This window comes from Chenopodium quinoa, unplaced genomic scaffold, assembly GCF_001683475.1.
Source record: "Chenopodium quinoa cultivar QQ74 unplaced genomic scaffold, ASM168347v1, whole genome shotgun sequence".
Lineage (NCBI taxonomy): Eukaryota > Viridiplantae > Streptophyta > Magnoliopsida > Caryophyllales > Amaranthaceae > Chenopodium > Chenopodium quinoa.
The window spans coordinates 2,913,126-2,985,214 of record NW_018745063.1 but is presented as its reverse complement, the minus strand read 5'-3'; the positions used below and the strand labels follow the sequence as shown (position 1 = coordinate 2,985,214).

At 36.7% G+C, this 72,089-nt stretch overlaps 1 protein-coding gene across 1 annotated transcript; it reads right to left on the bottom strand.

The window, feature by feature from the left end:
- Positions 1 to 14,033: 14,033 nt before the first annotated feature.
- LOC110709321 lies at positions 14,034 to 65,574 on the bottom strand. The gene is made up of 7 exons (XM_021887532.1): positions 65,459 to 65,574; positions 17,043 to 17,209; positions 16,718 to 16,902; positions 16,522 to 16,614; positions 16,296 to 16,400; positions 15,771 to 16,211; positions 14,034 to 14,317 (listed from the first exon to the last, which is right to left on the bottom strand). Exons 1-7 carry the CDS (start codon positions 65,572 to 65,574, stop codon positions 14,261 to 14,263), a joined length of 1,164 nt encoding a protein of 387 aa, XP_021743224.1. The 3' UTR covers positions 14,034 to 14,260.
- Positions 65,575 to 72,089: the final 6,515 nt, after the last annotated feature.

The following is a 72,089-nucleotide window of genomic DNA, read 5'->3' as shown; positions in this document are numbered from 1 at the left end:
GCACTCCAATAAGCATCAAACTTGTCTACTTCCTGGGAGACAGGAAACTCGTAGGGAGGACAAAGATCTCCGGAAGGAATAGTCTGAAGTAGGCCGTATTGTTTTTTTACCTTGCAGGGATAATAAAAAGTCATACGGGACAAGCTTGGAAGACGGCAGAAAGGTTGCTTGTTGACACCAACCATCTTTTCTATTTTCCACCAAGGGATGACCCACTTGATGGTAAAATTGCAAGATTCGAAGACCTTCTTCCATTCATGGCGCCCCATCTTAGAGAAGCGATTCTTCCTCCTCACGAAGCAATTTGGAGTGTACTTCTCAATGTTGTCTGGAGGGCTAATTAACTCAAGTCTATCCATTAGCCACATCTGTAAAAAAATTGCAATGCAAATAAATTATTATTACTATACAAAAATATATTTTTGATTTCTGTAATTAAAAATATTATTTTTCTACCTATAATAAAATTGGAGAGCCCCAAAAAGGTGCTTTTGGATTCCTCTTTAATTCATCAAGACTAAGCATAGTCTCTCCAACTATTAAAGGCATTGGATTTCTCCCTGATTCAATTTGTTCTAATACAGTGGTTATAATTGATTGACCCTCATTATTTTTACCACTAGTAAGAAAAAATTGATTAAGCATACAAAACAAGAAAGCCCTTATTCTATAAACATGGAAAGATTAAGAATAAGGTCTATCAAAATAATAGCGAGCAAATTCTTTCAAGTTAACTATATTACCATCTACTATTTTTGATAGATCCCTGTCTTTTAAATTAAAGAAGCGTTCAAAATCCTTATAATAATATGCATCTATTCTAGGGATTGCTACAAGATCTATTGCAGGGAAACCTAAAATAACACCAATTTCTTCCGGCAAAGGGCTAATTTTATCATACCCTATTCTAAAGCAATGGGTATTTACATCCCAATATTCTAGAGCGGTATGAATAAAACCTGAGTCAAGATCTACCCCTTTGATACCATAAATACCCCTCAAGTGAAACACATCTAATTCTTTTCTTTCTTTGGCATTATGAGACCGACACCATTCATGGGTGTAATTGGTAAAAGTTTTGGTGACTAGAGACATGATATTATTTTTCTAAAAGCTAAGAAATATTTTATCTGCTTAAATTATGAAGAGAATCGGCTGGGCAGGGGGCTATTTATGCACAAAACCGGAGCAGTTTCAATCTGGGAAGGACTCGGGATCAGCGCTCTTTATCGCTAGACGCCAACTCTTGGCGCCAGACGCCAGAGCCTGGCTCCAAACGCTAAGTTTAGCGCCAGGAGCTACACCAAAACGCGTGGCGCCAGCTGGCGCCAATACGCCTCATCGTACGCGCTTTCTGCAAAACTGCGTTTTCGACTTAATTCGAGTCTGCTAACGACTTTACGGTTTCCTTATCTTTTTCTAAATATTCTTTTATTCCTCTCTTTTAATTAATATAACTATTATATTAAATATATTATTTTTTGGATTTTATTTAGACTAATTTCCAAGTTTCTATAAATCCAATATTTTACTTGACTTTTTCCTTTTTTCATTTTTTCTTTTTGGGGGAGAAAGTCGGATACCCTCCATCAATAATAAAAATGATGGATTTTTTGCGCAAAATTATTTGTCACATTTCCTTGCTCACACAAACATGCACATAATAATAATAATAATAATAATAATAATAATAATAATAATAATAATAAATGAAAAAACATGATGAATAAAATAAACTCATAATAGTATGTATATACAAATATGTCTAAAAAATGAGTCTAACTAAAAGGCAAAGTTCTATACAAAGTCAAAATAAATAATAAAAAAGCACAGGAACAAACTACGACGTCGGGGGACGCAAACCCATCATCGCATAAAACTCCGCTGCACGAGGAGTAACCTCTCCACCAGCTCCGGCTCTAGCTCCGACATCAGCTCCAGTCTCCGCAGGAGGAGGAAAGCTCAATGTAGGACCCGTACACCCGATATTAACCTAAGGCTGAGGCTGTGGAGGCTGCTGCGTTGACGAGCCAACCTCATACATTCCACCACCTCTAAGAGCCGAGGTAGCCTCTCCTTGGCCTACTGGCGCAACATGTGCACCCTCAGAGGAAGAACCTGAGCCCTCTGCCGCCTCAGTACGAGCAGCCTCAGAACGACCGCGCGACCTCCTGAAGTAGTGCGGCGACGTCTCGAGCTATACCTCGCCAGATCCCTCCGCACCTCAGGTCTCGTGCGGGTACAAGAAGGAATGAGCTGACCCTGCAAGGCAAATTAAAATCAGAAACAGGAAAAATAAAAGCAGTAATACAAGAACATATGAAGGGAAGACTACCTCCTGAACAGCGTCGTCTCGACGGCAGGTAGCCACGTTCCTCATTCGGAGAAGCTGGCTCCGGAAGGCATCTATGCATTGTGCCATCGCCGAAACCACCTCGCGTAAGAACTGTCAAAGAAATAAGTCAGTAAACATGCATAACATATATGGACAAAAAGTTGCAAATAAACAAGCTTACCCGAGTCTGGTGGCGAGGAATCGACCGCTCCACAAAGCGCTCGTCCTCAGGAGCCGGAGGAATCATCTCCTCAATCGGCCCATATGTCCCCTGATAATGGATAGAAATACGGGGTGGCACGAACTCAACAGCATCATCTTGACGAAGCAAGACAAAATCAGTAAAGCATTACTTGGGGGCTACTCAACTTAAGGTAAAAGCTGAAAAATCGTACCGCCACATCCTCGGCAGGTACAGGAACTGGAGCTGACAACGGCAGTAGCTCCTTCGCATAGCATCACCCAGGGATCTTGTAAGATCTCCAAGGGGTATCGGCTCCCTCTGACATGCTCACCAACCTCGTGGCGTTAAACATGTGACGTGGTGGAGGAGCGGGAATGAAAAAGGTGTCTGAGGAATGCTGAATAGCAACCCACTCTCCAAGATATGCAGTCGCTCCATCAGTCCCCAAGAAATAGCGACGCTCAACAGAATACTGCGCGGCTAACCCTGGGACTTGTTGGGGTTTGGTGAGTCCGACTCACCACGGAAACAACCCCGACCCAAGGAACCACTCGTAATTAATATAACCATAAAGCATAAATAAATAAACACAAGAAAAGGAAGAACAAATCATACCCTTGAAGCAAGCTTCGTCCTCTCAAAACGGGCTCTTACTTGAAAGCCTTGAGCACCGCAAATGCCGTGCCTCCAACGGTATCCACCCACAAAGGACGAACACGACTTTTTAGATCCGCTACCTTGGAGTTAGCAAGGTCTTACCAAAACCCAAGTGTTAATGGAGTTTAAGAATTTTTCCCAAAATATGGAATGCTCTTTCTAACTCCCACTTAAGCACTTGGTGCGTGCTTGCTGTTGTGCGTGGCTGCTAGTGCGTGCGCTGCTAGCACGCCTAGCTTGCGGCAGCTAGTTGCTGCACGCACCACGTGCACGCGGCTGCTAGCTGCTGCTGTGCGTGGCTGCTAGCACGGTGCGCTAGCACGCACCTAGCCAGCCATGCTAGGCTCAGCTTGGTGCGCTTGCTAGCCACCTATGCTGGACATTTTTGCCCCTAGCATTCGGATGCTCGGGGCACTCCGATGCTAGGGGTATTTTGGGAATATGGTCGATTTATTATTATTTTGCGCGTCTCGTCTTTTTATTATTTTTGACTCGACTTCCGACGATCGGTTTTGACGCTCCAAGCTCGAATTACCGACGTCTAAATATTTAACACTCGGGCGACGAATTTATTTCTTCCGAATTAATTCGTCGAGTCGGTTCGTATATTTTGCTTGGGTGTGACCCGAAGAGTTCAGTCAAGATTAAGCTGGAATATTAATTATATTAATATTACTGATCGGAAGCGGCTTCCACCCAGGCATTCCGATCACTTGACCTTACTGAATATATAAGCTTTCTAATAATTCTGAACTCGCTATCAGAATAATACACTTGTTCGAAGGACACCATTCCTTTCAATCTCCCACTTGTCCTTCCGGACAAGTGTGCATTTAGTGTATAGCCCCTTTCCTATGTCTCTTCATGTCTCTTCATGAACTACAGAGTAAGATTACTCGTCATCTCTGTTACGTCCAGAAGTGTTTCTCGAAATCCGAGTTTGACTGTCAATAAGCAGATGATTTCTAAAATCCATCTGAGCACGGCAATGCATTTTCACAGTCTCGCTCTTCGAGAGGCCTTGTAAACAACAAGACAAGTTCCCTATTGTTAGTAGGGGGACATTTCCAGTCTTGTAATGTAGCTACTCTTACTAAGAGGACCTAGACGCCCGATATTTGTCGTTATAATCCCTAGTTACGGCAGACGTTTGGCGGATACCAAAGCGGACTAGTACTCAAACAAGAGACCTCCCACTACTCATGGTCAAGGAAAAGAGTTCCGATAGTAATAATGAGAAAAATATTTATGACGATTTTAAATCTCTTAAAGTATTCTCATAGGTCGATCCAGTATGGTTCTAAACCAATACCTGTGCAAATGATTTATATCCTCATAGCACAAGAAACGAACGGTGCTATAAATCATACTACACACTAATCTCTAATGGTCAGTAATCGTCCACAAAAAATTTAACCTTGATTAGGGATAATTTTCGATTAAAATATTCAATGTTCACTTAATAGGTGTTTCTTTATCCAAGCCATTGACTTGATACCCTATTTTGAATATTTATTAAAATCGAATGGACTCATTATTTAATTCTAAACCACAATTAAATAAGAGACGGAGTGAATTAAATTGCATGAAAAATTTTAATTACTCCAAAAACTGAATTGTTCATCATAGTGCTTTACATTAACATTGTCCAAAATTTAATTAAAACACTATAATATGGAAATCAAAGCCAGTTCGCGACATGCTTGATTCCCATTGCCTCAATGTGTTTGTTGTGCTTCACTTTAGACAAGGGTTTAGTAAGTGGATCGGCTACATTGTCATCCATTCCCACTTTGCAAATTCTGATTTCACCCTCTGTCTTCCATTCTCGAATCATGTGAAATCGCCTCTTGACATGTTTGACCTTCTGATGTTCTCGTGGCTCTCTAGCCTGAGAAATAGCTCCATTATTTTCACAATGGAGGTCTATTGGACCCTTAATGGAGGGTACAACACCAAGTTCATCAATGAACTTGCGAATCAAAACTGCCTCCTTGGCTGCCTCAGACGCTGCCAAGTACTCGACTTCAGTTGTAGAATCAGCGGTTGTGCTTTGCTTTGCACTCTTCTAACTAAACGCTCCTCCATTGAGACAGAATATGTATCCGAATTGTGACTTGAAGTCGTCTATGTCTGTCTGGAAGCTTGCGTCGGTATATCCATCAACAACCAATTCATCTTTACCGCTACAGACCAAGAATTTATCCTTGTTCCTTTTTAGGTACTTCAGAATATTCTTGGCCGCAGTCCAATGCGCCTCTCCTGGGTCTGATTGGTATCGGCTTGTAGCACTCAAGGCATACGATACATCCGGCCTAGTACATATCATTGCATACATGATCGATCCAATAAGCAAAGCATATGGAATACGACTCATCCTTTCTCTTTCATCAGGTGTCTTTGGACACTGCTTCTTGCTTAAGGTTATGCCATGTGACATGGGTAGGTGCCCTCTCTTGGCTCCTTCCATTTGGAATCGAGCTAGTACCTTATCGATGTAAGTACTTTGACTCATTCCTATCATCCTCTTTGATCTATCCTTATATATCTTGATGCCTAATATGTACTGAGCCTCTCCTAAGTCTTTCATTGAAAAACAATTCCCGAGCCAAGCCTTTACAGACTCTAACAACGGAATGCTATTTCCAATGAGAAAAATGTCATCGACATATAAGACTAGGAAGGTGATGTCACTCCTACTAACCTTCTTGTAAACACAAGACTCATCTAGATTCTTGATAAAACCAAACTTACTGATGGCTTCATCAAATCACAGATTCCAACTTCTGCTTGCTTGCTTTAATCCATAAATGGACTTCTTAAGCTTGCATACCTTCTTAGGATTGTTCTGGTCGACAAAACCTTCAGGTTGTGTCATGTACACAGTTTCTTCCAAAATTCCATTGAGGAAGGCGGTTTTGACGTCCATCTGCCATATTTCATAATTGTAATATGCAGCAATCGCTAGAAGAATTCGAACGGACTTAAGCATAGCTACTGGAGAAAAGGTTTCATCATAATCAACGCCGTGAATTTACCTGTAACCTTTTTCTACCAGCCTTGCTTTGTAAATGAATACATTTCCATCTTTGTCGGTTTTCATCTTGAAAATCCATTTACATCCGATAGGTGTGTAACCTACGGGTAAATCAACCAAGTCACATACTTGATTTTCAAACATGGAGTCCATTTCGGATTTCATGGCCTCTTGCCATTTCGCAGAGTCGGGGCTCGCATAGCTTGCTTGTAGGTTGCCGGCTCATCTCCATCCACTACTAGGATGTCCTGATCTTCGGTTAATACAACACCGAGATATCAGTCAGGTTGAGATCTTGGCCGAGTTGACCTACGTAGGGTAATGGACTGAGCATTTGCATTGTCGGTTTGACTTTTCATATTTTGACTTTGAACAATGTCAACAGATGCTTCGTGAGCACTTTGATTGTCAACTTGTCCTTGTTGCTCGTCCTCTCGAACTTCGTCGAGTTCGATTTTCCTCCCACTTGTCATTTTGGAGAGATGCTCCTTCTCCAAAAAGACACTATCACGAGCAACAAACACTTTGTTCTCGGATTTATTGTAGAAGTAATACCCTTTGGTTTCTTTTGGATAACCCACAAAGTAAACCTTGTCAGATTTCGGATGAAGTTTGTCAGAAATGAGTTTCTTGACATATGCTTTGCATCCCCAAATCTTGAGAAAAGACAACCTTGGAGGTTATTTGTCCATAATTCATATGGAGTCTTTTCCACTGCCTTTGAGGGAGCACGATTCAGTGTAAGTACCGCAGTTAAAAGTGCATGTCCCCAGAAAGATATTGGAAGTTCACTAAGACCAATAGTCGATCGGACCATGTCTAAAAGGGTTCGATTCCTCCTTTCAGATACTCCATTCCATTGAGGAGTTCCCGGAGGTGTCAACTCTGAAATTATTCCATGTTCTTTCAGATGGTCATCGAATTTTTGGCTCAAATATTCGCCACCTCGATCCGATCGAAGCGCTTTGATTTTCTTGCCGAGTTGGTTTTCAACTTCGTTCTGAAATTCCTTGAATTTATCAAACGATTCAGATTTGTGCGACATTAGATAGACATAACCATATCTACTATAGTCATCCATGAAGGTTATGAAATACCGATAACCACTCCTTGCGAGTGTACTCACCACATACATCGGTGTGTATTAGTCCAAACAAGTCACCGGCCCTTTCTCCCAATTTGGAGAATGGTTGCTTTATCATCTTTCCTAATAAACATCCTTCGCAATTCTCAAAGGATTCTAAATCAAATGAGTCAAGAATACCTTCTTGAAGAAGCTTCTTGATGCGTTTGATGTTAATGTGGCCAAGACGACAATGCCACAAGTAAGTTTAACTAGACGGTGTAGTCTTAGCTTTCTTTGCATTGGTATCAAACATTTTGTCTAAAAACACGTGAAAGTGTCATTCCATAAATATATTCAAGACATCAAAACAAAAGTCTTGGTTGATGAAAACGACGTCCAACTTCGGAAATACATCAAAAGTATGGTGCCTAAAACTAAATAGTTCTACTTCTTTAGATAAAACATGAGATTACAAGTTTTCTTGGATAGATCACCTTCATCCTACTTGTGTACTCATTTCCACATGAAAAAGCACCGCTCACTTGGTTCCTGAAAAAGGAGTGTATTGTGAGTCAATTTTCTAGTATCTAATACCTTTTAAAATTGCTTATATTCAAGTGTTTAAGATGATACCTGAGGTTGAGGTTACTTTTCCTTTCGCCTCATCATCCAGATACTTGCTGCATTCTCTTTTGTAGTGTCCGGGGTTACCACAATAGAAGCAGCGCATCTTTCTCTTGTCTTTGAACTCCTTCTTCCTTGGTCTAAGGGCAAAGTTAGCCTTCTTGCAAGAATAGGTCTTTTGGAGCTCTTGGATGAATTCCCTTAAGGACAGTGTATCCCTATTGGCGGTGAGACGCATTTTAAGCCCCACATATCCTAAGTGAAGAGAGCTAAGAAGCATGTGAGCCGCTTACTCATCTTCCACTGGTTTGCCAATTAGCTCCAGATTGTTGAATAGCCTTGTCATGTTAATTACATGAGCTTGAAGTGGCATTCCGGGCCTAAGTCTCGCATTGTAGACTTTTCCCCACACCTCTTGTCTTTCTTTCGAGAGACAACCATCTTGCGGTGGCTTGATCCTCATTTCGGAGAGTAACCTAGTCACATCCTCCACGTGACCATCATAATTGCCCCTAGCACTTTTGGTGACCCTCAAATTGACTACATCCTCAAGAGCTTTGAGCATCATGTCCGGAAAATAGCCGGAGAAAATCTCCTTCCATTGAACCGAGATGGATCTTGCCATGAGTTTTGAAACTCTCTTGCAATCCATGCTCCATTCTTCATGAGCTTCATCACTCATGATCCCTTTCGAGTAGAAACTGGGGATCGGAGTGTCCAAGATATGCTTTAGGTAGCAATTTCTGAGTATCTTTCGGAGTTCATCTTCCCATTCCTTAAAGTTCACCAAATTGAGCAAAAATGGTAACTTTTCGGGAAGTTCCGGGTACATAAGGTCGTTTCATTAGTTGAAGACATGATTCTACAATTGAAAGAATTTTAATGAAAAACCATTCAAAACTACTTAAATAAGATTGAATTTTATTCATGTAAATTTTCAATACTTATTTAGCATCTTATTTACACGTAAAATTGTCCCTATTTTGTGAAAATATAGCGATTCCAAGATCCGAAGAAACAAAGAGTGGTTACGCATGCTTTGGCTTGTCTTAACACTCAATCTTCTAGGGTAAGCATTGCCTTGCTAATGGCTCTAAGCCACTCTTGGTTAGACAATCGTCGCATCTAATGCATCTTTGACAATGTATCTCTTTTACCACGGTATGTGAGGACTCCTCACTCATACTGATGAGTTAAACCAAAACCAACGTGCACACCCGGTGTGCCTTATGAGCCTTGGAGAAGTGATGGCACCTCGCTTTGGCGTAGCCTACCATCACCCTCGTTCGGTTGGTAAGTGTTGTTTTGGAAAGGCAAGTTTGACTCAATATTATTAGGGACCTAGGATTTCTATGTTGGTTGATTTAAGTGAACTTAACTAATCATCGCAACATAAAGAAAACCTAAACATGCATCTAACGAATAATTCACATGTATATAAGCATAAAATATAAAGCGAAATTATAGATGCATGTTGGCAACTAGCATGACCCCTTGAATTCTTCAAATCTTCAAAAGGTCTTCATTTACAATTCAAGGCTTTGTCTTCCAAGATACGCCGTCTTCAAGACTTAACCAAACTATGCAAATACTAGTGTCTACAACTAGGAATAATCTAAATATTAAGGTACAAAAATACTTAACGGTGCATAGACCGTATTTAGATTTACAAAAATACATAACGGCACGTAATCCGTATTTTCTATCCTAATCGGGTCCCACTAGTTTCCATTTCATAAAACCTGTGAGAGAGAATATATATTCCATTCATCCATTCACTATTTGTGAATGGCCCATGCAATTTACAATATCAAACAAGTAAAATGCATTTAAACAACGCGCGCACTAGTAACTAATCTAGGTGGTTAATCCGATTAACACGCGTAATTAAAACTAGTCAAAGTTGTTTAACCGATTATGTAATTTGACGTCATTAATTAATTGAAGCTCCCACTAAATTCCGCATTTCCCTTAATTAATCCAATTAATTAAGTCGGTAGCACCCAAACTTGTCAAAATAAAATTTTTCCAATGCCGCTCAAAACCGAGGCCTAGCCTCCCAAAATTTTAATTAAAATAAACAAAATTAATTAAAATAAATAAAACAGTAAAATAAGCAATATTAAGCCAACCGCATTTCAAGTGGCTTTCGCTTTCAGCGTTTTGCCAAGGAAACTCGAATAGTCGCGGCTCATGCAAACCAAGCATACTACGGCTATTCACCTCACCGCACCAAGCATATGCACACACAAAAAAACTTCGCATACACGGCCCGCGGCAAGCAGCCATGGGCTGTTGCCACTGCCGCACGCACGCGCACGCACAACCATGGCTGCTGGTGCGTGGCTGCTGCGGCCGTGTGCTGCTGCCGCGCGTGTGGCCGCACGCAAGGCGGGGCAGCCACATGCGGGCTGCATAGCAGCCCGCCTCAGCCCGCCTAGCCAAGGGTGGTTCTTTGCCTCGTTTTGCGTTCCATGGCCTCGGGATTTGATCCCATTTCGCGAGACATAATTAATTAATTCTAAATTAATTTTAGAACTAACTTAATGAGCAAAAAATAAAAATTTTAAACGAGTCTAACTTAATAAAATTTCAAAGTGCAAATAACCTAAATAATTCCAAGAACCATTCTTAATTAAATTGGTTTAGCTTGGTGCAATAACAAAGTTGAGGCAATTTCTCACTTTTAATTTAATCAATTTAAATTAAACTTGAGAATTTGACAAAGTAAGGGGAAGTTGGAAAAATATGAACTTTAATGTTCAAATGAAAATTCCAACATCTAAATTTTGTGAATCCTTGAAAATTATATCTTTCAACATGAGGATAACCAAATTTCTATCACAAAAATTGAAACTTTATGTTTCTAATCAACTCTAAATGATTAAAACAACAAAGTTTAACACAAAATAACATGGAATTTAGTGGTTTTTAAAGTTTCAATCACTTATCACAAATAAAGATTGAATCTTTAACACTTAGGAAGCCTCAAAACAAAAAATTTCACACTAAAAAGCAATTAGTTTGCAATTATGTGAAAATAAATCAACCTTTAAGCATCAAATACTACCAAGTAAGTGTGCTTTAAGGGGACTTAAAAAAGAAAAAAATAATGCAAATAATCAACCACATAATCAACAAGTTATGCCATTAATTTCAAGGTTAGAAAAGACTTAAAATTTTTCGTCAAAAACGAAAAATCCCTCGAAAAAGGCATTTCTGGTCAGAATTTGGCTAAAATCACAGTTCCGAAGGGGTAAAAACCTTTCCAGAACACCTTTTCCACCCAATTCACTATTTTTGGGCGAAAATATGTGTTTTGGGCCAAATTCGACATTAAAGACGGGATTAAAATAAATAAAACCGAGCTACTAATCTAATTAGCAACTTAAACCAGAAAAATAAGCCAAAATAAACCTTGAAAAACATGATTATAAAAATAAACGAGCGGGGCTCCGATACCGCTGTTGGGGTTTGGTGAGTCCGACTCATCGCGGAAACAACCCCGACCCAAGGAACCACTCGTAATTAATAAAACCATAAAACATAAATAAATAAACACAAGAAAAGGAAGAACGAATCATACCCTTGAAGCGAGCTTCGCCCTCTCAAAACGGGCTCTTACTTGAAAGCCTTGAGCACCGCAAATGCTGTGCCTCCAACGGTATCCACCCACAAAGGACGAACACGACTTTTAAGGTCCGCTACTTGGAGTTAGCAAGGTCCGACCAAAACCCAAGTGTTAATGGAGTTTAAGAATTTTTCCCAAAATATGGAGTGCTCTTTCTAACTCCCACTCAAGCACTTTACTCCAAATCCCAAGGTTGATATTTATAGGGGAAAGTATGAGTGGGAATTTCTATCCCATCAATGTGGGATCATGAAATTCCACAAATTAATTTAAAGCTAAATTAAATTAAAATTGGAAACTAATAATAAATCTACAAGTGGCATTACCATGTGAAATGGGTTGGTGAGGACCACATGGAGAGTAGGGGACCATACTTGCTCCCCACTCAATACTCCCCTTGTGCCACATGTCCTTACCCACTTGCTCCCATATTCCTCAAGCTTCCCCATAGTGACCGGCCCTATGTCCCAGCCACGAGCCCAGGCCGAGCCCAGCCCCGCACCAAGATGCGGGTTGCTGTTGTACACGCAAGCGACGCACTTGGTGCGGGCTTGCTGCTGTGTGTGGCTGCTAGTGCGTGCGCTGCTAGCACGCCTAGCTTGCGGCAGCTAGCTGCTGCACGCACCACGTGCACGCGACTGCTAGCCGCTGTTGTGCGTGGCTGCTAGCAGGTTGCGCTAGCTTGCACCTAGCCAGCCATGCTAGGCTCAGCTTGGTGCGCTTGCTAGCCACCTATGCTTGGACATTTTTGCCCCTAGAATTCGGATGCTCGGGGAATTCCGATGCTAGGGGTATTTTGGGAATATGGTCGATTTATTATTATTTTGCGCGTCTCGTCTTTTTATTATTTTTGACTCGACTTCCGACGTCTAAATATTTAACACTCGGGCGACGAATTTATTTCTTCCAAATTAATTCGTCGAGTCGGTTCGTATATTTTGCTTGGGTGTGACCCGAAGGGTTCAGTCAAGATTAAGCTGTAATATTAATTATATTAATATTACTGATCGGAAGCGGCCTTACTGAATATATAAGCTTTCTAATAATTCTGAACCCGCTATAAGAATAATACACTTGTTCGAAGGACACAATTCCTTTCAATTGCCAGGTCGACCCACGGTCGGTACACCACCTTAGGCTTCTGCAAAGAGCGTCAGTCAGGCAAGAATTTATCTAAGGCATCACAAAATGTCAAACGAGAAAAGAATCATACCGAGATGAGCCAATCTTGAACATAGGCAGTGGACATCCCCACACGGCGGCTACCCCAGGAAGCGCTAACTGGAAGCCTGCGCGGCGATGGTCTCGCCGGCGCAGCTGAAGGGAAGTACTCGTAGAACCAGATCTACAAGAAACTAAAGTTATCAGCAAATTCTAACTAAAATGTAGATCTAAACTTTATAGGGAATAAGGTTTACCTCTACGACCCTCCAAAAGCCGGACAAAGCAACATTCGACCCAAAGGATCGATGTCGACATGAGTCCCGAAACGCTCGAATGAAATCAGCATAGGCCAAGCTGGCCCAGTCATAAGTCCCGATCCGGTGTAGATCGCGGATGGCATGAAGGTAGTAAAGCAGCGCCCTACTACCCTTGTCAAGGGACGTCCTTGACAGCAAGATGAGTGAATAGATGTGCACCCGCTGCTCTCGGATAGTCGCACCATCGTCAAAAGCTACTACTAGAGTCGAGCGGCGAATCCCCCTAGCACTGAACTGAGTCGACTCAACCTCAGCTCGAGCCCGAATAGCAATCGGACCCAACAGCTCCTCGACCTCAGGGGAAAAGACGTCGATCCCGCTGTCGAACGGCAGTGGCACGAAGCTAAACTCCAGTCCTGTGATGAGACTGAAGTCGGTAGGAGTGACCATCATCTCACCCCAGGGAAAGTGGAAAGTGTTTGTGGTGTCCCAAAAGAACTCTACCAGAGCACGAACTACATGATGACCCCCGCTAGAGGCAACCATTGCCTCGGAGGTCTCGTACAGCGCCGTAAGACCGCAAGACTCCCACAGAAGCACTACTACAAAACCCGCTCAATCTTGACGCCTTTTTTTCATATTCTCGACGGCAAAAAGCGTCGAAAAATTAATTCTTGACGCTTTGGTAAAGCGTCGAGATTTTAGCCATCGAGAATTCTCGACGCTTTTAGGCGTCGATACTGTCGACACTTTTGCCTATCTAAATATTTATTTGACGCTTTAAAGCGTCGACAATATCGACACTTTTAACTATCGAAGTATTTCGTTGTCGACGCAGTTCAATGTAGGCAGTTTTAATTTTGCGGCTCATAGCAAGTGTTGGCGGGATATTAGATGGACGTTTAAAAGCGTCGAGAATTTGAGTTCCCTTCTTTTCTAAAATTCTAGGACAATGGAATATTTCAATATGTATAAATACTAATCCGAATTTGCAATTTTGAAAAAAAAATTCACAAATTAAGAGGCTAGGTAATATAATTAATAATAATAGTACGTACGTCCAAAATATATAGTCTAAAATAATTATAAAACATCGTACCATAACATTTAAAGTAAAGCTTATCATATAATATGTTTGAACTACTACATAATTATTCTTAGCTAATTTCAGAATCCAAAAGACAACCTCAAAGATAAAATATATGATCTTCAACCTGTTGAATCTATGGTCATCTCATAAACCATTCAAATCTAGCCAAATAATATAATTACAAGTTTCCTAATCTGAGTCAATGGTTAAACGAGCTAAGCATCCCTTGATTCATATCTTCCGCCTCCATGGTCTACGGAGTCATTAGACACCTGAAATTGATATTAAAAAATGTAAGTAATTTACTGTACATATATAACAAACATAACTCCCACTTTTTTTTAACACAAACGCGAGATAATATATATTAATTAGATAGCAGCCACTGTATGTGATTTAAGTTTAACTTACAAGCACATAAACTATAATATAAAGCAAACTTAGGATAAGTATATATGATAGACTTCAGTAGTTGGCAGGGAGAGAAGATATAGTTCAAAAGCCTGATGTTAGCAAAATAAGCTACTTGAATGAAACTGAACAGCAGAGGGCTAAGGTGCAATGTCTGGAATTTCAGCAGCATATATGTCGAAGCAATCAGGAGGGTAATAAGTAAAGGGAACAAACATAACTCCCACAAGCTAATTAATAAATATAAAATAACAGTGCAAATTTTTTAGAAAAATAATAAAAAAAAATATAAAAAATAAAGGGGCTAATGGCCAAAGTAGCTGCATGCTTTAAATCTTAATGATCCCAATCAACCTGGTGCAACTTGAATCCCATTAGAGAATTTTCTATACTACGTTAATCTAGGTTAGTGATCATTTTTTTGCAAACATTGTATAGTTATGAATCAGATTTTACTTGAAATAAATTCTTGGAACCAGCTAGTAGGATATAGGTTTTGCAAAAATAATTAACACATTACCTCAGGTTTGCAACAAAACAATCAGTCTCAAGACAACCGCTCTCAAATTATTTACAAAACAATAGCTCTTAATGATTACCTCTCGCAACCCCGGGTTTGCAGCAAGCCGAAGCCCACACATCACAGCTTTTGCTTCTACCACCCTTACCTCCCAATTAGTACTACTCTGCTGCACCTCTACTGCCTTGAATACCCCTTCCTTGTCCCTCACAACAGCACCCAAACCACAACCCAACTCCCAAATAAAGCCCGCATCTACATTCACTTACATAGCTCTTGCAAGCGGTGGCAGCCATCTAGCAGTAGAACCCAACCATATATACTGAAGCATACAAATTCTAGACGCAAAATGGGATATTAACAAGAGTCATGTGACCACTTGTTCTCAAGTTTTTTTTTTTTCTTCTGTTCAATGCATTTATATATACCAAACTATTTTCAGATCTCAATGTGATGTTGTTATCATATTTATCTTCTAATTAGGAAGCCCCAAATCATATTTATGAGCTCAACTGCCTCGTCTACTCTACCCCCTGCTCCCTAATGATCTGCATTACAGCAAAGTGTTGATTGCCTCACCTACTCCACTTCCTACTCCCTGCTTTATTTTTATTAAGTTCTAACACATTGAAATATGAACAGATCAGAATCACCAAGAAACACCCAATCGATTCATTTCTGGTTATTTATATCCTTACAAAAAATATGAACAAATCAAGAACACCAGGAAACACCCAACTAAATGATAACACAACATAAATAATTAAATAGAATCCAGTGGCATAAATAATTACCTGAGGGTTAGCCATACGCAAGGCTAGTTGTGCAGTATCTAGAAGTTGTGATGAACCTTCTCCACTACGAATGGATTCTAAAACTTGAGAAAATAGTGTTGTCATTGTCTTAAGTAGCTTTGTATTCTCATCACACTTTCCTTTTATCTCTTCATTTTGCTTATGAAGCTCCTTATTTTCTTCTTTCAAACTTGATACCTCTGATGACATGTTGCCCAATTCCACAACTCTATTTCCTTTTCCAATCCCTTCTTTTCTAAGTGCACCACGCACCCCATAAATGTCTCCACTTCGAACTCCAAAACACAAGCCTTGTGGTTTTTCAGGAATCTGTCCACCATACAGTGTAGCCTCAAAAGCTTCATTCTCTATTTCAATACGCGACTTTGAACCATCAGGGTATGCAAGCCTTAAGCTTTCAACCTTAGCCTTAACATCTTCCTGCACAAACATATATGACATATGTATATGTTAAGAGTCAAATTATCAAAAATCAGAAGATAAACAACCAAAAAGAACTAATACCAGGAAATCTTCTGTGTCTGTGCCTTCGTAAAAAGTTCCATCTTTCCTTCTATAACATTTTTTCCATAGTTCAAATAGGCTCATTTCTTCTCCGTGCTCATCTTCCTATAAATTAGAATAATAGAGATATATAGGTTACATATTGAATTGTTTTCAAAAAATGCCAACCACAATTTTATGCATCACTATGCATTATATTTGTAATCAATGGGTAAATAAATCATACATAATCAGCACGTCTATTCGCAAAGCTTGTACCACCATAATTATGAATTTGGTTTAGAGATGCTCTTGCCTCTTTTCTGATTTCAGACAATTCCTGCAATAATTCATACAACTTTTAAAATTTATAATAGAGAAAAATGAAACAGAATATATGATTTCATTGCGATAGCTGTAAAATTCATATGATAAATACTTACTTTCCCTCTCTCTGAATTCCAGTAGTTAACCAAATTAACCCAATTACTCTTGCTAACTCCATTTGGGGGATTATCAACAATTTCTGTTATTGATTTCTCATCTGGTTTAAAGTATCGTTTCTTAAGATCATGCTTATAATTCCTCCAAACTTTATCAACTGTAGAGCTTGGGTGTAATACTTCTCCTCATCGGGGATCACAAAGCGGTCCTTAATCCATGAGCAAATGTATATAATAATCCAAACAAATTTTAACTAAGTGATAAATGGAATATATACCCTTATTGCTTTACAGATGTCCCTCTTAAAAGAGGCGTCCAACTTACGCCAAGTCTTCTCTGAAAGTGGGCAGAAGCGCTCTTCTTTTGCAATGCTACCAAGGAATTGGACCAATATATGCCCACCTTTTCGAATTGGTTGGCAAAAATCATTGAACTGCACAACATATTTAACACCATTGTTATTCCAAACCTCAATTTGCGGAATGGGTCCACTACATGCAAACTGATAAATGATAATTTAGAGTGGATTTTAGACGAAAAAACTGGAAAATTAAAGAAGAGCAATTGTTAATTTCATCTTCGTAATTGACAATTCATAATTGACAAAAGTTAAGAAAAAAATTACTGAAAAATTAAAGGGATGGTACAAATCTAAATCTTTAGATAATTTGTAAATGTATTTCATAATTCAATCAAGATTCTAACTCATCTATAACAACAAATTTCATAATTAACACTAATCACAAATAAATCCCTACAAAAATTTCATACGTTCTCAGTTTGCTATTCTCAGTGAATTCATTCGTTCGTTACAAAAAAAAAAAAAACATACCTTCAAATATCGGATCTTGGATGATGATGAGCGATTGAGAAGCAATTGTTTTTGAGATCGATGTGAATAACGAAATCAAAAGAGGGGTAATGTTAGGGTTCATAAGCTAATAAGATCGAAGAGGAAAACTAATCGCGCGCTTTGAATTGGTACTCTGGTAGTAGTACTGTACGCGTGTAGTGTAATGGGTTTTGTTTTAATTTCTTTTTTTTTTGTTTTTTTTTTTTAACTTTCAAATGACCGCCTATAATTTTCAGCCTAAAATTTCATTTCGCGGGCTTGAAACTACTGGGCCTCTTTTCATTACATGGGCCACATGATAATTTTGACACTTTTAATTGTCAATTCCTGCTTATGACACTAAAAACCGTCGAGGTGAGGCGCGAACTACATTTTTCCCTTGACGGGCGTCCATAGTGTCGAGGCTATAGTGTCGAAATTACATGGGTTTTGTAGTAGTGAAGTCTCGTCTGATCATCTCTGGCGATGTACATCTTGTACAAATCGCCCAAGCCGTCACAGTCGGAACCATACAGCGCGTCCTCCCAACAGTGATGCCCCGTCTCACCCTCTTAGAGATATGGTGGACGGAGGAAAAGTACAATGTCCGCTCATCCCACTCATGGAGTTGACCAAGCGAAGTGGACGGCTCAACATCGTCCTCTACGGGCTCATGCTCCCGTCGAACGTCTCGGGATCGTGAACCGGAACCTCGTTGTCTAGCCATGCTACATTGTGCAGAATTTTCATAAATTAAGGTTCTATAATATCTAAGGTTCGCCTAGCCGCATGATACTATATTCGTAAAAAAAAAAAACAGAGTACGTAGTACTAAAACAGAGCACAAATTCAAATTGTGCATAACAGCATTTTTTCAAGCAATCAAACAATTTCTTGCAATACTATAGTAATTATTGTGACCAATTGGACAAGAATTGCTAGCAAAAACATCAAGAACAAGCCACATTGTATTCCCGACCTTAAGAGGTTCAACAATGGCAATTCGTTCATTTCTTCACCAAATTAAGTCAAACAAGTCTCAAATTACTCCCAAGGCAATATATAAAAATAATCAAGCAATTTCATGACATAAAATTTGACAAACAAAGAGAATTAAGCATTCTAAATTTTGAATTTTCATGAGATTCGGGAATAAACACATGAAAAATTCATTAAAACCGGTGTGAGTTTGAAGAAAACTTACATAGATCGGGAAAATGGATGGAATGAACTTTGATTTGTAACAAATTTGAGCGAATTTGGTTGAGAAACGAGCAAGAACGAAGCAAATGAATTTCTGGAAATTTTCGAGCAAAAAATGCGACGAGCAGCAGCGAAAATGAAGAAGGGAAGGGTATTTAAGGAATACCCGACTTTGGCGCCAAGCGCCAGACTTTGGCGTCAGTTGATAGGCGTAGCGCCTGGCGCTAGCTCCAGCGTCTGGCGCTAAAGCCAGATTATTGGCGCTGATGTTATTTCAGCGGCGCCTGAATGTTCAGCCCTTCAGTACGGTTGTTCTAACCTTTTGCAACAGGTTTTGGGTTCCTTGGTACGCCAGTTAGCCCCTCTAAGCAATTTGACACGATTTTTAGTAATCGGCTTGATTACACAAAGTGATCGACCTGATGAAAGATCTTCTCACTTGGCTTAAAGCGCCTAAGCATTGGCTCATCGCAAAAGGCACTGACGTACTGGTTCATTCAGAAAAACACCGACATATTGGTTCATTCATTCAGCAAAAGGCACCGACATACAGGTTCAAAAGCAGCAAAAGCGCCGACGTACAGGCATAGCGGAAGCAAAGTTCAAGCGAACTTTTAAAGATCGACAAGCGGAGATCTTCGGTAATTTCCTTTGGAAGATTATCTCAACAAATGAGGATAGCTTCAAGCGAGGATATCTTCGGTATTGTTCCCTAGATTGTGGAGAGTTTTCACAAATAACTGAAGGTGATTTCAAGCGAAGTTGTCCTCGATCGTGTTCCCTAAGATGTGGAAGATGGTCATAAAGTGGAAGAAAATTGTTTCAAGAGAAACAATCTTCAATATTGGAAGCAGTTACAAGCGTAGCGGTTTTCAAGCGGGATGGCATTCTCTTGGCAGGAGGTCATCAAAACAGAAAATACAGCAACAAATCGGTTACTTTCAGAGACGTGTGCTCGACGGTGCAAGATACGCGTTTCTTAACTCTTTTATATGTTTAACTAACGCTAGTTTGCAGGTATCGACATTACAAGAGTGATTTAGGATCGCAGAACGTTCTGAATCATTCTCCGTCCCTATCGCTACTTTGACTTTTGTTTTCGAAACTTGCGTTTCTCCAAACTCAGTCAAAGTGGGGGCTTCTGTAGACACCCATTCGTGTCTCCCCAAAACCAAACCCAGTGACGAGTACCTTTCACGTCGAATCATAATCGAATGAAGTGAAAGTGTGGAAAGTTTAGTGTTGCGGATAGTTTTAATTTCTTTTCTCTTCACTCTGTTTTTGAAAACCTATTTTAATAAAACAGCCAATCCAGTTTGGTTGGTCCATTATATGGGTCCAATAGTAGTGTAGTTGGATGGGGTTTGAAAAGACCTTTCCAACGATATATTATAAGCCCAAGTCCGATGAATATTGAGGAAGTTATGACCAAATTACTAAATTGGGCCTGGTTTGAGCCTTATATGCGGCTCAATGATCTAGGGGAGGGCCTAATATGGATTTATCATTCCTAATGCAATTAGGAATGGTTTTAGTCTTCTAGATTCTTCTAGAAGGATCTTTTCATTCCTAATTCAATTAGTATTGATAAATTGACTTTTGTTGACTTTTTAGAGTTTTACTCAGAATAAAAGAACATTTTTGAGGAAAATACGATTTTATCCTCCCGTACAGCAATTTCTATCTGATTTTAAGAAAACGCGTCGATTTCTTAGTCAGCGCCAAACGCCAGCTGTAGCGCCTGGCGCTAACGTCAGCGTTTGGCGCTAACCTGTTTTGCGCGTCAGAACTCTATTTTGATGTTTTATCTTTTTGGTTGATTTTCTCTATAAATAGCTTCCTAAAAACTCCGTTTTCATTCACCAACTCTCATCAAGAAATTCTTGATATATTCTCTCTCTCTTTTCTAAACTAGCCTTTTCTCAAATACAAAATTCCGCATTCACAAGCTCTAGACACACTCTAGTAGAAAAAAGGCATTAGGCAGTGGTTCAAACCCGGTCTAAGGCACCGGTTTGAACCGCTGCCTATTTGAGGGGTGCCAAAAACCTTCTATTTGGCACCGATTCAAAATCGGTGCCATAGGGTTTATTAGGCACCGGTTAACCGGTGCCTAAAACTGCTCTCCCGCCATTTTTTTTGGGTGGTGGATAGTTTAGGCACCGGTTCCTGCCTAACCGGTGCCTTTTGTATAATTTTTTTTTCGTTTTTTTGTTTTTTCAATCGTGCAATAATATTTTTTTAAAAAAAACCTGCAATAATAATAACCTGTAATCCCAGCAATTATATTAAATATAATAATTAATAATTTTATTATTATAATAACTAATAATAATATTATTAATTATTATATACAAAAATAATATTAGATACAAGAATTCAATTATATATATATATAGATATAAATATTCCCAAACGCAATACAAAAAACAAAAAAAAAAAAAAAAAAAAAAAAAACAGTTGCTTACATATACAAATAATAGTAAGTACACATATATAATGAATAATAAGTTATATATAGTTCAAAAGTTAACATAAATAATTTACAATTACAATGCATGCCATTTACATGTTGAAGGTGATGAAAGAGGCCAACATGTCACGAACTTCATTAAGCTCCTTGATTGTCAACGGACTATCCTTTTGGACCTTGCAAAACTTGAAATGCAAAAAAATTATTTTAAAAATAATTAATGAGGCAAAAAATATGTATTTTTATCAAATATTACCTATACGACTTCTATATAGCCCATTTACTACATTACTTATCAAATGAACTATTTCTTTCTCATAACATGTCAATATTGGATAGTTGTATGTGTGTAATCCCTAAAATTGTATAGGAGAGCATTTTGTTAAGGTTTATGACGGTTTTTACCCAAAATGGCCCGAATATGGCCTATATGACCTTACTTTGCCCATTTCCTACATTTCTTATTAAATGAACTTTATTTATCTCATAACATGTCAATATTATCTAGTTATAGGTGTATAAGGAAAGAAATCACATCAAAAGAGCATATTAACACAAAATGGCTCTAAAATGGCCCATATGACTTCTATTCAGCCCATTTTCTACCTTTCTTGTGAAATAGACTTTTTGTTTCTCATAACATGTCATTGTTGGATAATATTAGGTGTCTAAGGCTAGAAATCACATCAATATAGCATTTCAAGAAGTTTAACAACGCATTTTACTCAACATGGCCCAAATAGGGCTTATATGACTTCTATGTAGCCCATTTTCTACATTACTTATCAAATGAACTATTTATTTCTCATAACATGTCAATGTTGGGTATTTGTATGTGTGTAAGCCCTAAAATTGTATAGGGAGAGCATTTTATTAAGGTTTACGACGCTTTTTACTCAAAATGGCCCGAATACGGCCTATATGACCTTACTTTGCCCATTTCCTACATTTCTTATTAAATGAACTTTATTTATCTCATAAAATGTCAATATTATCTAGTTATATGTGTATAAGGAAAGAAATCACATCAAAAGAGCATATTAACACAAAATGGCCCTAACATGGCCCATATGACTTCTATTCAGCCCATTTTCTACCTTTCTTGTGAAATAGCTTTTTTGTTTCTCATAACATGTCATTGTTGGGTAATATTAAGTGTCTAAGGCGTGAAATCACATCAATATAGAATTTCAAGAAGTTTTAGGACTTACCTCATCAAGCTGTTGAGTGTCCGTACAATGAGTCACAATGTCAAGCATGAATCTCATCACATACAAAGCACAATCAAGTCCATTCTCTTGTTGTGCGCACTAGCATATGACAAACAAATCACATCAGTGAAACATGCAAAGGAAATGAGCAAATATTTACTACCATAGATTTTCAAGATAATCACAATAATATCATGTAAATTACCAACGGTGTCTTCCATGTTGGACCCTTTGGAGCACGACAATGTAGCTTCTTCATAACACTGTAGTATAAAAAAATACAATCAAATTTGATTAGTCGTATGATTACTAAATTAGTTATTATTAGCAATAATCATCACTATAGGTTGCTATATATATTTACTTTTGCAATATAGACTTCACGAGCCACTTCTCCGATGATCGAGCTGAATCAAGGTGATAAATTGTGTTAGTGGAATTACAAATCACCATGAGGCTCCAATGCTCCCTACATGTAATGAGGCCAAATTAATATTTAGGAGTCAACATATAATGAGGCCAAATAGATTGAATTTGACATGGTTAGACTTACTCTCTATAACATGGGGCGAATATGAACTTGTCTCCCGCACGCGCTGATTCCCTTATACTCTGTTCAACATAGTACAACACGTCATGGGGGTTGCCTATGATTTTAGTAGTGGATAACTGCTCGGGGCATAACCACCCAACTTTACAAGGAGAATCAGTGTCAGTTAAGTGCTCCTGTAGTGCTCTGCGTGCATGAACATTGATTAATTTATCAGATGTAGGATAATCACCAATTTGAATAACCTGAAAAAAGTATAGATTATGTGGGCATTGAAGTACCTTATGAATGTTTGAATGAGGGAAATATTAAGTTTTGCACCACGTAGAAATTCCTTCACATCTTCTTTGCTGATCCATGCAATTGCATCCTCATCATAGTGGAACATTGCCTTAGGAAGTGCAACTTCCATGGGATCGACCAAATAACAAGCACAGTTGTGAAGAAAGGTCATGTCAGTAGAGAGCGATTGAAGAACAATGTCTTCAACAAGTGGAGTAGGTGGCATGGGTGAACCTTTCGAAGAGTGCAACTTCGACGCTTGTTCACTCTTGGACTGTTGTTCACTTAACTTCTTCTTATGTTGATCAATTCTTTTAGGCTTCTCCACCCTCTTTCTCTTTGAAGTTTTGCTTCCATTGGAAATCTGAAATAGTTTGAGAAATAATAAGTTTCAACTCACAATCACTTATAATAGCCAAGTGAGTAGCCATTTCGGGTCAAAATGGCTTTTTTTGATGAATTACAAAACGTGAATATACCATTCATATAGTGAAAAAATGCATGTTTCCAAAGGGTTCTTATCACTCCAACCTAACCCATCCTTGAATGTCTACTCTCACTAGTGAATATATGTCAACTTTCCAATTTTAAGGAAAATCCGGCAGCATTTCCCCCTAGTTCTCCAAGTACACGATGTAGATAATTAATTACCCACATATGTACCCAGAGAACATAGTGAGGAAATGGTAAGCCAAGATGTTCCTTAAAATCGAAAAGAAAACATACATTCACCACCTAAGTGAGAGTACACATTTAAGAACAGTCCCAACCGGAGACTATTCAAGACTTTCTCCTAATGAGAAAGCCTTGAACGAGTATCTAGGCATATGATGATGCAATTCAAGTATTCTATATATTGTTGTATTTATTTGCAATTAAACAATACACAAGTTGCAATTTCATGTTAAATGGATGAATAGAAAGAAATATAGCTAAGAAAGTTTAGTAGTCATACCAATTGCAATATAGCAACTACCCACTTGAGCTCAATATGTACGTAGTCCTCAAGCTAATTAAACTCTTGCTTCAATTCACATATGAATCTATATATTAAAAAAACAAAAATTAGCAACGTCACTAATTCTCTAATATATTTACAAATCTCTAATGTATTCACAATTCTCTAATTTATTCACAATTCTCTAATGTTTTCACAATTCTCTAATTTATTCACAACTAATTAAGTGACAATATCACTATTTCTCTAATTTATGCACAATTCTCTAATTTAATCACAATTCTCTAAATTATTCACAAATCTATAATGTAATCACAATTCTCTAATTTATTCACAATTTTCTAATTTATTCACAACTAATTAGAAGCAAGGTCACTAATTCTTTAATATATTCACAATTACCCATTAAAACAACCTAAAATTACACATTAAAACATACAAAAACTCAACTAATTAAGTAACATTTTTACTAATCTCTATTATATTCATAATTAATCATTAAATCAACCTCAAAATAACCCATTAAAACATACAAATTTTTCAACTAAGGAACAAGGTAATGCAAAATTACTCTAATCTATAATATGTATTCAAAATTACTCTAAACATACAAAATTACTCTAATGTATAATATGTATTCAAAATTTCTAAATAAACAACAAAAATTAAAAAAATTAGGTAAAATTATATACATTCCTCGACTTTAATTTTCTTAACAATAATTGTTCAAAATGCTATTGAAAATAATAGAATTACATATTTCAAAATAATTTGTTCAATTTTTAACAAAAAAAAAAACTTACCCTAAATTAGTTGGAAGACTGTGCGCGCTGGTGGAGGTGGAGGCGTGCTGCTGTACGTGTTGATGGAGGTGCAGGCGTGCTGCTGTACGCGGAGATGGAGGCGGTGCAGCAAAAGAAGGTGAATTTGATGAGAAGAGCAAAAGAAGGCGGTGCTGTACGCAGGAAAAGAAGAGCAGGGCTGCGGCGCGGCGGTTGAAGGTGGTGCAGCAAAAGAAGGGTCGAAGGTGGCGCGGCGGCAGAGAAGAGGAGAAGAGAAGAGGAGAACAGCGCTGCGGCGCGGCGGCAGACCGAGGCTTCTTCAATTCCAACAGTAGGGCTGCGGCGCGGCTTCTTCAATTCGAACAGCAGAGATGGAGGGAAAAGGAGGGGACAGAGACTAGGTTATGGGTTTTCTGGTGGTGTTCAAGGTGGCTGCAGTGGTGGAGGGAAAAGGAGGGGACGGAGGCAGCAGTGGTGGTTTTCTGGTTTGGGTTTTTCGAATGAAACAGTGAAGGCCAGGTGAGTGGTTAAGGAAAGGAGGAAGAAAGGAGGGAATGAATGAAATAAAGGGCCGTTTTTTTTTTTTTGTTTAAAAAAAACCACTGGTTCACTAAGGCACCGGTTCAAACCGGTGCTTTTTAGTTTTTTGGCACCGGTTTGAGTTGAACCGGTGCCTTTTACCAACTTTTTTAATCCCGCCCATTTTTGGGCCGGGTTTTGGCACCGGTTTGGCTTGAACCGGTGCCAAAAGGGGGTTGCCTTTTTGAATTTTTCTACTAGTGACACCTAGCCAAATTCGAAGTTGCCTCCGCCCTAGACGTGAAAGGTTTAATATTTTTGAGGTTTTGGTCATAAATTTCTATTTTAATTATTTAATTTAATTGTTTGATTTTATTATTTTCCTTGAAGTTACTAACGTGTGTATTTTGTTATTAGAAAGAGGTATGAGGCATCCAAGTAAGTACTTTAATGGTTTAATTGATATTATGATATAAATATCATGCTTAGGTTGTTATTATGATATTCCTAGTATCATGTCTAGGGTAACTTTAATATTAAGTATGATTGTTATGATGCCTTTTATTTTCTTTCCTAATATCATGTTAATATCATGTTAGGGTTAAACATTTGATCTTTGATGTTTAGTGACATGCTAGGGTTTGTTATTAATCTTGTTAGTATCATGCCTAGGATCTTGCTATTAATATTATGCTTTAACATGATTATGATTATTTTTATGATTCATGATTATTATTATGATAATTATTATTATGATTATTATTATGTGCTTGATATTTATTTTTATTGCTTGATCACACCTTTTATGCATGTTTAAAGGGAATTTGTACTTTTAATCACGCTTAATAAGATAATTAATAATCTTGTATAGGGTTAATTTGATTATAATTCAAGTGATCGCCAATAATAGATTTATTTGTGCATTAATATTCAGCCAACATAGATAAACAGGTTTAGGGTTAAACATATTGATTGCATGTTAGTCAGAAAGCAAACATGAGTACGATCAGAATAAAGTAGAGGACTATTATTAGAGCAGGTTCAATCTTTTTTAGGTTGGATTTGTACCTTCATCCCCGAACCCTATTTGGTTCAAGACCTATTGGAGTTGACGATCTCTTGGATCGTTAAGGGGTGTAACGTTCACCTCGTGGACTGTTTACAAGTTCCTAAAACTTGTTGGCCACTCTTTTGCTCTATCTTTTTTCCCTTTAGACGCCATCGTACTTTAGTGTATGATCACAGTGGGGTTCAAGCTAGGGGGTTAATGCTTAAAATATTCCCTACATTCCCTCTATCTTTTCATCTCCTCTCTTCATCCTTACTTTCTCCCTTCGCTGCCTCTTCATCTTTTCTTCTTCTCCTCTCGTCACTACCATGGTGAACAAACAGCCCAAAACCCCTTCTTTTCACCCTGCTATTGCAGTTAATAATATCAAAAGCCTTATTATCACATTGGAGATGAAAAATGTGCTATACTCTTCATGGGTTGAATTATTCAAAATTCAAGCACAAGCCTACGATGTTATCGACCACATTCTACCACCAGACGACAAAGAGGAACCAGCCGACCCCATTCTTTAGACTCGTCTGGTTGCAATAGTGCTTCAATGGATATACGACATGATATCCAATGACCTTCTTCAAAAAATTCTAGAACCCGATTCCACTGCCCAACAAGCGTGGGAACGCCTTCGCGACACCTTTCAAGACAACAAAAGCTCTCGTGCGATTCAATTGGAAGGATTGTTCTCCACCATTGAGATGAAAGATTTTCCAACATCTTCTCCTACTGCCACAGGTCAAGATGGTCGCCAACCAAACTGCGAACGTCGGAGCACTGGTCAACAACCAACACCTTGTGCTCACCTTATTAATTCGTGGCCTCCCTAAGTCGTACGATGGTGTCGCTTCAATCCTGCAATAGACCGACCCCCTACCTTCCTTCTACAAGGCCATATCTATGCTCACCTTAAAAGAATCGCACCTTGCAACTCAGGCCTCAAGCGAGGCTATTGCAGTAGGCTCCGCTCTTATTACCTCTGAGAACGAATCAGCATCTTATCACACTGATAATTCTCAATCTCATGATCACAACCCTCGGTCAAACAACAACATCAACAGGGGAAACAGTCGCGGCGGTCGCGGTCGTGGCCGAAATCACAACAACAACAACAATTGCGCCATCAATCACTCTAACCAGGGAAACAATTGGTAGACTTGGCCTCAATGGTCGTAGTACCCTCCATGGGCACATTGGGGACATCATCCCTGGGCGGTACCACCATGCCCGTACCCCACCTCACCATGGCCCAAGCCTGCTGGGCCCCGTCGGCAAGGGGTTCTTGGCCCACGACCTCAGCAACAACAAGCATACTCTGCTCAAGCTTCCTCCACCGCAAGCTATGCTCCCACCGACATCAACGCTGGTATGCACACCCTCTCCCTCATATCGCCGGCCAACGGGTGGACATGGACACCGACGCCACCTCCCACATGACATCCTAGTCAGGTACTCTCTCGTCTTACTTTAATTTGAGCAATCCACGCAATATAATTGTTGGAAACGGGCATGCTATTCCAATTTGGGGGTGTTGGTTGCACTTCTCTTCCCTCTCCACACCCCCTTTCTCCTTAAATGGTGTTTTTTTCATGCCCAAAAACTTATTAAAAATATGATTTCCATAAGAAAATTCACTTGTGATAATTGGGTTTCTATTGAGTTTGACCCGTTTGGTTTTTCTGTGAAGGACCTCTCAATGGGATTAACTCATATGTGATGTGATAGCTCCGGTGACCTTTACCCCGTCCTCACCGCCACCTCTCAAACCACCTCACCTTCCTCCTTCGCTTCTCTATCTCCATCTATTTGGCACGCAAGACTCGAACATCCTGGCAAAAATATTTTATAGTCTGTTGCTAAGAAAAATTTTGTTAATTGTAAAAGAAATTTGAAAACTTCTATTTGTGTCTCATGTCCTCTTGGCAAACTTGTTAAGCTGCCATTTTTTTACTCTCATTCTACTACTTGTATGCCTTTTAATTTAGTTCATAATGACCTTTGGACATCCCCTAAATTAAGTTCCGCCGGTCATCTTTATTATGTGTTGTTCTTGGATGATTTTATTAACTTTTTGTGGACTTATCCTATATGCAAAAATCCCAAGTACACTCATTCTTTCTCAAGTTTCGTGCTTATGCTAAAACTCAATTTGAAAAAGAAATCAAGTGTTTTCAATGTGACAATGGGAAAGAATATGATAATGGACCTTTCCGAATTTTTTGTGAGCAAAATGGCATGGTCTTCCGATTTTCTTGTCCTCACACCTCATCCCAAAATGGTAAGGCGGAAAGAAAAATCTGTACTATCATTAATATGATTCGTACTCTCTTAGCTCACTCCTCTATGCCTCCCTCCTTTTGGCACCATGCCCTCCAAATGGCAACATACCTCCACAACATCCTCCCCTAAAAAACGATAGGCCTCAACTCTCCCACCATGATTCTATATCACAAAGACCCCTCCTACTCTCATTTAAAAGTTTCTGGATGCTTAAGCTATCCTCTATTCCCCTCTACTTTTATCAACAAACTCCAAGCTCGCTCCACTCCATGTTTATTCTTAGGGTACCCTCCAAATCATCGTGGCTACAAATGCAATGATATGTCAAGCCACAAAATATTCATATCTAGACATGTAGTTTTTGATGAAACTCAATTTCCATTAGCTAAGATTCACTCTTTACTGCCTAATCATATGAATTTCTGGATCATGGGCTATCCCCCTCCATCTTGCACCACTTAAGTCAATTTCCCTCTCCAGAAATGGCCCAGCACACAGATTAGGCGCACACAAATCCTCCCTTACCCGCGGCTCCTCACTCTCCTTAAATCACCAGCCCACTTTTCAAGCCCAACTCCCCATACTCCTTAGAAGCCCAATCCGCTTCTCCCACCCCATCCCACCTCCCCTGGGTTAGCCCACGTGCAAGCCATCCGCCACATCGGTCGACTCCAAAGACAAACTAAGTGCAAATTCAAGGCCTCCCGTAGCTGACCCAACCCTCTACCGTAGCCTTGCCGGAGTTTTTCAATACCTCACTTTCACAAGGCTTGATATGCTTGTTTATGCATGATCCCCATCATGAACATATGCAAGATCTTTGCCGCATTCTACGATACCTACAAGGGAGTCTAAAGCCCGATCTTCACGTATATCCCTTGTCTCTCTTGACCCTTATCTCATACACCGGCGCGGACTGGGGAGGCTGCCTAGACACACAAAGATCGACCTTGGGATATTGTGTCTTCCTAGGCGACAATCTGATTTCCTAGTCCGCTAAACGACAACCAACTTTATCTCGATCAAGCGCCGTAGCCGAGTACATGGGCGTAGCTAATGTCGTGGCCGAAAATATTTTGCTAGAGCCGCATCGTCCCTTCACCAAAGCCACAATCGTCTACTGTGATAATGTGAGCGCCGTTTATCTCTCGGGAAATGTCGTCCAACATCAAATAACTAAACACATCGAAATGGATATCCACTTCGTAGTCTTCGTTAGAGAAAAGGTTAGTCGTGGTCAAGTTTAGGTGCTTCATTTCCCACCAAGGTACCAAATCGCATACATATTTACAAAGGGGCTGCCGCAAGTACTCTTCGAAGACTTTCGTTCCAATCTAAGTGTTTGTATTAGCCTATGTAATTGTGATGATGCATTTACTATAATTGTAATAATTATTCCCTAGATGTCTTGTATACTTCCCTAGGTACTTTGTATATAAGTACTATGCAATAGAATGAGGCAAGGAACATATTCCTACAAAAGAATTGAAGAACGATGTAACAATGAAAGAGATAATGAGAGAGATGAGATATACTCTATTAAGTTATGTAGGAATGAATTGTATCACCCCAATAATGATCCCTTTTCCAAGCCACCTAATTCAAATAAAGTAGAGGAGAACCATTGGCATGTTACCGCCACGTGTTAAAACATTAAGGCTTTATCAAAGTATCGCAGCGGAAAATCCAAACTTAAGTATTTAAAATAATATAATTTAGAAAAAACCAGTAAGTCAAATTTTACAAACTGGAACCATAAAGGCCCTTATTAAAACCCAAATCAATATTCAAAATCCCAAAACATAAATGAAGTAGTGAAACATAATTAAACTCAACACAAAGAACGAATACTCTTAATCACACCAATCCCTTGACAATGCGTATGTCAAATCCCCGAACTTCACTTCATCAACTAACTTGTGCAATACTCATCACAGGGTAAAGGCCATGACCAAAAGAAAAACACACAAAAGCACGCAATCATCAAAGCTGAGTACATACAAGCTACAACGTACCAAGCCTAGCATGCTCAATTAATTAAAATAAATAAACATACAACACGAATTCATTAATCAAGACTCCACACTTGAACAATTTAATTGACTCAACATACTTAATTACTAACCAATTTCAAACACTTGACTCTTTATATTTAATTTAATTAATTTAATTCGGAGTAAGCAATAGACGAGGTTGTCTAATCCACCAAATCATATTGGTCCTAAATGACCATTATATTAAAATTAAAATTTAGCGCGATGCAAGAATGGGCGCGACTTCATTATCACAAAGTTAGTATAAGATCCCATCTAACTTTCATTATTAAATAAAATTTTAAATACCAAAAGAAAAGAGGACATGTTTATCAAACAAGTCTCAGAAAGCCACGGGCTACCACCGTGTACCTCAACCATAATTGTCAATACTCTAGAAGTGCACGCTTTCCAGAGTTTTATTGCTCATCCATATTTCACTTTACGTGATTATAAATTTAATTAATATTCGACTCATTCAAGTAGACCATACATAATAATCATAAATATAATTCACTTTTAAACTTATTTAAGACAACGATGATCACATCACAAGTTGACCTTTAATTCCATTAATTCCAAATTATCCAAAATTGTTAAACATAGTCAACCCACCTAGTCGTTTCGGCTTAATCCACTTTTACTAAACATACTAACAAGTCATGCTTGAATAATAAATAAAATAATAATAACCTTGTGGAATAATTAATTAATAAATTCATTTCACTTAAACCATTCAATCCAATCCTTCAATAATCCAAATGTGGTTATCAAACCAATCCAATAAAATATGCTTGTTTAACATTTCATACAAACAATTAATCCAATTTAATTCAACATGCTTGCATCCATGATTCCACACAAACATAATCAATTCACCAAAATATGTCTCATAAATATAAAAACGTGATTTAATTCAATGTATAAACAAACAATTTCCATCCAAGTGTTCATGAAACTAAGTTCTTACTTTTTAGTACCTAAACATGATACTACTTACAACGAAGTGGACATGTACGTACCTCGTATAAACAATTATTTGTTCCACTTTTAATCACTTAGAAGTCTCCTATGGAAAAATCGTTTCCTAGAATACAACCAATAATCAAGAATTAATACCCAAACGAATTTCCAACAATATAATTAGATTTAAAACACCTTAAAACTTCCTTAAAATATGTTTTTATGCTTAATTAATCAATAGAAATCCAATAGGAACAACAACCCCAATTTAATTGATCATAAGAACCCTAAAATCCCAATTGAATAAATTAAAACCCTAGGTTTTAGAACTACAAAATCTTAAAATTAAAACACAAATATATCTGAAATTATTAATTTAACACATCAAAAACATGATTTTGATACTAAATAAACTAATTTGAAACAATAAAATCAAACCCAAAATAATTTAACAATTTTAAGCAAAACAAATAAAAACAAAACAAAGGAGAAAGAGGGAGGAGCAGCCACGGTGGGCTGCTGCTGCTAGTGGGCCGCCGACGACTGGACGACGGCGGTGGCAATAGGGAGCAGGCGTCAGTTGGTGGGGCAGCAATCGTGGTGAGTGAAAACTCACGAATGAAAAGAAAAGGATAGGAAAGAAAGAAAAAAAAAGAAAAGGAAAAGAAAAAAAAAGGAAAAGAAAAATAAAATAAAAATAAAGGAGAAAGAAAATAAGACTAAATTTTTGTGTGGGTAAAATTTTGGGGATTAATGGGGTGTTTATAGAAGAGAGAGTTGTAGTACAAGTAGGAATATTCGACCTCTTAAAATAATTTCCGACCCAAATTAATAATTTGAAACTTTTGAAATTAAATTCCGGAAAAATACAAATAATAACACTATAGGCATGAATATAAGGAAAAAAGTTTAGTTGACATGTTAAATAACACTATGTAAAATTTGGTATCAAGGCAAAAGAGCATGCATGCAAATTTCTTTTGGTTCTCCATACAACTAATAATGCATGAAAACACCCATTGATTCTCCATAATACCTAAAAAGTAATTATTGGCTTCACCATGAAAATACCCATTGATGAGATACAATTAAATTATTGGCTTCTCCATGAAAATATCTTTTGATTCCCCATACAATGATGCATGAAAATACCCATTGATTCTCCATCTCTCTCCTTCTTTGTCTTGTCAATTAGAAGCCATGTGATCCACCAATATTGTCATTTTCTTTCTCTCTCATTCTTTGTCTTCCCTGCTAATTAGAAATTTAGAGTATTGTAATTGTGAGCTTTGAACATGACATTTATACTTCCTCTTTTTTCCTTGCTTCAAACTTATCCTCTCTATTATAGATGCAATTTCAAATTGATTATTTCTAAATGAAATTCCCATTTTAAAAGAATGATGTTAGTGTATCTTTACGCTATCGATCCATTATACCTAATTACGGGCTTCACTCAAGCCAGTATCTGACCAAGTAAAGGGGAATGACAATATGACGAGCATAGTATCACCCATAAATCACAATTGAAAAAAATAAAAATACCACATATCTGTAGACACCCAAATGTGTCTCCCCAAAACCAAACCCAGTGATGAATACCTTTCACATCATTTGATTATCAAACGAAGTGAAAGTGTGAAAATTCTAGTGATGAGGATGTTTTTATTAAAATATCTCTTCTTTCTGTTTTTGAAAATATTTCTTTTCTTACCCTATTTATGAAAAACGTGCCTTATAGTTTAGTTTGGTCCATAATATGGGTCCAATAATATTGTATTTGGATGGGGCTTGAAAAAACATTTCCAACGATATATTTTAAGCCCACTTCCGATGAATAATGAGGAAGTTATGGCCAAAATACTAAACTGGGCTCAAACCGGATTTTACCTACGGCCCAATGATCATGTGGAAGGTCCAAAGGTTTAATCCTATTCCTAAACTAATTAGGATATATTAGAAGCTTCTATGAGTTTCTAAAAATCTTAAGTATCCTTTTTGAAAAGATAAAATCAAAGAGTTTGAAATTGAATAAAACTTTCTTTTTTAAAAAAACCTAATTCTATTCGAATTTAAAGATGTTCAAAGACAGTCAGATATTATTTTTGTGCCTCATAATCTTTATCCAATATGGTTGGATAGATCTTGAAATTATTTTTCCAATTATATATTATAATATTAATTCCGAGATATAACGAAAAAGATATGAATGGAATACAAAACTCTATCCAAAACTGACACCCTTCTCCTATTTCAGCCATATATTTTTATTTAAAATATATTTTAATCTGATTTGAATTGGGTTGCAAATTAGACTTCAAGAGCTTTCTAAGGACATATTATATGACTTATTTGGACTTTTGGATAAAAAGATATGATAAAAACAAAATCCTTAAAAAAGTTGTCCCAGCGCCAAACGACAGGTTTGTCGCCTCTCGACAATACCTATCGCCTGGCGACGAGCTTGTCACCTGGCGCTGCTCCTGTCGTTCGCAACAGGAGGTCTTTTATTCAGAATAGGACTCGAACTCTTTTCTATCGTTTTCGTGTAATTGTTTTTATAAATAGGGGTCGTATCTCCCCGTTTTTTAATCATTCACAATCTATCATCTCTCTATTCTCTCTCTAAAAGCTAGAAGCTTTCCTTCTCTCTCTATTCTTTTTCTAGACCTTCCCTTTTACAAAATTCCTTATACATTAGTTCTAGACACACCTATCCAAGTTCGAAGTTGTCTTCGCCCTAGACGTGAAAGATTTGATATTTTTGAGGGTTTGATCCTTGAAGTTACTAACATGTGTATTTTGTTATTAGAAAGAGATATGAGGCATCCAAGTTAGTAATTTAATTGCTTTATTGATCTTTTGATATAGAAATCATGCTTAGATTATTTTATTGATTCTTAGTATTATGTTAGGATATTTTATTGCTTCCTAGTATCATGTTTAGGATTAACTAATATTTCTGATATTATTATGATGCTTCCTATTTCTTTCATAATATCATATTAGGGTTAAAGCTTTGAATTTTGATGTTTAGTGACATGCTAGGGGTTTGTTGTTAATCTTGTTAGTATCATGTATAGGATCTTTCTAATATTATTATGCTTTAACATGATTATTTCGATTATGATTATTATATTTATTATGATTATTATTATTGTGTTGCTTGATATATTTTTATTATTATTGCTTGATCACACCTTTTATGCATGTTTAAAGAGAATTTTTACTTGTAATCACGCTTAATAAGATAATTAATAATCTTGTTTAGGTTAATATGATTATAATTAAAGTAATCGCCAATAATAGATTTGTTTGTGCATTAATATTCAACCAACATAGATAAACAGGTTAGGGTAAATCTATTGATTGTATGTTAGTCAGGAAGCGCACATGAATACGAGAAGAATAAAGTAGATGCCTATTTTTAGGGAAGGTTCAATCTCTTTTTGGTTGGGTTTGTACCTTCATCCTCGAACTTCCGGTCATGGTACTAGACCTATTGGAGTTAACGATCTCCTGAATCGTTAAGGGGTGTAACCTTCACCCTATGAATGGTTTACAAGTTCCTAAAACTAGTTGGCGACTCTTTTGCTCTAGCTTCCTTCCTTTTGGATGCCACCATGCTTAAGTGTAAGATCACAGTGGGGCTTTAGCGTGGGATGACTTGAAATATTCCCTATAATATCTCAAAAGAGATAGCCTATTAGAAAGCACAATTAAATGTTGAAATTTAGTTTTGGTGATGATAGCAAATAATTTTGTTGGTTTTGGGGGATTTTTATTTTCCTTCATTGAGTACAAGAATTCATCTTTGTGTTTTGGTAATGGGCGTAAGACATGATGAATGCATTTACCATTTAACCCCCCTTTCTCTCTCCTCCTCTCTCGCTCCTCCCAACTCTACATCCATCTCTAGTCATTTCCATCTCTCGTCTTCTCTTTTGGTTCAACATTAGTAATTGGTTAATGCTCTCAAATTCTTCTAACCCTCTTCTCTTTTTCCCTTCACTAACTTCTTTATTTATTTTTTTACTTCCTTATTTTATTTTCCAACAAAATAAATAAATAAATAAGTTAATGTATTTGCAATGTATTTTTAATGTATATACAATGTATTAATAATGTATTTATAAGACAAGGTCAATGTATTTACATATCTCACGTTTCTCACCATAAAAACCCTTCTCACCGGATCCCAACCCTATGTCCTAATGTCTCTATATATATACTTATTCCGTTAATTATTAATTGCAACAAATTGATACTATTTGTGAGACATAAAATATACATTTGTTGCAAATAATTTTTATTAGAGAAAGTATATATTAGGTAAGATAGGAAAATATTACACAAGTACTGAATTAAAAATTTCCTAAGATAATTTGACAAAAAAGTAAATAAAAATTGGTGGAAAATTATTTAATTTTATTTTTCCACATGTCATTTTATATTCGCCTTTAGTATATAGTTATTCCAACAAAAAAATAAATAAATAAGTTAATATATTTGCAATGTATTTTTAATGTATATACAATGTATTTATAATGTATTTATAAGACAAGGTCAATGTATTTACATATCTCACGCTTCTCACCATAAAACCATTCTCACCGGATCCCAACCCTATGCCCTAATGTCCCTATATATACTTCTTCCGTTAATTATTAATTGCAACAAATTGATAGTTTTTGTGAGACATAAAATACACATTTGTTGCAATTAATTTTTATCAGAGAAAGTATATATTAGGTAAGGTAGGAAAATATTACACAAGTAATGAATTAAAAATTTTCTAAGATAATTTGACGAAAAAGTAAATAAAAATTGGTGGGAAATTATTTAATCTGATTTTGCCACGTGTCATTTTATATTCGCCTTTAGTATATAGTTATTGCCAAGTGTCTCCTTAAATTTTCGTAAATCCTTCCCTGACACTCATTACCTTGTGAAAAATTTCCCGCTTTTTTTTTTTTTTTTTTGTTTTTTTTTGCGTGCAAAATCTTTATGTAAACAATTTATACCTTATGATATTTTCTTTCCATTTTGACAATCATATTCCATTATACCCAAATGAAATATTTCCGAATAGCTTATATATACTTAATATTTTGTAATATTATTGTCAAAAATGATTAACAGGAGTGTATTATAATATTCTAGGTTTATCTAACAGAGAAAATTATATACTACAATTCACAATATTATAAACTAATGTTATCATGTAAGAAAAATAATAAGCATTCAAACGAAAGGTAAATCTACTTGATCTATTGGTATATTATATCTTAATTGTACAAATCCACTCCTAATTATAAAAATGAAGCAACTTATTAGTCATTACATATATTCAATCTCTCATATTTATTTATCATCATTTTTTGTGGTGTTATAGTTATATTTTAGGTTTTTGGTGGTGTTATTTACTAAAATTACCTAATAATAATGTCATTAGAATATCCCAAACAATTACAGTGGAAAATACCGCGACACGGTACAGTACACCGCGTCACGGTGTTTTGTACCGTGGCACAGCGCCTCTGCCGTTACACGGTGCTTGTAAAATTCAAGCAATGCCCCGTTTTCTTCGACGTGATTAGGCTATCCAATTTTTCCTACGGGAGAACCTAAAAACGACGTTAAAACGTCTATGTATATGTAAAAAAAAATGCCCATTTAATCACAGGAATGCGTTTCAAGAATCTTTCAAGTCTGATCCACCCATCTTAATTAAATACCGATCACTCAAATCGATAAATAATAAAGAATCCTCCCCAGTTGAGTCGTCAAATAGTAGGCGTCGTTTGAAGCGCGCCTACTTAAGCATGTGTGAAAATGCTTGACACTCATAGGAAGTGGGAATTGACATAATACAATTAGGGGCAAGGAAAGTAAGGAGCCGCAAACAAGTTTTTAAGAAACTTGTAAACCGTTCACAGATCATTTAAGGCAACCATGAATAAGGGACAACGATATGCATCAACAACGATTGACTCGTGAAGGTTACACCCGATTCATAATCCATGAGATTAATAACTCCATATGGTTCGGAATCACGAAAGGAGGACCAGCGATGATGGTACGAAGTGAGTCATGGAGTGACGAGGGGTGAAACTAGGTTGTTAAAACTAATCCTACCTCGGTCAAACTAAATTTATAAATACTTAACCAACCTAAATACTAGTACAGAGGCAAGTCAAGGGTCGAACCCAAAGGAACGGTAACGTTCAAGCGCTCTCAATTATGTGCCTAAGCTAGGTCAAAGTCTAAGGATTAAAGGTAAATACTAACAAACTAACAAAATGAAGAGGCAAACAAATAAACACTAGGAACAAGGATCAACAAATAATCATGACAATTGTAGCAACTCCGGAACAATATGCAAATCAATGGTTGTGAAGACTAATGGAAAGCTCAATCAAAAGAGTCAACAAGCTATCTCCTAGAGGTCAAACTAGCCACAACTACGAGAGACTCTAACTTGGAGCATTACTAATCAAGCTCAATCGACAATTGCAATTCCTAAATTAATGGTTCGTATCATTAAAAACTACAATTCAATCTAGCATAATTCTCAAGGCCTAATCGAATTACACACATGAAAACTTACATTAATCACTTTAATCTCAACAATTAATAAACACAATCCCCAAATTAAGCACAATCCCTAAATTAAGCACAATCAATCAATCATACAAGTTTCACCCTATCCCTAGCCAAACAACTACTCTAACATCATTATCTAATCAACAATCAACTAAAGGAATCAAGAATCAACAAAATATTGAGAACAATTACACTAATCAACAATCAAACATCAAAATCAAACCAAACAAATATGAAACCAAAAAAGCAATAAAATGAGATAGAGTTAAGAATGCTCATTAATAATAGAGAAGATCTTCAACACAATTGTCACCATTGAATCTTCAATCTCTCAATCACCATTGAAATTTCTCACTTTCTCTCTCTAAAATCTACTCCAAAACTAACCCTAAAAACTAGAGAGAGAAGCTCTAAACTAAGCTAAAATTATGATCTAAAATCTAAAATGGAACTTCTTCTAAAACTTGCCCCAAAAATCGGGTTACAAAGATATATATAGGAGGCACAAACAAAAATCGAGCAAGACGAATGCTTAGGGAGGCGCGCCCGCACAGCAAGGCTGCGCGCCCGCGTGGAGGGGCTATGCGCCCGCATTCCCATGGGTTTCTTCGATCTTCTCGCGGCTTCGTGCGTTCTCTAAGGTTTTCGAGTGAACGCGCAATATGATGATGATGAACACTAAGAGTGGCAGTCCTAAAAAGCACTTGATACTGGGATCAACACCCCATCTTCATGAGAGCACGGCTTGAGAGCGCAAGAGCTAGAACTTGGAAAATCCACTTCCTTGCATCTTGAGTTTTCCAATTGCCATGAGCTTGTTCCAAAAGTATCTTCCACCTTAGTTAATCACCAATATCAAGACCCGGACCTCGTACAATACCTACAACTACAAAAATAGAGCAAATAAAGGAGAAAAGAGTAGAAAAACCAACAAAATGGACACAAGCTACAAAATAAGAGAGGAAAGGTAAAACCAAGACCAAATGCATAAAACTAGGAATTTATTGATCATGAAAGCTATGAAAAGAGGAAGAAAACAACCTAAATGCTCATCAAATGGGTGCTATTTATGACACCCATCAAATACCCCCAAGCTTACCTTTTGCTCGTCCTCGAGCAAAACAAAACCAAGGGAGAAATGATGAGCTTATTCAAACAAACAAAAAAAGAAGAGACGAGATGAGAATATACACTAACTCACTTTCGTAGGAATTACGGTCAATTTTAGCAACTAAAGACAAGCCATTTAAACCCCTAGATCGCCCTAGAGGACGAGTGATGCTCTCGTAAAGGTTTCCTATGAGATTAACCTATAACTCTCGTAATAATACAAACAAGGCAAAGCATGAAAAAGAAACTAAAATACAAGAAAAGAAAACAAATGTTCATAAAAGGACTTTTCCAAATGTACAAGCACAAATGAATGCAAATATTTATAAACAAGTAAGGGAGTGCACGTTCTAAGATATCTAAGGTTGATTGAAACATAGGATATGCTAAGCATAGAGAACTAAAGAAACGCAATTAACTTTCATCTCAAAACATTTTAGCACATTCTCCCAATTAGCTTCAAATTTACTTTTAGTGAGCGTCTCTATAGTTCCTCGAAGGAACCTGAAAAACAAATAGATTTGAGGTTTCTCGACATCTTAACTTTGCATCCCCTTTCCTTAGGCTTTAACTCATAATACCCTCCCTCGATATTTGACTCAACCTCTAGGTCGAAAGGTCTTTCTCAATGGTTGTAACGTAAAGGTAAAAGGTTGAGGGTAGGCTAAAATTTAAAAATTTGGTGGTATACCTAATAGTGAAGCAAAAAACGGGCCCTTTCTCAGAATCACAATCAAGTAGTCACCAAACAAAAACAATCTAACACCCCCAAGCTTATTCAAAGCTATACTCACAAACATATATACAAAAAGCATAAACGCTTCTCCCCCAAGCTTAAATGAAGAATTTTCCTTAATGCTTAGAAAGGGAGAATAATTCACATCAAAATACTTTTGAATTTTCTCATTTTCACCTTTTTTTTTGTTTTCATTTTTTTCAAAACAATTGTCCTCGCCTCTTTTAAGTATGGAAGGCTTTTACAACTTTGCATTTATTATGTCCTTGCCTTTTTTTTAACTTTGGACGGTTTTTTCCATCATTCATTTGCCATTATTCACAAAATATACACAAAACACAAGCTTGCTTACAAATAGAACCAATATCCAAACTCATTTACCACAATCTCCAAAAACATGATCACTTGCTTCACAAAAACCAAAAATGGAACAAAAGGAAATAAAGGGCTCAAAGTTCTAAAGATGTGGCTTGAAAAGAAGGAAAAAGGCTCAAATGGTTAGCAAGAAGGCAAATGTAAACCCAATGAACTAAAATAAAGAATATTAAACCTAGAAAAAGAAAAATTACCACCTTGAATAGATGCCTTTTTCCTCCCTAGATTGTTCGGTCTCGTGTTTGAGAATTATGAGTCAAGATTCAAGATTAGGTCCGCAATAGTCAAGGATCCATGCCGCTCATGCAAGATATGTAGAAGGCTTGAAAAACATGAAACCTCACAAGGTTGTAGCAAAAACTCACTATTAGCTTCAAATTCACCAAAAGGGAGCAATTGCAAATTTTTAAAAACAAATAGAATCCGGCTTCAAGGTCCCAATAGTTCTAAACGACTACCTTAGCACACCCTATCCTAGAATCAACCAAACATACTTTCAAACCGTGCACACCGTTACCATTTAAGAAGAAAAGCATTCAACTATACAAATCCAAAAGTATTATGTCCAAAGCAAGAACAAAACAAAGGTACATTGCAAATTTGCCTTGATAGAAACAAAAATCTTTTTGGAGTTTTTCAAGATATAAAACACGAAAATGCATATACAAAGGTTCATATATAGCATATATGAATCAACATCCCATCAAACATGATAGAATACCCTCCCCTAAGCTTGAATGAGACAATACACTCAAACATAAATCATAGAAACCATGGGAGGGGAAAACAAGGAGATCAATCCAACAAACCAACATATATCCAACAAATCATCATCCACTTGAGAAAGAGCAAGGGAGGATATTACCGGATATTAGGTGGGTGTAAATACCCACAAATGACCCAATTAAACCTTTCAAAGCTAATTTCCTCAAGAATTGAACCTTGCCTTCCATATGCTAGCAAAAATAGGAGTCAAACTTAATTCTTGATCCAAATCGAAGCACCAAAGTATATCAAGTGATGTACCTAGAAAAAGGCAAACAAACATTTCCATGAGAGAAAATCTATTCTAAAAATAAAAGAAAATGAAAGTAATAAAACACGGGTTACTTCCGGAGAAAGGCTTGCTTAAGGTCCAAGCTCGACCGCTCTAGTAAAATAATAATTCAACACACGCAAGAGCTTGTCAAATGCACTACTACACATTTCGTAAGATAATAAGTAGGCAAATGACGGAAAAGGGATGTGCAACAAGCTAAGTGCACACCCATGAGGGAGAGATGCCAAGAATAGGAATAAAAATCAAAAGCAAATTCAACAAAATAAGAAAAAGAAGAAAGGAAAGAAGAAGAAAAAGAAAATAAAAATAAGGCAAACTCCCCTCAAGATATTTTTGGGTGGCAAAATCACCCATTTCCTCAACAATAGATGAATGAGGGACATTAAAATCATCATAAACAAGAGGGTCCCAATAGGCTATTTGACAAAAGAAGGGATGGAAATAGGAGTGTAGGGGATATGGTTGAAATTGCTTAAAAAAGAGACATGAGAGGAGGGAATAAGGGCTATGGTTTTGTAAATGAACTCTTCCTCACTGCAACGCCTCAAATCACCAATAAGAGCATGGAAATCAATCATAGAATCCTCAAAAGAAGAACACTCATGATCACCATCTCCCTCAAACATCCAACTCCCAAGAGGAACCACATAATCTCTTCCACTACATTCATGAACAACAACTCCCTCAACTTCCTTAAAGCCCAAAGTCTCGAAACATGCATGAATGGATGCAAATTCATTTCAAAATCATATCTCTCCCATGAAGCATTCTCAATGAACTCACTCAAAATGCTATGGGTTTTCTTTTGACTCTTAAAGAATTTATTGGCCATAACATCAAACAAGTCCAAATACTCATGGATAGAAGAATCACAATCAAGCACAAGAGACTCATCAAGATGGGTGGGAGGGTTGAAGTTTTCAAATTCAACACTCTCTTCATTCTTAAATCCTTCACCATCACACAAATGCTCATTAATGGTATCCTCGCACTCTCTCGGTTGCTCAAAATCATCATCATCATCATCCTCAACACACACATTGGATTTGAAATTTTCACACACAGGCATCAAAATGACAATTGGCTATCAAGCTCTCCACCTCTCCTTCTCTCCTCAAGATGCTCCTTACCCTTTTTAAGACATACTCCTCACTCTTTTTCATCATCTCCAATTGACTTCTGATAAGATTAAGAATCGACTCCTTTTTAGGCCCAAGATCATTACTAAGTTCAATATGCCTAATTTGAGTTTCCAAAGTAGCAATAAGAGATTCAAAAGGTGTAGAAGATTGAGGCTCAACAAGAGAAGAAGAAGTACAACTAAGACTGGAAGAATCAACATTAAAATCATGAGCATATACATCACATTGGGGAGTGGGGGCACAAGTAGGCATGCAAGATTCATCATTCATGGAACATGGACCATAACAATCATCAATGGAAGCATTTGAATAACCATGACCACAATCACAAGTATCTCTTGCAAACCATACATAAAAATCCCAAGCATCATCGATTGACAATGCTCGAAATCTACCATTAAACATGCTTTCAACTATGCTTCTAGTTTGCTCATTCAAACCAAAATAACAAATCTCGCAAGCCTCCCAAAGACTACAACGATTGTAGTCAAGAAATCCCTCAAGTCTATTGAAATATTCACAAAAAGGCTCATTATTATATTGAGGAAATGAGAAACATACCATTTCTTACAAAGCAATAAAAACACTCAAACATAGACACCGTTCCCCGGCAACGGCGCCATTTTGACGAGGGGTGAAACTAGGTCATTGAAACTAATACTCCCTCGATCAAACTAAATTTATAAACACTTAACCAACCTAAATACTAGTATAGAGGCAAGTAAAGGGTCGAACCCAAAGGAACGGTAATGTTCAAGCGCTCTCAATTATGTGCCTAAGATTGGTCAAAGTCTAACGATTAAAGGTAAACACTAACCAACTAACAAAATGAAGAACCAAACAAAGGAACACTAGAAAGGAGGATCAACAAATAATCATGACAATTGTAGCAACTCGTGAACAATATGAAAATCAATGGTTGTGAAGACTAATGGCAAGCTTAATCACAAGAGTCAACAAGCTATCACCTAGAGGTCAAACTAGCGCCAACTACGAGAGACTCTAACTTGGAGCATCACTAATCAAGCTCAATCGACAATTGCAATTCCTAAATCAATGGGCCGTATCATTAGAAACTACAATGCAATCTAGGATAATTCTCAAGGCCTAATCGAATTACACACATGCAAACGTCCATTAATCACTTTAATCTCAACAATTAATCAACATAATCCCCAAATTAAGAACAATCAATCAATCATACAAGTTTCACCCTATCCCTAGCCAAACAACTACTCTAACATCATCATCTAATCAACAATCAACTAAAGGAATCAAGAATCAACAAAATATTGAGAACAATTACACTAACCAACAATCAAACATAAAAATCAATCCAAACAAATCAATAAAATGAGATAGAGTTAAGAATGCTCATTGATAATAGAGAAGATCTTCAACACAATTGTCACCATTGAATCTTCAATCTCTCAATCACCATTGAAATTCCTCACTTTCTCTCCCTAAAATCTACTCCTAAACTAACCCTAAAAACTAGAGAGAGAAGCCCTCTACTAAGCTAAAATTGTGATCTAAAATCTAAAATGAAACTTATTCTAAAACTTGCCCCAAAAATCGGGTTACAAGGATGTATATAGGAGGCGCGAACAAAAACCGAGCAAGACGAATACCCAGGGAGACGCGGCCGCGCGGGCAAGGAGGCGCGCCCGCACAGCAGGGCTGCGCGCCCGCGCAGAGGGGTTGTGCGCCCGCGCCCGTAAGCTGCGTGCCCGCATTCCCCTAGGTTTCTTCGATCTTCTCGCGGCTTCGTGCGTTCGCTAAGGTATTCGAGTGAACGCGCAATATGATGATGATGAACACTAAGAGTGGCAGACCCAAAAAGCACTTAATAGTGGGATCAACACCCCATCTTCATGAGAACACGGCTTGAGAGCGCAAGAGCTAGAAATTGGAGAATCCACTTCCTTGCATCTTGAGCTTTCCAATTGCCATGAGCTTGCTCCAAAAGCATCTTCCACTAGTAAATCACCAATATCAAGACCCGTATATCGTACAATACCTAAAACCACGAAAATAAAAAAAAATAAAGGAGAAAAGAGTAGAATTTACCAACAAAATGCACAAAAGCTACAAAATAAGAGAGGAAAGGTAAAGCCAAGACCAAATGCATAAAACTAGGCATTTATTGAGCATGAAATCTATGAAAAGAGGAAGAAAACAACCTAAATTCTCATCAAATAGGTGCCATTTATGACACCCATCATGGAGTCACATTCGCCCATATTGGCATCTACTCGATTCTTTTAGTGAAATGTGATTTGTGCGATCTCAAAGGCATACAAACAAAGATTCAATTTGCTCCAAACTATTATTAGGTTAAATTGGTTGAATATTAACGCAAATATAATTCTAAAATATTTTTGATCACTTAATTTAATAACAAGATTAAAGAGGAACCTAAACCGGTTGTCCAAAATATCTTATTAGTCGTGATTTTCAATTACATGTTCCCTTTAACATGCAATATGGTGATCATACAAATATAATAGAATAAACATTAATATTGGAAGCAATTTAACAATAATATCGTTAGTCAAATCAAATAATAATAAACCTAATCATGATACTAGCAATATTAAAATAAAATAAGTAATTAATTTAATTAATTACTCACATATTGCCGCTCCTTTAAATTGCTACGTCATGAATAAATTGTTAGTAAGTTTAATAAAAATATAAATCAAATTGAAACAATTAAAATAAATAAAAAGTAGAGTTGATTTGGTCCAAACCCTCAGTTAATTATACTTTTCACGTTGTGGTTTAAGTATAGGACTTCAGGTCAAGTAAGGACTCCTTGGAGTGCTTAGGGGAAGTATTATGGAAAAATAGGGTGGCTAGGTTTTAAGCTAAAGAAGGTGAAGAGAACGATTTTTGGTGTAAAGAGAGAGAGAATGGTTTTTGGTGCCCTTGAACAGCAGAAATGATAGGGGGTATTTATAGAGGAAAGAACATGGGATTCCATGAAGCCCTAAAAGAGATAAGAGCCTGGAAAAACCCTAATTGGGTAGCACACCGTGTCGCGGTGTACAATTCTGTCAAAAATGCGTCCGAAATAATTTTAGCGAGTGTGAAAAACACGGAATAGACACGGAAAAGCACCATCACTACTAGAATTCGGGAAAATAACGACAGTTTTTCTACGACACCTAGCAAAACTATGGTAAGTTTTTTAATTCTACGACACTATTAGTAGCTGTCGTCATTTACGACGGTTTTTGTTAACTGTCGTTGATTTACGAAGGTTTTTGGACAATAAAACTATCGCTACAAACATTAAAAAAATTAATTAAAATTTTAATATTTACGACAGCCATAAAATGTCGCAAATTACCACGGTTTAAAAAACTGTCACAATTTGCGATAGATTATGACTATCGTAGAATTGTTTTTTTTTTAATAATTACATGTATTTAAATCCCTAGCAAGCCCACACCAAAACTAACCCTACTCATTTCCGCCGTTTTATCTCCTCCTTCTTCTTCTCTTCTCCTCATCTTTCCTCCTCTTCTTCTCCTTTTCTCCTTTTTGGTTTTCATCCTCACTCTTTCCTCTCTTTCTCGATCTTTCTTTCTCGCCCTCTCTTTCTCGTTCTCTCTTTCTCATCCTCGATCTCTTTCTCGATCTTTCTTTCTCATCCTCTCTCTTTGTTTACAAAAATGGTGGTGGCCTAGATAAATTCGTGTTTTTAAGGTTCAATTTCGTGGTGTTGAGGTTTTTAATTCCAGATTTATACATTTTGAAGATGATTAGGACCAAGATATGGTTATTTTAGCTGAATTCGACGATAAAAATTCCAGATCTGGAGTTTTTATAGTCGAATTTGGTCATGAAAACCCAAAGAAAGGAAATTTTTGAATTTTTTGGATTCTTAGTTTTTATTATTGTGGTGGTTGTTTATTTCTTAATTTTTTCTGGTTTATATTTGATATTTTTTTATTATTTTAATTTTTTCGCTATTTTGGTTTAGTTTGTTCTTATTTTTGCTATTTTGTTTTTATTTTGCTACTGTATATGTTTCTTTTTCTTATTTTTGGTATTTTGATTTTATTTTTCTACTGTGTAAGTTTCTTGATCTTAGTTTTGCTATTTGTTCTTATTTTTTCAACTGTGTATGTTTGTTTGGTTTAACTTCTAAATTTTAAAAAAAATTATATTCTTATTTTTGCTATTGTGTATGTTTGTTGGGTTTACTTTCTAATTTTTTTTAAAAAAAATTTGTTCTTATTTTTGCTTTTGTGTGTTTATTTTGGCTACTGTGTATGCAAAAAAAAAAAAAAAATTTTATTTGTTTATTATTAGTTTTTTTGGATCTAGTTTTTATGTTGTAAAAAATGTGTGCTTTGAGTTAATTTGGTGTTTATATTGGCGTTAGGTGATGGTTTTGTATGATTTCTGGTGGTGGTAGGTGAGGGTTACTATGAGTGAAGGGGTTGAACTAGGGTGTAGTGTTTATTTTTTATTTTTATTTTTTTTGCAAAAACTGATCTTTGCGACAGTTTCCCAGGCGACTTGAAGCTGTCGTAAGATTTTTTTTTGCAACAATAATAAAATCTGTCGTTGAAATTAGTAAAAATGTCGTAATTATTTTTTGCGACTCATCTGATTACGACAACCCCATTGCGAAGTGGCCATCGTAACAAATTTTTGCGACGGTTTTAGTTATTTTTGTGACAAATTTTGGCTGTTGCAAAATTGCTAATTTCTTGTAGTGCGTGACACAGTGAAAAATACCGTTTCACGGTACAAGACACCGTGACACGGCAGCTTGTACCGTGACGTGGTGTTTAAGCTGTTGCGCGGTAATTCCAATTTTTTACACGTTTTTAAAACTATGATAACTTTTGATCCGTAACTCGAAATAAGACATATAATATATCGTTGGAAAGATTATCAAGTCTAATTTCCAAAAAAGAAATTAAAATCAGATCAAATCATTTTTAAATTTTAATATATGGCCATTTTAGTAAAAGGGTGTCGGGTTTGGGCCGAGTTTAGTATTTTGCTCATATCTTCTTCGTTTTAAATTGGAATTGGGCTTATGATAAATCGTTGGAAAGCTTATTGAAATTCCTATCTAACCAAATAATATTTGGATCAAAATTATATATCAAAAAAATCATATTAGCTCGGCTTTGTGATGTGGACACGAAAAGAGAAAAATAAGTAATGGTTTGGGGAAATGGGCTAAGAATTTGGGTTGTTTATAAAATGTATTGAATTGAACATGGATTTAGGCACTCCAAGATTAAATACTCAACTCGACCAATAAAGGTGGTTAAAGGTTTCTCATCATCGGGTTTGGTTTTGGGGAGATATTTTTAGGTGTCTACAGAAGCCCCCACTTTGACAGAGTTTGTGGAAACGTCAGTTTCGATAACGAAAGTCAAAGTAGTCGATTGGAAAGGAGAATTATTTAAGACGTTCTGCGATCCTAAATCACTCTTTATACATTGATACCTATGGAAAAAGGTAGTTCCACAAATAAAAGAGTGAAAAGATAGAATGCTTATCTGACACCAGTGTATCGGTGATGAATATGTTCGATAGTATCTAACACAAGTGTATTGGTGGCAAATGAGTTTGGTAGTTTTCTATGCATGAAGAACTTCACCGGATTTGGGATATTTTCCCAGCTTGAGGAATGTTGATAGATGATATAATTGCTGACTTCTTCGCCTTGAGAGGTGGCAATGACCGATAATTTTCCATGCTTGAGGAAAAGCTTGTCTGATGATAAGATCATAAGATTTCAAGTCTTTGTGTATCAAGAACCTTGCATCGTGAATCTCCTTCTCTTTGGGAGATGATCACTGAAGTTTGAAAAATGATGATGGTTCCATTGTCCCCGAACGTGGGCTGTAAATGGTTCGATTTTCCCCGAACGTGGGTTATAGATGGTTCAATTTTCCCCAAACATGGGCAGTAGATAGTTTGATTGTCCTCGAACGTGGGCATTAGATACTTTGATTGTCCTCGAACGTGGGTTGTATATGGTTCAATTGTCTCCGAACGTGGGTTGTAGATGGTTCACTTGTCCCCGAACGTGACTTGTAGATGGTTCACTTGTTCCCGAACGTGGGCTGTATATGGTTTGCTTGTCCCGAACGTGGCTGTAAATGGTTCGCTTGTCGCCGAACGTGGGCTGTAAATGGTTCGGTTGTCCCTTAACGTGGGCTGTAAATGGTTCGCTTGTTCCCGAACGTGGGTTCTAAATGGTTCGCTTGTCTCCAAACGTGGGCTATAAATGATTTGCTTGTCCCTGGTCGTGGCTGTAAATGATACCTACAAAATGAAATTTACCAAGGGACTCGTATATACTATGATTGACTTGACCAACTGACTTTACCAAGCTTGACTTGACATGACATGACATGACTTGTGTATGAAGCTTTGTTTTCAGCTTCCCTCAATGAGAAAATTTTGAAAGAGTTTGAGCTTCCTCAAAAGAAATGACTTGAAAAAGGGAAAAAGTTTTAAAATTCCTTGTCGAGCAAGACAAGATGAATTGTATGGATTAAATTTCTTGTATTGACAATAATGTATGCTTGATGTATGTTCTTAGGCCAGGAGACTAAGGTCAATTACATCATGTGACACGATAGATGAATGAACTTAGGTCACAAAGCTAAGCATCATATATGGTATAAGGAAACGAACTTGAACTTCACTTAGGTTTGGAAGCTACGCACGTATATAGATGAAGTGATTGTTGATTATTGCATAATGAATGTTTCTTAGGTCAAGGATCTAAGCACGGTATGCGATGCATGAAGCAATGAATATTGTTTAGGTGTGGAAGCTAAGCAAGTATACAACGTTTCTTTGGATGTTGTCTTGAAAGATGATGAAACATGCACAATGTTGAAGTAAGATTTCATGATAAACGGTTCCTAAAAGGAAGGGTGATATGGCTATGAATGTGTGAGTGAAGTGTGGGAAAGTGATACTAAGGTTGGCTGCAAAAGCTATGGCGATGGAAATAGATGTGAGAAGAGTCAAAGATGATAACTCTTTAGGCTAAGTAGGCTAGATAGTGTGGATTCAAGCCCCCAAGTCTAGCTCTAAATGGGTAGGGATAAGAATTGGATATTCTTTGACACAATCATGCATGGATTTGAATATGAATGTGGCCGCACCTCGATATGAGGTTGCCTACGTATCTGTTAGGAATAAGGCCGAACGTAGCTCTAACCAAACTTTGCACAAGTGTATATACACCTCAAAGAGGTCTTTCAAGGATTGTAACGTTGTTATTAAGCTAATAAGTGAAGAAGAAAGGGTAAAAAAAAGGCTCAAATCCCGATCGAGGTAAGCCCCTCGAAGTGTGTAATTGTGAATTTTAAAATTTTGAATTCGCAAGTTTTTTTTTAATATTTTTTTGGAAAATTTGTCAAAAATAAGCCAACCTTTGTCCGGTTCGCTTAAAATAAGTCAACCTTTCGATTAACTCAGAATAATCCAACCTTTATAGCGTATTAACTTTAAATGAGTCAAAACCTGTTGTAACCGATTATTAAGGTTAATTGTGACACGTGTTAGAATATGATTCGTCATTTTTCTATTAATAATTAATTAGGATATATTATATGATTAATTATAAAAAAAACTAATAATTATAAATTTCAAAAAAAAGGGAAAAAACCCCAACCCCTTACCCTCCCCTGCCAGCTCACCCCCCTCCCCTACCAGGCCGCTGGTAGCCGGCAACCACAAATTCCCCAGCGTCGGCACCGATGGCCTCTCCACCCACCCACGACGCCCCCACCCTTCCCCTTCCCTTTCCTTTCCCCTTTCCCCATCCCGTTTCCCCCGTCCTTCCCCTTTCCCACCGTCAATCGACACCCCAAAATCCTTTAACCCAGTAAGGAAGGGGAGGGAGGGGTCGAATTCTACAGGGAGACAGGGGAGGGGGGTTGTTTCCGGCAGGGGGTGAAGGGGAGGGGGTGGTGTCGTGTCGGGGTGGGGAAAGGTGAATGGGGAAGGGGAAGGAGTGGGGTTGGGTGGGAGCATCGTGGGTGAGCGGTAGGGCCGTCGGTGTCGGCCCCGGGGAATTTTGTGGTTGTCGGCCATCGGCGGCCTCGCAGGGCGGGTGAGCTGGGATTGGGGTTTTTTTCTTTTCTTTTTTTTTTAAATTTATAATTATTAGATTTTTTAATAATTAATTATATAATAATTCCTAATTAATTATTATAAGAAAAATGACGAACCACATGCTGACACGTGTCACAAATAACATCAATAACCGGTTAATAAACGGTTGCAGGTCACTTGACTTATTTAAAGTGGATACCCTATAAAGGTTGGATTATTCTGAGTTAATCGAAAGGTTGACTTATTTTGAGCGAACCGGACAAAGGTTGGCTTATTCTTGACAAATTTTCCTATTTTTTTTTGCTTTGAATTTATTTATTTTTTACTCTTTTTAATCAATCTACACTAGTAGAAAAACTCAATTTGGCAACGGTTCAAACCCCCTAAGGCACCGGTTTTGAACTGTTGAGAGTTTGGGGGGTGCCAATTCATCTAACAAATGCTAGCGGTTCAAAACCGGTGGCAATATCTAATATTGGCATCGGTTAACCGGTGCTATAATTGATTTTAGGCATCGGTTAACCGGTGCCATAACTATTCCCTTTTTTGTATTAAAGTCAATTGGCACCGGTTAACCGGTGCCATTTCATGTATTTTTTTTAACTTTGCTTTTTTCACTTGACATATAATCAGAGAATTAAATATAAGCAAAACACCATCAAAATCAACTGAGCTTGAAAATGAAATATAATTAGAAATATATTCATAATTAAATTGTTATTTTACGATACAAAAATATATAAAATAAATAACAACATCAAAATAAATAAAAAAACATATTACAACATCGAAGAAAAAAAATTTCCACATCGAAGAAAAAAAAAATTACAACATCAAAATCAAAATTCCGAAATCAACACCTTGATTCTTCACCTGCATCAATTAAAACACCAAAATTAATAAAACTCACAATAAACTGAAAAAGCACCATGAGTCATGAACTCAAAATGAAAAAAAAACCCCCATAAATCACGAAAAATAAACCCCGAAAATCACGAAAAAATAAAAGCAACCCAGGAAATAATAATAAAAAACCAAAAAATCACGAAAATTAAACCTAGAAAATCACGAAAATTAAATCAACCCAGAAAATAATAATAAAAAAAGCCACAAATCACAAAACATAAACCCAGAAAATAAACCCAGAAATCACGAAATATAAACCAAGAAAATAAACCCAGAATTAAACCCAGAAAATCAGCAAAAAAAACCCAAAAAATTCATGAAAATTTCAAAATCGAAAAATCGCAATAAAAAACCCAGAAATCAAAGTCTTGAAAACAACCAAGAAAACTCAAAACCTAAACCCAAAAAACCAGAAAACTCAAAGTATAAATCCAACAAACCCAAAAAACGCATGCATGTACCTAAAAACTCAATTAATTAAAGGAAAATTTCACATTTGCTACCAGCAAAAAGACCATGTTTCACATTTGCTACCCCTTTAATTTTTTATTTTGAATTGCTACCATACAAACACACTAACTGTTAAAATCACTACCACTTAACGGACACCGTTAGTATTTTCGTTACAACCACCCAACCACCGTCCAGCCACCACTACTCAACATCAAACCACCGCAACCACTGCCAATCTGGCCACCACTTTGTCGCCAGAGCCTACTCCCTGCCCTCGACTCCGACCACCCACCCTTTCGGCGTCGCGTCGCGTTCCCAACCCCCTCGAAAACCCGATCTCACCCCCGTCTCCCCCCTCAAAAACCCCCTCGATCGCAGCCTCTCTCCCCTCGAAAACCCCCTCGATCCCAGTCCCTTTCCCCTAAATAACCCCCTCGATCCCAGCCCCTCTCCCCTCCCCTCGAAAACCCAATCCCAGCCCCGGCATTGTCCCCCGTTCCCTTTTTTGGCCGCGTCGGCGTTCCTTTATCAGCCACAAATTACAATTCCCTGCCACCCAAAACCACCCAAAGCGAGGTTTCGGGCAAGGGGTTTAGAGTTACGGTCGTCGGTTTTAGGTGGGGAAGGGGAGGGGTTAATTCCGACCCAAATCACCGGCGTTGACCGCAGGTTTGGGCGCTGGCCGCCGGTAGGGGGAGGGTGGCTGACGGGGAGGGCTAGGGTTTTTTGGGGTTTTTTTAATTTTTTTTAATAAACTTAACGAAAATTCTAACGGTGTCTGTTAAGTGATAGTGATTTTAACAGTTTGTGTGTTTGTGTGGTAGCAATTTAAAATAAAAAATTAAAGGGGTAGCAAATGTGAAGCATGATCCTTTTGCTGGTAGAAAATGTGAAATTTTCCTTAATTAAACCCAAAATTAACCTAGAAAAATCGAATTAAAATCCAAAAATCAATTTAAATCGATTAATTAAACGCAGAAAAATTGAATTAAAATAAAAAAAAATCGATTAAAATAAACTCAGAAAATCCCCGGAAAAAAAATCAGAAAAATCAAAACTTGAAAATCAAAATAAGAAAAATTAATTGTTTCAAAAAAAAAAGAAAAAACAAAATCAAATTAAAACCCTAACCTCGATGGTAACAAAAGAGAACAATAGGAGAAGAGACGAAAGAGAAGGAGAAGTGGTCTTCGTGGTGGTGGTTGTGGTCTTCGTGGTGTTAGTGGTGGTGGTGAGACTAGAGAGAATATGCAGCTTTAAGGTGATTAGAAAAAGAGAAGAGGACGGAGTAAGAGAGGAGAGAGAGGGAAAGGAGAGAAACGAAGTAAGAGAGGAGAGAGACAGGTGGAGGCAAATAAGGTAGGGTTAGGGTATAAATAGGAGGGTTTTTTTTTAAATGAAAAGCCACCGGTTTGAAATGAACCGGTGGGGAATATGGTTTTCCCCACCGGTTCGGTTTGAACTGGTGGCAAAAATCACCCCTCAAAACCCCGCCTATTTTCCCCTATATTTTCCCCACCGGTTTTAAATAACCGGTGGCCTTACCTCGGTGCCAATCTCCTTTTTTCACCTCATGGTAGGCAATCTTGAATCATGCGGTCCATCACTTACTTAGCATTCATGTTTCTCAGGCACGATACCAAGCACTCGATGAGAGACGCAATTTGAGACGTGTTCATATCAGAGACATTGGAACACTTGCCCTTAGTCATTGTTTAATTATTACTTCGTTGCTCTCTTTCTTTTTTTTTACTTACTTTTTGAATGTTATACAAAATACACACTTTCCCCGCCCAGGGTTCGGTGAATATGGGTTGAATAAATAAGGTCAATCGTTAGACGAGGCTCACAGTGGTTGATGAAAAAATGGAATGTATGTTTGAATGGTTAATGGGAATAATGGGTTGTAAAGGTGCCTCAAGTCAATTGTATACCTTGTGTTTGGTTCGGCAATTGATTTTTTTTTTTTTTCATAAGAAAGACATGATTGAGATATAAAGGAATAATGCTCATATTATTGATGGAAATGGTGAATAAAAAAACACAATGATGAAATAACAGAAATGGAAATCTATGCTAGACTTAATTGGGGAAAAGGGAATGAATAAAAAAGATCATGAAATCTTGCATAAAAGGCTCGCAGTGCACCCGTCTCCATTGTGTTTATCATATCTTACCGCTCGGAGGGACAGGAAGTTTGTTGGCATCAACTAGATCTTGAATAACGTCCTTTAAACTCCAACATTTCTTAGTAGTGTGGCCCTCCCTTGACGGAACTTGCAGTGGGCATTGGGATTCCACTTGGCGCTCCTTTCTTCAGGTTTTGGCTCTGGAAATGGTACAATAAGTGTGATCAATCCTTGACTGTAAAGGCGATCAAAGGCTACATCATAAGTCATTCCTAAAGGAGTGTATGTTTTCCTTTTCTTGGGCAATGGAGCATGGTAGGGAATATTTCAAGCATCCCACACTTGTGCCCCATTGTGATCATACACTTAAGCATGGTGGTGTCCAAAGGGAAGGAAGCTAGAGTAAAAGAGTCGCCAAAAAGTTTTAGGAACTTGTAAACCGTTCACAGGGTGAAGGTTACACCTCTTAACGATCCAGGAGATCGTTAACTCCAATAGGTTTGGAACCATGACTGGAAGTTCAGGGGTGAAGGTAGAAATCCAACCTAAAAGAGATTGAACTTGCCCTAAAAATAGGCCTCTACTTTATTCTTCTCGTATTCATGTGCGCTTTCTGACTAACATACAATCAATAGATTAATCCTTAACCTGTTTAATCTATGTTGGTTGAATATTAATGCACAAACTAATCTATCATTGGCGATCACTTGAATTATAATCATATTAACCCTAAACAAGATTATTAATTATCTTATTAAGCATGATTACAAGTACAAATTCCCTTTACACATGCATAAAAGGTGTGATCAAGCAATAACAATAAAAAACATCAAGCAACATCATAATAATAATAATAATAATAATAATAATAATAATAATAATAATAATAATAATCATCATAATAATAATATTCTCACTCTCAAAGCATAATAATATTAGCAAGATCCTAGGCATGATACTAACAAAATTAATAACAAACCCTAGCATGTCACTAAACATTAAAGATCAATTAGCCCTAACATGATACTAACATGATATAAGGAAAGAAATAGGAAGCATCATAATAATATACGTGAGAGTAGAAATTTTAGTTATTACCCTAAACATGATACTAGGAAGCAATAAAACATTCTAACATGATACTAGGAATCAACAAAATAATCTAAGCATGATTTCTATATCAAACGATCAATAAAACAATCAAAGTACTTACTTCGATGCCTCGTATCTCTTTCTAATAAGAAAATACACACGTTAGTAATTTCAAGGAAAATAATAAATCAAACAACTAAATTAAATAATTGAAATAGGGATTTATGACCAAACCCTCAGAAATATTAAACCTTTCACGTCTAGGGAAAAGGCAACTTCGAACTTGGCTAGGTGTGTCTAGAGCTAATGTATGCGGAATTTAGAGAGAGGGGAGGTTTAGAAAAATAATAGAGTGAAAGAAAGCTTCTAGCTTTTAGAGAGAGAAAAAGAGAGATGATGGTTGTGAATGATGAAAAACGGGGAGATACGACTCCTATTTATAGGAAAAATAGCAGAGATCGAAGAAAATCATATTCGAAATAAAATACCTCCTATCGCCAACGATAGGAGTCAGCGCCAGACGACAAGCTCGCCGCTAGACGACAGCTGCAGTGCTAGGCAACAGATGTCAGGGCCAGGCAATGACTCTGTCGTCTCGCACTGATTCAAAAGTACAACGCGCTTTCATACACGGAATCATCTTTTAAACAAGTTAATGAGTAATTTCGCGTCTAAGGAGATTTAAAATCAAATTTAATATATTTTATTCAAAATAAACATCTTTAAAAAAAATATATAATTATCAATTCTAATCTTATTAGAATAAAAAAACCTTCTAAATAAACCTAGAAGATTAAAATCAATCCTAATTACTTTAAGAATAATAATTAATATGCCCTGCTCTAGATCATTTAAAATCATTTAAAATCACTGGACCTAATTTAATTTAATCCATAAATTCCTCATTATTCATCGAAATTGGGCTTATAATATATCGTTGGAAAGCTCTTTTCAAGCCCAATCCAACTACACTATTATTGGACCCTTATCATGGACCAAACCAAATTAGACTGGCTATTTTTCATAAATAGAGTAAGTGTAGACACCCATTTGTGTCTCCCCAAAGCCAAACCCAGTGATGAGTACCTTTCACGTCGAATCACGATCGGATGAAGTGAAAGTGTGGAAAGTTTAGTGTTGCGGATAGTTTTAATTACTTTTCTCTCCTCTTTGTTTTTGAAAAACTATTTTAATAAAACAGCCAATCTAGTTTGGTTGGTCCATGATATGGGTCCAATAGTAGTGTAATTGGATAGGGGTTGAAAAGACCTTTCCAACGATATATTATAAGCCCAATTCCGATGAATATTGAGGAAGTTATGGCCAAATTACTAAACTGGACCCGGTTTGAGCCTCATATGCGGCCCAATGATCTAGAGGAGGGCCTAATATAGATTTATCATTCCTAATGCAATTAGGAATGGTTTTAGTCTTCTAGATTCTTCTAGAAGGTTCTTTTAATTCCTAATTCAATTAGCATTGATAAATTGACTTTTGTTGACTTTTTTAGAGTTTTAATCAGAATAAAAGAATGTTTTTGAGGAAAATACAATTTTATCCTCCTGTACGGCAATTTCTATCTGATTTTAGAAAACACGTCAATATTTTAGTCAGTGCCAAACGCCAGCATTAGCGCCTGACACTAAGCTTGGCGCCTGGCGCTAGCGTTAGCGCCTGGCGCTAATGTCAGTGTCTGGCGCTAACCTCGTTTTAAACGTCAGAACTCTGTTTTGATTTTTTATCTTTTTAGCTAATTTTCTCTATAAATAGCTTCCTAAAAACTCCGTTTTGATTCACCAACTCTCATCAAGATTTTCTTGATTACTTTCTCTTTCTCTTTTCTAAACTAGCCTTTTCTCAAATACAAAATTCCGCATTCGCAAGACTTAGAAACACCTAGCCATATTCGAAGTTGCCTTTGCCCTAGACGTGAAAGGTTTTAATTCCTTAGGGTTTGGTCCCAAATCTCTATTTCAATTAATTAATTTAATTGTTTTAATTATTATTTTCCTTGAAGTTACTAACGTGTGTATTTTGTTATTAGAAAGAGGTACGAGGCATCCAAGCAAGTACTTTAATGGTTTTATTAATATTATGATGTAGAAATCATGCTTAGATTGTTATTATGATTCCTAGTATCATGTTAGGATGTTTTCCTTAATTTGATGTTTAGGGTGACAACAATAAATTCCTAGTATCATGTCTAGGGTAACTTTAATACCAAGTATGATTAAAAGTATGATGCTTCCTTTGGACACCACCATTTATTATTATTATTATGTTGCTTGACGATATATTTATTGCTATTGCTTGATCACGCCTTTTATGCATGTTTAAAGGGAATTTGGTACTTGTAATCACGCTTAATAAGATAATTAATAATCTTGTTTAGGGTTAATTTGATTATAATTCAAGTGATCGCCAATAATAGTTTGTTTGTGCATTAATATTCAATCAACATACATTAACAGGTTTAGGGTTAATCCTATTGATTGCATGTTAGTCAGAAAGCACACATGAATACGATCAGAATAAAGTAGAGGCCTATTATTAGGGCAGGTTCAATCTCTTTTAGGTTGGATTTGTACCTTCATCCCCGAACTACCAGTCATGGCTCCAGACCTATTGGATTTGACGATCTCCTGGATCGTTAAGGGGTGTAACCTTCACCTCGTGAACGGTTTCCAAGTTCCTAAAACTTGTTGGCGACTCTTTTGCTCTATCTTCTTTCCCTTTGGATGCCACCGTACTTTAGTGTATGATCACAGTGGGGTTCAAGTTAGGGGTAATGCTTGAAATTTCCCTACACTAAGAAAAGAAATTTTTTTGAAAATAGATTGAGAAATATTTTAATAAAAACATCCTCATCACTAGACTTTTCACACCTTCACTTCGTTCGATAATCAAATGACGTGAAAGGTATTCATCACTGGGTTTGATTTTGGGGAGACACATTTGGGTGTCTACAAGCATCAAGAGCTAACACTTCATTGAGATCGACCAGAAATGCAGTGTTGGCAGTACCTTTGGGCTTAGAAGACAAAGAAGAAGTAAGGTCGTTCTTCTTGTTTTTCCAAATGTTATTAATATTACTACCAACAGTCTTTATTAGCTCATCCTCGATATTATTGCCAATGCCATGTACAGCTTCGAAAGTTTTCAAAGGCAAGAACCTAAGGTGTTTCTTGTACTTGTAAGTTAGCATGTGGATGAAGAGGTGAACTATCTCTCTTTCTTTGGGGGGATCTACCAAGAGTGCAGCTGTTTCCCTCCACCTGTTCAGATAAATGGTGAAGCCTTCATTTTCTTTTTGTTTGAGAATGGAGAGTTTACATTCAGATGTTCTGGTTTAAATGTTACACTTGCCAAGTTGTAGTATGTTTGGTATCTAGAGAATAAACTATTGTTAGCAAGCATGCTCTAAGGAGAGAGGGAACACCGTAAGGAAGAGTGTTACGTTTAATCCCCTGAGGGTCATGGTTGTAGAGAACGCCTTCAATTGGAATATTGGATTGTTAGGAGGCTTGAACTTTAGAATATTAGTAGTGGAGAACTTTTTAGGGAGCCTATCCTTCATATCCAAAGGAGTGGGAGGCTGTTCCACATAGGTGAAATCCTTTAAAATCTTTATCATCCGTTCTTTCAATTTGTCAAGGTAGCAAGAGTGACCTTGTTTTGTTCCATGGTAGTGACCCTAGAGGTAAGGGTTTGCATCATGGCAGACAGTGGGTCAATGGATTTATTGATGTTCTCAATATCTTCCTTAGTGGCCATTGGAACGAACTAAAAGTATTTTGAAGGTGATAAGTGATGTGGAGATGGCGAAGTTCTCTTTGAACGCCTCTTATATCTAAGATATTGTTGCGGTAATGGCTCAAGCCGTATTAATCTACCCCTGCTCCTTGACCAAGTGCTTTGAAATAAAACAATTCACTTAATTGTTTGACTCATTTCTCAAGATAGGAAAGGAAGGAGAAAAATTAGACATTTGAAAACAGGTGAGAAAAGCTCCACCTATTTTTATTATGACAAAAAAAGGGGGTGCATGAACCTAGTATACGATTATAAACGACATGGTGCACGACTCGAGTCAGAAAATAAAGATAGTGTGTGGACTATACTTGACTCGTGAGTGATTAAGTGATGTTATAAAGCTCGTGGTATGATTGCATGGCTAGACATGTAAACAATAACCAAAAAGACTGACGCAAGGACTCAATTAGCACGGAAGACTAAAAAATGAGCTGACTGGACTAAACTCTAACTGTCATGACACATTGCTGACTGGCGTGACACAGTGCTGACTGCCGTGACACGGCGTTGAATTCCGTGACACGGTGATGATTTTCGTGACTCGGTGTTGAGTGTCTTGACACGGCGTTACTGCCGTGGCGCGGTAATCAGCTTCAGGTTCTCTTTTGTGCATTTTTCTAGTTTTTGTTAGTTTTAGAGTTTACGCTGATTACTAAGTGAGTATGGTCCATTGGCATTCATTAGTTAGTCATAAAATAAACCACCATAGACAAAGAAAGATCGTTAATATTAGGATTAAAATGATCAAATATACACACATAGAGTACGTAGGCACAATAATGCAAAGAATAGTTCGTAATCTAAGGTCAAGTTCTATGTTCCACTATGGTCAAGTTTATTTAGTGTCAAAAGGGTACCATGGTGTAAGGAGGGTGTTCCCATCGTAGGGGATCTTTCTCCTTAGATGCCCACGGTCCTTTAAAAGCCTAGGACTTTACACTTTTTAGGGTGTATTAGGATTTGAATTCCTGACTGTTTGGGAGATCTTGAATTATAAATGATACTCTCATCACGCTTTTTTATAAGAAACAAGTAGGAGTCGCCAATGAGTTTTAGGAAAATTCATAAACCTCGTTCATGCCTTTCTTGCTCCTAAGTAGAGTTCAAGGGATAATTAGCACGAATCGTAAGTTTACCCATGTCCAAATTGGTCTACATAAACAAGAAATTAGTTCGGGAGCGAGGGTACTAAAATAATGTTCCTTTAAGGGAGGAATCTCTATTCTATCTCTAGTTACGGCCTCTATCTTCCTTTTTCACAATTTCATTATCAAGCAACATATACAACGTGATACCTAAAAATAAGTTATTTGATTTTATTTACATACATTGATCACGTAGGAATTATATTGCAAAGTCATTAGTCTTTATTTAATTCAAGATCGTGAGAGGAACAAAATAAACAAGATTCGCCTTAGCTTAAGTGATCACTCAACAATTAATTATTCAATTCTATTCTTATTTAACACAAGATACTATGTGAAATTGATTAATTAGAAATCTGTTTGAAGTGATCAAACAACACTAATTAATTAATTAAAGTCCTTTTAAACAATAAAAATAAAGGTGATTGATATAAGTGCTCGGGAATTTACCACTTCTCTTTGCTAGATCTTAGTTTAGAAAACTTATGGACTCTTTCTTGTTCGAGAACCTCCACCATAGTAACAAAGGTTAAGAGGGGTGAGTGTTTAAGACAAGAGGGTTTGGTTACACACAAGTTCACAAGTTTTCTGTCAGCAATTAGGGTTAAATTATGTGTCTTTGAGCCTCGTATTAAGCCCCTATTTATAATGAAGGAATACGATTAGGGTTTTGAGCATTCAACCGCAGCAGGTGTCGCGCTCATCTAAATGGGTTGCGTGTGACTGACCACCGCAAGTTATTTAGTTGCACTGTTATAGGCAGCGTAACAAACTGTCTTGCGCGTAGTATTATGGTAATATTCGACTTCATATTTTTATAAAATTTTGAATCTTCCGCAGGCGCATCACTTGATGTTGCGCTGGGTGTTGCGCGCAACCTAAAGAGTTGCGCGCGCCAGACCAGCGCGACTCTTTGAGATGCGCGCGGATTTATCTGCGGCAGCATCAATTTTAACCTAGGCGCCTTTAAATCTTTCATTATTAGGGTCTAAGATCGGGCTTAAGCCTAATTATAATTAGGCTTAGTTGATTGGACCTTAATTCTTTTGCTTTTGGGTTAGACTATCTTATTTTTATGTTCTTGTAATTCAATTAGTAATCCATAAGTGTTATTCACATTAATCCAACACGAAGATGGTTTTATTTATCGTCATTGCACTTCGTGTCGGGACACGAGGCCTAATTATGATCGGGGTTAGTTGATTGGACCTTAATGCTTTTGCTTTGGGGTTAGGCTAGCTTATTTTTATGTTCTTGTAATTCAATAAGTAATCCATAAGTGTTCTTCACGTTAATCTAACACAAATATGGTTTTATTTATCGTCATTGCACTTCCTGTCTGGACACAAGGCCAAAAGTAGATGTCTACACATGGTTAAGATTTTGGATACGTTAGCAAGGCACCCATCCTTGAAGGTGTATGCCAACGGGCGGCTCTGCAAGTTCGTGATTAAATCAAACTCGACTCCGTGGGTTGGGTGAATTTAATAACTCGGATGAACCCTTATTCCATGAGCGTTTTTGGGTTGATAGAGCTTAAATTCCCCGGGGCTAAACCGTATGTAGAACATACACGTTTTTTTAGAAAAATCAAAGGAAGCTAATAACAAGAAAAAGAACAGAACCAATGCAAGAATTTTACAAGCACCTTGTCACGGTGGAAAATGTCGTGACACGGTGGAAAATACCACGACACGGTACAGTATACCGCGTTACGGTGTTTTGTACCGTGTCATGACGCCTTTTCTGTTACACGGTGCTTGTAAAATTCAAGTAGTGTCTCGTTTTCTTCGATCGTGATCTGGTTATCCAATTTTTCATATGGGTTAACCTAAAATACGACGTTAAAACGTCTATGTATATGCAAAAAATGTCAATTTAATCACAGTAATACGATTCAATAATCTTTCGAGTCTCGTCCACTCATCTTAATTAAATACTGATCACTAAAATCGATAAATAACCAAGAATCCTCCCCAATGGAGTCGCCAAATAGTAGGCGTTGTTTGAAGGGCGCCTACGTAAGCATGTGTAAATATTCTTGGCACTCATAGGAAGTGGGAATTGACATAATACAATTAAAGACAAGGAAAGTAGGGAGAAACCAACATGTTTTTAAGGAACTTGTAAACTGTCCCCAGATCATTTAAGGCAACCACGAATAAGGGAAAACGATAGGCAACAACAATTTACCCATGAAGGTTACACCCCATTCATAATTCATGAGATTACTAACTCCATATGGTTCGGAACCACAAAAGGAGGATCGAGGATGATGGTATGAAGTGAGTCATGGAGTCACATTTTCCCGTATTGGCTTCTACTCGATTCTTATAGTGAAAAGTGATTCTTGCGATCTCAAAGACATACAAAAAAAAGATTCAATTTGCTCCAAACTATTACTAGGTTAAATTGGTTGAATATTAACGCTACATATAATTCTAAAATATTTGTGATCACTTAATTAAATAACAAGATTAAAAGGAACTTAAACCGGTTGTCCAAGTTATCTTATTAGTCGTGATTTTCAATTACATATTCCCTTTAACATGCAATATGGTGATCATAAAAATATAATAGAACAAACATTAATATTTGAAGCAATATAACAATAATATCGTTAGTCAAATCAAATAATAATAATAAACCTAATCATGATACTAGCAATATTAAAATAAAATAAGTAATTAAATTAATTAATTACTCACATTTCGCACACTACATCATGAATAATTTGTTAATAACTTCAATAAGAATATAAATCAAATTGAAACAATTAAATTAAATAAAAATTAGAGTTGATTTGGTCTAAACCCTCAATAAATTATACCTTTCACGCCATGGTTTATGTATAGGATTTTGGGTAAAGTATGGACTCCTTGGAGTGCTTAGGGAAAGTAGTATGGAAAAATAGGGTGGCTAGGGTTTAGGCTAAAGAGGGAGAAGAGAATAATTTTGGTGTAAAGAGAGAGAAAATGATTTTTGGTGCCCTCGAACTGCAGAAATAAGGGGGGAATTTATAGAGTAAATGAACAGGGAATTCCACGAAGCCCTAGAAGATATAAGAGCCATGGAAAAAACCTAACTGGGCACCGTGTCACAGTGTCTGTACCATGACACGGTGTTGTACATCGTAGCACGGTATAGCACACCGTGTCGCGGTGTATAATTCTGCCAAAAATGCGTCCAAATTAATTTTAGCGCATGAGAAAAAAAGTGGAAAAGACATGGGAAAGCGCCTGACACGGTGAAACTATGACACATCAGCTTGTACTTTGACACGGTTTGAGCTGTTGCGCATTAATTCCATTTTTTAAAACTATGATAAATTTTGATCCGTAACTCGGAATAAGGCATATAATATATCGTTGGAAATCTTATCAAGTATTCTTTCCAAACCAATTAGAATTAGATAAAAATAATTTTTATATTTTAGGATATGACCGTTTTAGTGAAAGGATGTTGAGTTAGGGCCGAGTTTAGTATTTTGCTTATATCTTCTTCGTTTAAATCGGAATTGGGATTATGATATGTCGTTGGAAATCTTATTGAAATTCCTATACAACCAATTAATATTTGGATCAAAATTATATAGCCACAAGATCAGATTAGCTCGATTTTGTGATGTAGACACGAAAAGAGAAAAATAAGAAATGGTTTGGGAAAATGGGCTAAGAATTGGGTTGGTTTATGAAATGTGTTGAATTGATGTAGACACCAGATTGTATCTCCCTAGAAACCAAACCTAGTGATGAGTATCTTTCACGTCATTGAATGTCGAGCAAGGTGAAATGTTGAAGAGTCTCGTGAATTTCCCCTTTTCTATAATGTTTCACTACTACAAAACTTGAAAAAAAGACCCCCTCTATTAAAGACCTGTTATTTAATTAACGGGTCTATTTGATGTAAAAGACCCAATTTTAATTATAACGGGTCTCTTATGTATATTAGGAAAAAAAATTAAAAAATAAGAGACTCGTTACCAAACCTAACATGTCTCTTCATTATAGTAGGTCCCACATTTCTGATAAGAGAAGAAAATGTGAGATCTGTTCTATATTTGACGGGTCTCTTACATTTGCTTCTCTGACCCTTTGTATGTGTTTAGTACTCCATTTTTTTTTTACTTTAATTATCATTTAATCCCTTTAAAATCATTCACCTCTCTCTATCTCTTCAAAACCTCAGCCAAACCCTAACCCCAAGTCCTCTTCTTGTTATGAAGCCGCCGTCATTTCTCTACAATGGCTAATTAATAGAGGTTTTGCTGTGATTGTTGTTGTATTTTCTGGGAGTTATTCCCTTTTACAGCTTGTAGTTGTTGGTGTTCTTCCATTCTCCCCTTTGTCAAGTGGCTAACTATGTTGTTTATTAGAGTGTTGGTTATAACATATTGTTTTCTTAAAGAAGATTATTAATTTTCTTTTTTTTTTTCTTTTTTCGGGTTTGCATGATTCCAATTTGTCCCACTATATTCTTAAACAAAGAAGATAATGGAGTATTTAAGTCATAGATTATTGCTATAACTATAATTGTAAATATCAGCTAATTCTAATGTTCTTTTTTTTTGTTGCAATTTTATGTAGAATGAGGTCTTTTTTTTGTATCACATTAATTTAAAATTAATCCATTGCTATTTTCTATGGTCTTAAAGTGTAACTTACAATTTATGAATTATCCGACTATTTTAATATAGCATGAAAACAAAATTTTCAAAATTCAAACAAAAACCTCCCAAACCACATCAAATAAAAAGAAAATTAATTTTTTTAAAAAAAAAATTGGAGAACAAAGAGACCCGTTATTTGACATGATAGGTCTGGTAAATACCCACTAAACAGACCCTATATCTCAAATAACAGGTCTCTTTTCCATCTAAATTATTAATTTAATCACTTACATAACAGACCTGTTATCACTTGTAACAGGTCCTTTGTTCTCACAAACAGAGCCCCCTAATGAACGGGTATCTTGATTTAACAGACCCTGAAATAGAGACCCGTTGTGAGGCGGTCTCTCATGCATATTTCAACGGGTCTCTTTGGCAATTTTTTTAGTATGTTTTAAGCCAAAATCATTCATTTCGTGCCTTTAAGCCCAAAATAACTCATTTCGTGTCCCTTAAAATCATTCATTTCGTGTACTTCCTATAAAAACGTCCAAACCAGTTTATTTTTTTCCATAATATGGGTTCAATGATTGTATAGTTGGATGAGGTTTGAAAAGAGCTTTTCAACAATATATTATAAGCCCAATCCTGAGTTATAACGAGGAAGTTATGGTCAAAATACTAAATTGGGTCTAAAACAAGTTTTATGTGCGATCCAATAATCATGTGGAGGGTCCATTAATCTTAATTATATTCCTAAACCAATTAGGATTAATTATAAGCTTCTATAAGTTTCTAAAATATCTTAATTATCCTTTTTTAAAAAATAAGATAAAGAATTGAAATTGAATAAAACTTCTCTTTTTGAAAGTCCTAATTTTATTCAAATCGAATGACGTTCATAGACAGACAGATATTATTTTAGTGCCTCATAATTTTTATCCAATTCTTAGATGGTTGGATAGCTCTTGAAATTATCTTTCCAATGATATATTATAATATTAATTCCGATCTATAGACATAAAAGAAATACGAAACTCTATCCAAAACTGACACCCTTCTACTATTTCGGCCATATTTTTTTTGATATATAAAATATTTTAATCTGATTCCAATTGGTTTAAAATTAGACTTCAAAGCTTTCCAACGACATATTATTTGTCTTATTCCAATTTCTGGAACAAAAGATATGATAAAAACAAAAATCGCAAAAATTGTTGTCAATCGAAAGAGTCTTATTCCGATTCGAATTCAGATTCTTTTCTATTCCTTCGACCCTCTTTTTTCCCTATAAATAGAGGTCAAAACAAAAACTGTTTTCAATCGAAAGAGCCATATTCCAATTCGAATTCGGATTATTTTCTATTCCTTTGACCCTCTTTTTTTCCCTATAAATAGAGGTCATATCACCCCCTTTTTCAATCATCAACAAACTTTATCACCCACAATCACCATCTCTTCCAATAGCCGGTTCCTACAAGCACCTGTATGGTGCAACGTACTGTCTTTTTGTAGGAAAGAACATGATATATAAAAGTAATGAACATATAGCTATAGTGAAAAGAATACTATTAAAATGTAATGATCATATACCTAGAGTGAAAATAAAATATTATTAATATGTAATGAACATATAACTAGAGTGAAAAGAACATATTTGTACCAAAAAAAATGAAAAGAACATATGTTTATGTTCTTTGATTGTCAGTGTAATGTAATTTTATTTGCGACATAATGTTCATTGCTTATTGTGAATTGTTTATTAAATTTTGTTTTCAAATTATGGTGGTTATATATAGATAATGTTTATTACATAATATTATCATGTTCTTTATTAATATTACAGATGTTCATTAGATATGAAAAAAGAAATATTTATAATTGGATGTTCATTACAAAACGACTATATGTTCTTTACAAAATAGTTATATGTTATTTTTGCGTTTTTTGGCTGTACCAAGCAAGGTACAGCCGCCTGTACCTTAATATTTTCACATCTCTTCTCCCTCTCTAAGCTAAAGCTTATTCCTTCTTTCTCTCTCTTAATTTTCTAAGCCAGTATAAACACATTAAACACATCCTTTTAATTTTTCTTGATTTGAACACCATACGTCCATCACGAGACTTAGACACACCTAGCCAAGCTCGAAGTTGCCTTCGCCCTAGACATGAAAGGTTGATAATTTATGAGGGTTTGATCCCAAATCCTTTTTCAATTATTTATTATTATTATTGTTTAATTTAATATTTTCATTGAAGTTACTAACATATTGTTTTGATAGAAAGAGATACGAGGCATCAAAGTAAGTAATTAGATTACTTCTTAATTATTCTTTTGATATAAAAACCATGCTTAGATTGTTTTATTGGTTTCTAGTCTCATAATTAGGTTGTTTCCTATTTTCTAATATCATGTGTGTTTCTAGTATCATGTTAGGGTTAAAATTTTGATTTTTATGGTTTAGTGACATGTTAGGATTTGTTATTAATCTTGTTAGTAACATGCTTAGGGTCTTACTAAAATTATTATGCTTGGAGAATATTATTATGATAATGATGATTTGTTGTGTCAATATTGTTATGTTGCTTGATACTATTATTGTTATTGCTTGATCATCCCCTCTCTTGCAGGTTTAAAGGGAATTTATACTTGAATTCACGCTTAATAAGATAATTAATAATTTGGTTTAGGCTAATATAATTTTAATTCAAGTGATCATCAATAATAGATTTATTTGTGTATTAATAATAAACAAACATAGATTAAACAGGTTTAGGGTTAATATATGGTTTGTATGTTAATCGAAAAGCGCACATGAATATGAGAAGAATAAAGTAGAGGCCTATTTAGGACAGATTGAATCTCTTTTAGGTTGGATTTATACCTTCACCCCTGAGTATCCATTCATGGTTTCAGACCACTATGGAGTTAGCGATCTCTTCACTAGTAGAATAAACGTAATGGGAAGCGGTTCAAACCCCCCAATGGCAAGCGGTTTTGAACCGCTCGCGCTTGGGGGGCTTGCCATTGTCAATTTAAATGGCAAGCGGTTCAAACCGCTTGCCATTTGAAGAAAAAGGGCAGCGGTTTTGGCGCCAAACCGCTGCCCATTAGGGCTATAAAAAAAATTTTGTTTTTTCCAACTGAAATTGATACAGAAACAAAACAAATATAAAAACAACAATATTTTTATTAATTAATTGATGTAAGTATTACATTTTCATAAAAAAATATACATAAATATATTTAAAAAAATTAATACAACTAATTAAATTATTACAACAAGTTATCTAAAAAAAAGAAAGCTTGTTCCACCACCAGCACCACCACCGTCCACAAGCAACACCACCACTATCCACGCGTACCACCACCACCATCCACTCGCACCACGCACCAGCACCAGACCACGCACTAGCACGACCACCATCCCAGCCTACTTCGCCCATCACGACCCCCACCAACACCAAATCGGCGGCCTAAAAAAAAACCAATTCAACCACCAAATCACCATAAAATTAAAAAAAAAGACTTTAAAAAAACAAAAAAAAAGGAACATACCATGAATTCCACCAAAATCTTGAAAATTGGCTTGAAATTTGGGTTTTAATGATCAAATTCGACCATGAAAACTCTAGATCTAGAGTTTTTATGGTCGAATTTGACCTAAAAAACTCGAAAACCCACACGCATCACCACCGGACTTCAAGGGTCGTCGTGGTCCGTCGTGCACCACCACCAGACGAATTCAAAGAGAAAGAACAGAGGGAGGGGAGGAGAGTGAGCGTGAGAAAAATTGAGGTAAGGGAGATTGAGAGGTAAAGCCGTGAGAGTAAGGAGAGGAGGGGAGGAGAGAGAGAGTGTCGAGAGTAAGGGGAGGAGAGAGAGAGTTCCGTGAGAGGTAAGTGGAGGAGAGAAAGCGTGAAACTTAAGGGGTAAGGGGAGGAGAGAGAATATATAGCTGGGCTTTTTTTTTAGGGTTTCTCTAACAAATGGCAAGCGGTTCACGGTTTAAACCGCTTGTCATTTACATTTTGGCAAGCGGTTCACCCCAAACCGCTTGCCATTTGTTTATTTCAAGTTTTTATTTTAAAATCAGGTAAATGGCAAGCGGATTTATCAAACCGCTTGCCATTTGGGGCTTCCAATTACGTTTATTCTACTAGTGCTTGGATCGTGAAGGGGTGTAACCTTCACCCTGTGAACGGTTTACAAGTTACTTAAAACTTGTTGGCGACTTTTTTGCTCTAGATATCTTCGCTTTGGACACCACCATACTTAAGTGTTTGATCACTTAGGGGCTCAAGTGTGGGATGCTTTAAATATTCCCTACAATTGAACATGGATTTTAAGCACTCTAAGATTAAATACTCAACCTGACCAATAATGGTGGTGAAAGGTTGCTCATCATCGGGTTTGGTTTTGGGGAGACATTTTTAGGTGTCTGCACAACCAAATTAAGAAGTCCCAATTAAGTATTATAGAGTCCTAATAAAGGATATTAAAAAGTTATTACAATCAAATTTAGCAATCTCAATTAAATATTATATAGTATCAAAATCTCTCAATAAAGAATTTTTAAAGGTTATTACAATCAAGTTAGGCAATCTCATTAAGTATTATGTAGTGTTAATCAAGAATATATGAAGGTTACAATCAAATTAGCTAGGCAGTCCTAATTAAATATTATAGAGTCCAATTTAATATAGTATATATGCGATTATTATTACAATCAAATTAGGCAGTCCCAATTACAATAAGTGTTATGTAGTCTCAATCAAATATTTGAAGGAACCTAAACCGGTCGTCCAAATTATCTTATAAAGCGTTATTTTCAATTGTATATTCCCTTTTACATGCAATATGGTGATCATAATAAATAATAAAATCAACATTAATATTGGAAGCAATTTAATAATAAATCCAACAATTAATATATGACAAACATAATAAAAATCATAGAAATATAATAGAAATAAAAGGAACATGATTCCTTACTTAGATTGTGTTTGCTTGCAACTATAAAACAATAATCGCGTTAGAAACTTCAAGGAAAATAATAAACAATAATGAAAATTAAATTAAAATAAACTAGAGTTGATTTGGGGCCAAACTATAAACAATTCTACCTTTCATGCCTTGGTATAAGTGTGGAACTACGGGTAAATTACGGACTCCGAGTAATGCTTGAGGGAGGTATTGTGAGAGAAGAGGGTAGGCTAGTGTTTAGGCTAGAACAAACGAGAGAAAGAGAATGGTTTTTGGTGCCCCAAAAATGAGGGAATCAGCCTCGAATTTAAAGAGGAAATCAACAATGAAAAGCGCTGCGGAAAAAACACTAGGAAAATGCCGCGTCACGGCATGTGTACCGTGACACAGTGCAGGATATCGTGAAACGGCATCAAATGTCGTTGCGCGGCATATATGTTGTGACACGTCATTTTTGCTTTCCTGAAAATAGGGATGGCAATGGGGCGGGTCGGATGCGGATGATGGTACCTCCATACCCATACCCGCCTAAAAATCTTATATCCTCCCCGCCCCACCACCCGTGGGGGGTACAATATCAACATCCATACCCGCCCCAACGGGTACAAGATAGGATCCATCCCCGCCCCATCACCCACTTGGATATTCATACCCACCTCATACCCGCCCCAAATTCGTCCCAAACCCTTTGCATGATGCTCTATTGTATCACATTAATGATGATTATATCAAATTAGGTTAAGAAAATTAGAACTTTCACTATTCAAGATTATTGAGTCTTACGGGGCATCAAGTTTCATAAATTCTCAACTCTTCTGAAAGAAATATGTGCGGGTATAAGGTGGGTACAGGGCGGGGTGGATATGGGGCGGGTTTACTCTCTAAAATCCATACCCTCCCCATCACCCATGGTGGGTACACTTTTTATACCCATCACTCACCAAACCTCCCTCCATCCCCGCTCCACTTAGGCGGGGATGGGGCGAGTCTCCCATTTAACCCGAGCCACTGCCATCCCTACCTAAAAACCATCCAAATTCATCTTTATCTTTGCTTTAAAATTAAGAACATGACATTTTAATCGTCGTTTAAGGTATTTCGGAATAATTTCAGGCTTAGGATTTTTATTATTTATTAATAATTGGGCTTAATTAATAAATAATGAAATGAATTAAAAAGGGTTTGGGCTAAAATGATGGTTGGACTATGCTTTGACTAAATATTAGGACAGATATGTTGACTGATTTGTAAAACTGTGTTTGACTGAACATGGATTATAAGCACTCCCGAGATTAAATACTCGACCCGCCCAATAATGGCGATGAAAGGTTGTTCATCATCGGGTTTGGTTTTGGGGAAACACTTTTGGATGTCTACAAGTTCACTTCACTTCACTTCAGCTCTAATCAGTTTAGTTCATTTTAGTATGTAAATCGGAATAGGCCCTTAGAGTTATATCATACTTTTTAAAAGGTATGGAATCATGTTTGTTTTCTTTCGAAAAATCTTGTTATTCATTAGAATATATATTATTGTTATTGTAAGAATTTATTAAAGTTAATTAGATAATAAAGTAACCTTTCATATACTAACAAAATAACACTTAAATACACCACTAAATAACCTCTGAATATATAGCTAATACTAAATGTTAGAGATATGAGATATCGGAAAATATATGTGTGATACATTTTTTCTTAATAGCATTAAGAGAATAATATATTTAGGTTTATTTATGGATAATATTTAGTGAATAAATCGTTAGGATATATGGTATATCTTTTAGGAATATTGTTACCTATCTTATGAATGTAGGTTTTGTATAAATACTCGGCCGGCCTATTGAGGAATAATAAACAAGCAATACAAAGATATCTTTTTCACCCTAATTTGTTATGGTATCAAGAGCAGGTTAGGTCTTGAGAGTGTTTACAAAACTTTCCT

What these genes read in the sequence shown, in the direction of transcription:
- LOC110709321 (XM_021887532.1), bottom strand. Translation starts at nt 65,574, where the DNA reads ATGCATGAGAGACCGCCTCACAACGGGTCTCTATTTCAGGGTCTGTTA. An exon ending in GGAATTCAGAGAGAGGGAAA is followed by an intron (nt 16,615 to 16,717) that starts GTAAGTATTTAT and finishes GAATTATTGCAG; the next exon opens with GAATTGTCTGAAATCAGAAA. An exon ending in CAGACACAGAAGATTTCCTG is followed by an intron (nt 16,212 to 16,295) that starts GTATTAGTTCTT and finishes ATGTTTGTGCAG; the next exon opens with GAAGATGTTAAGGCTAAGGT.